At 41.1% G+C, this 72089-nt stretch overlaps 4 protein-coding genes across 5 annotated transcripts; all 4 read left to right on the forward strand.

Moving 5' to 3' along the window:
• Nucleotides 1-27452: 27452 nt before the first annotated feature.
• Nucleotides 27453-28157, forward strand: LOC110904114. Its single transcript, XM_022149939.2, has one exon. The coding sequence runs from the start codon at nt 27552-27554 to the stop codon at nt 28044-28046; it is 495 nt and encodes a 164-aa protein (XP_022005631.1). The 5' UTR covers nt 27453-27551; the 3' UTR covers nt 28047-28157.
• A 4126-nt stretch (nt 28158-32283) lies between these two features.
• Nucleotides 32284-34722, forward strand: LOC110904115 (BAG family molecular chaperone regulator 6-like). Of its 2 annotated transcripts, none has more exons than XM_022149940.2 (2): nt 32284-33233; nt 34538-34722. In XM_022149940.2, exons 1-2 carry the CDS (start codon nt 32493-32495, stop codon nt 34694-34696), a joined length of 900 nt encoding a protein of 299 aa, XP_022005632.1. In that variant the 5' UTR covers nt 32284-32492; the 3' UTR covers nt 34697-34722. The 2 variants fall into 2 exon arrangements, with proteins under 2 accessions (XP_022005632.1, XP_035839235.1); XM_035983342.1 differs by lacking the exon at nt 34538-34722 and adding an exon at nt 34193-34495 and having other exon boundaries at nt 32286-33265.
• Nucleotides 34723-34962: 240 nt separating this feature from the next.
• On the forward strand, nt 34963-35751 carry LOC110906017. The gene has a single exon (XM_022151367.2). The coding sequence runs from the start codon at nt 35109-35111 to the stop codon at nt 35562-35564; it is 456 nt and encodes a 151-aa protein (XP_022007059.1). The 5' UTR covers nt 34963-35108; the 3' UTR covers nt 35565-35751.
• Nucleotides 35752-56773: 21022 nt separating this feature from the next.
• Nucleotides 56774-57760, forward strand: LOC110907519. The gene has a single exon (XM_022152491.1). The coding sequence runs from the start codon at nt 56774-56776 to the stop codon at nt 57758-57760; it is 987 nt and encodes a 328-aa protein (XP_022008183.1).
• The last annotated feature ends 14329 nt before the right edge of the window (nt 57761-72089 follow it).

Below are 72089 nucleotides of genomic sequence, written 5' to 3' on the forward strand. Positions count from 1 at the left end.
TGTTTTGAAGTGTAGTATCTCATGATTCGAGTAGTAATGATTACAATCGAGTGGCGTAGTCGATCGAACAGTACCTCGTCAATACTACACTTTTGTGAGTTGGTGGGTCTAGGTGCTAGTCGATCGGTTAGCCTAACCGATCGGCTGGCTTAGTCGTTCGGTTGGGCTGTTCGATCGAACAGCCTAGCCGTTCGGCCAGCTTCTCGATTCGGTTAACCTATCACTTAACACTTGGTTATTCCCGTTAATTGTTGATGTTTTAGAGATATTTTGACTACGAGTTGAACCACAAAGCTGAAGTCCCTGCTTAGTCTACTGACTCGAGCAGGAATCACCCAAGCTCGGCCAGAGGCGGTTTGGAACTTAAGTTCAACGTTTAACCCGAAATCGGTATATCTCTCGGTAGAACCCGAATCTTGAACCATGTGTTTGTTTAGATTGATTTGTAAATCGGTTCAAGTCTCGTTTTCACCTTTTTGAGTGTAAAAGAGTTGAAAGATAGATGAAAACCCATCTTCCAATCCTTTTCCACCGTGAAATGTTAAGATCTTTGGAAGATTTTAGGTTATTTATGTGGAAATCGGTTAGATCTAAGCTATTCATGGTGGAATGATGTCAAAACTTAGTGTTCTTGAAGAACACCATGATGACATCACCCAAGAACACCTAGATCTTGGTGATTTCATGGATGAAATCCAGATTTTGAAAGATAGAAAGATGGAGAATCGATTAATGAACAAAAACGTACAAGGATTAGAGCAAAATACTTACCGGTTTGAGAGAAATCTGAGATTTAGTGAGAAGAAGAGGCTGGTCGGTCAGAGCTTTTCCAAAAGTGGAAAGTTTGACAAGGACAGCCCTATTTATAGGCTTCCAAAAGAGGAAAGGGTCAGCTGATCGAACAGCATCCCTGATCGAGCAGCTGTCCGATCGAACAGCCTGTTCGATCGGCTAGCCTGTTCGATCAGGTTGCCCTGTTCGATCGGCTTGCCTGGTTTTGAGTGTTTCGCGACGATTTTTGATATTTCGACTTCGATGAACGATGATTTGAGAATGATGGAATTCCTAATCAAATTACTTTTAGTCTCAACTACAATATCTAACATGCAAGCATCCTTACAACCATTTCGGGTTCGATTTCCATTGAGTTTGATTCACCTTTGAGTCTTGATTGATTTGATTGATTCACCACACACTTTAACATAAAAGTAAACATGCACAAGTAACACATAAGGCACACACATACGTATAAAAGTACTAAAATCCCCACACTTGAGTTTGATGATTGATTCGATTAGCTTGATTATTGATTGATTAGCTTTATTGCATTGTTACTTCCTATCATACACAGTCGGTCGTTGATTCACAGTTCGATTATCGGCCGATTAGTTTGATTATACAACACTTACTCCAAATAATATGAAAATCAAAATGAAACTAAAATGAAATTAATCTTTATTGATCTTTAATTCCAATAACAGTCAACTCTTGACTTTGACTTTGACTTTGGAAAAACACGGGGTGTTACAGTCTCCCCTCCTTTAGGGAATTTCGTCCCGAAATTAGGCCGAGGACCGTACATCGCCGTGTGATTTTACCAATTTGATGCTTCAGATCTATCTGAACAACTGCGGGTACTTGGCCTTCATGTCACTTTCGAGTTCCCAAGTGAACTCCGCGCCTCGTTTGCCTTCCCATCGTACTTTTACAATAGGAATGCGAGAGCGTCTGAGTTGCTTGGTCTGTCGGTCCATGATTTCGACAGGCTTTTCCACGAAGTGTAGCGTCTCATTGACCTGAAGATCGTCGAGTGGTATTATTGCGTCATGGTCGGCTACGCATTTTCGAAGGTTTGAAATATGGAAAGTCGGGTGGACATTGCTGAGTTCCTCCGGTAATTCGAGTTTGTAGGCAACTTTACCGATCCTTTCCAGAATCTTAAAAGGTCCAACAAATCGAGGCGCAAGTTTCCCTCTTTTGCCGAATCGGACTACTCCCTTCCAAGGCGATACCTTTAGGAGCACGTAGTCGCCAACTGCAAATTCGCGGGGCCTGCGTCGTTTATCGGCGTACATCTTTTGTCTGTCCCGGGCCTTTACCAAGTTTTCCCTTATCTGGTGGATCTTGTCAGTCGTTTCTTGCAGAATCTCGGGCCCAGTCAATTGTGAATGACCGACCTCGTGCCATACAATAGGCGAGCGACATCTCCTACCATACAAGGCTTCGAAAGGTGCCATTTCGATGCTGGAGTGATAGCTATTATTGTACGAAAATTCGACCAACGGTAGGTGTTTGCTCCAACTACCACCAAAATCGATAACACACGCACGGAGCATGTCTTCAATAGTACGAATCGTTCTTTCAGTCTGCCCGTCGGTTTGCGGGTGGAATGCGGTACTCAAATTCAGTGTCGTACCAAGAGCTGCTTGAAAAGTTTCCCACAATCTCGATGTAAACCGAGCATCGCGATCAGAAATGATGTCTCGAGGCGTACCATGATTCTTAATGATCTCGTCGGTGTAGATTTGGGCTAGCTTGGCCACCTTATAGTCTTCTCGTATTGGCAGAAAGTGGGCTGATTTGGTTAGACGGTCGACTATAACCCAAATACTGTCGTGACCTGATGGCGTGGTCGGAAGCTTAGTTATGAAATCCATAGCTATGCTTTCCCACTTCCATACGGGTATCGGCGGTTGTTCGAGTAAGCCTGAAGGTCTTTGGTGTTCAGCCTTGACTCTTGCACAAGTTAAACAGCTACCAACATATAGAGCAATATCCCTTTTCATCCCAGGCCACCAGTACTTGTAGCGAAGGTCCTGGTACATTTTGTCCGCACCGGGATGAATGGAATATCGGGATTTGTGGGCTTCGTTCATGATGATCTTTCGCAAATCTGTCCTCCTCGGAACCCAGATTCGGTCCAGATAATAGAATATCCCGTTGGCTTTGCTCACGAGCTGAGTTCCGTCGTGATAGATTCGTTCTTTCTTCAACGTACGCTCGTTAAAGCAAGCGTGTTGTGCTTCGCGGATGAGAGCTTCGAGGTTATACTGAGCCTGGATGTTTCGAACACCTATCACGTAATTCTTTCTGCTGAGGGCGTCTGCAACTACATTCGCCTTGCCTGGGTGATAACGGATCTCACAGTCGTAATCGTTGAGAAGTTCTACCCATCGGCGTTGACGCATATTGAGTTCTCTCTGGTTAAAGATATGTTGTAGGCTCTTGTGATCGGTGAAGATCGTACACTTTGTTCCATACATGTAGTGTCGCCAAATCTTTAAGGCAAAGACAACTGCGCCTAGCTCGAGGTCATGGGTTGTATAGTTCTTCTCGTGGATTTTGAGCTGTCGAGATGCGTAAGCTATAACCTTGTCTCGTTGCATGAGAACACAGCCAAGTCCAAGGTTTGAAGCATCACAATAGACAACGAAGTCATCGCTTCCGTCCGGCAGTGTAAGAACTGGTGCATGGCACAGCATGTGTTTGAGGGTTTGGAAAGCAGTCTCCTGCGCGGTTCCCCACACAAAAGGCTTGTCTTTATGAGTAAGGGAGGTAAGTGGTACAGCAATCTTCGAGAATCCTTCGATGAATCGCCGGTAGTAACCGGCTAATCCGAGAAAAGAGCGAACTTCTGACGGATTCTTTGGCGTAACCCATCCCTTGACTGCCTCGATCTTTGCAGGATCAACGTGTATACCCCGACTATTCACAATGTGACCCAGAAATTGAACCTCCTCCAACCAGAACTCACACTTGGAGAACTTGGCGTAGAGTTGGTTTCCCTGAAGCAGCTCGAGAACCAATCGCAAATGCTGCGCATGTTCGGCCCTCGATCTGGAATAGATCAGGACATCGTCGATAAATACAATGACGAAACGGTCTAAGAACGGTTTACACACGCGATTCATCAGATCCATGAAGACCGCGGGTGCGTTGGTCAAACCAAAAGGCATGACAACAAATTCGTAGTGGCCGTACCGGGTTCGAAAAGCGGTTTTGGGTATGTCTTCCTCTTGAATCCGCAACTGATGGTAGCCTGAACGTAGATCAATCTTGGAGAAACACTGAGCACCTTGTAATTGGTCAAACAGATCGTCGATTCTTGGTAAGGGGTATCGGTTCTTGATGGTCAGCTTGTTCAATTCCCGGTAATCGATGCACATTCGGAACGACCCGTCCTTCTTTTTGACGAAAAGGACTGGTGCGCCCCATGGAGAAGTGCTCGGGCGAATGAAGCCTTTTTCAAGTAACTCTTGGAGTTGGTTTGAGAGTTCTCGCATCTCAGATGGAGCGAGTCGATACGGAGCTTTGGCCACTGGGTTGGCTCCTGGAATAAGGTCGATTCGAAAGTCGATATCACGACTTGGGGGTAATCCAGGAAGATCATCAGGGAACACCTGAGGAAATTCTCGGACAACAGGAACATCCTTGACTTCAACTTTCTTTTTCTTGTCCGTCTCTGCTACAACAATGTTGGCCAAGAAGGCTCGATACTCCTTGCGGAGATATTTGCGAGCTTGAAGACATGACATGAGCTTGAGGTCTTTTGCAGTAGTTTCACCATAAACACATAGAATATCACCACTAGCTAGCACAAAACGAATCATCTTATCGGAACACACAACTTCAGCATGGTTTTCACGAAGAAAGTCCATGCCTACTATGACATCGAAACTTCCGAGCTGCATTGGAATGAGATTAATCGGGAATATATGATTGTTGAGCTCGAGAGTACAATCACGGAGCACAGAATTGACAGCAATGGTTCTTCCGGTAGCGATTTCTACTTCGAAGGGTGACGAAAGATAAGAGCGCTTACGTCTAAGAAGCCTCTCAAATTCAAATGACACAAAGCAGTTATCGGCTCCAGTATCAAACAAACATGATGCATATATACCATTCACAAGGAACGTACCATTGACCACGTTGTTATCAGCTTGAGCCTGGCGTGCGTTGATGTTGAAAGTTCTGGCGTGAGCGGCTTGTTGTTGAGGCTGCTGTTGTTGTTGCTGGGGTTGTTGAGCTTCTGGTTTCACCACTCTGTTCGGGCACCGGTTTGCGAAGTGGTTAGGGTCACCACATGCAAAGCAGGTCCGAACATTGTTCGCCGGGGCCTGCGCAGCTTGAGGAGCTTGAGGAGCTTGAGGAGCAGGTAGCAGGGCTTGGTTAACAGCGGCTTGAGCTTGCGTTTGGCGAGGACCATAGCGGCAATTCGCAGTGAAATGCCCGTAAACGTGGCAGTGGGCACAGTAACGGCAGGCCACACCCACCGGGTGATGATAAGAACATGTAGCACAGAGTGGGTGGGGGCCGGTGTACGCACGCTTAGCTGGCGGCGCATTGATCACTGGCGCAGTGCGCTGTGGTTGTTGCTGTTGTGGCGGTACTGACTGAAGAGGAGCAGCATTGGTTGCGGCGGCGCAATTCTTGTTCTTCTTTCTTCTTCTCGAGGACTTGGAGGCTTGAGCAGTAGGGTTGTCGGTTGATGCGGCAGTAACTTGATGCAACGACTTGGATGGCTTATCCCAGACACCAGCCTTAACTCGCTTGTCGTTAATCTCGGCAGCGAGTAGGTAGGTTTCCTCGATTGATGCGGGTTTGGCGGCGAACACATAATCTGCAACACAATCCGGAAGAGCACGGATGTATTTCTTGATGGTCATCTCGGGAGTCTTGACCTGGTCTGGACAGATAATGCTCAGTTGTTTGAAACGGGCGGTGAGACCAGCGTTGTCGCCCTCCTTCTGCTTGATGGTCCAGAACTCATCCTCCAACTTTTGGCGTTCGTGGGGAGGACAGAACTCGTCCAGCATGATAGCCTTCAGTTCCTCCCACGTCAGCTCGTAGGCAGCGTCGTTCCCGCGCTTATTCCTTTCGGCTGTCCACCAGTCCAATGCCCGCGACTGGAAGACACCGGTAGCATTGAGAGTTCGAAGATGATCCGGGCATCCGCTTTGACGAAGGGTAACTTCCACAGAGTCAAACCAGTGAAATAAGCCTGTAGGGCCCTCTTCACCGGTGAACTCCTTCGGTCCACACGCCTTAAATTGCTTGAAACTGAACGGAGCTTTGCTGGGTTCAGTGAGGGTTCGGGATTCTTCCGACGACTTGCTGGTGTTTTCGTACACCTCACTGACAGCTTTCGCTACAGACCTTGAGATGAGCTTGGCGAGACGTCGGTCTCTCTTTTCCTAACGAGAAAGGTTTTGGCGAATTCTTGATGATGACGACATGGTCTGCAATAGACATCGCCATAGGGCTCAACACAACGAATTCGAATCTCGCACGTCTTATCTTACTAAAGCTTAGAATCACGTCGCATCTCACGTCACGTAGCACATATAATCACAGAAGCACATAACCATAGAGGCACATAAGCACAGAAACAATTAGAGCACATAAGCAATTAAGCAAATAGAGCACTTAATTTCCTAACCACGTACGCATTTTTATCACAGAGGCGGTCAGAAAACAGAAACCTATAACCACAAGTCGAGTGCCGTTCGTTTTGCATATCGGATAGCATCACATTGTATCGTCTAACTTAGTCGTATAGCGTAGCATAGCACACTGGTTTTGTTTAGATCATATCAACAGGGGTTTGAATCGAGATAGGATAGCAACAAAAGTCACGCAGATTGATAAGCAATGGAGCAATCAACGAATCTTTAAAACACATAAACAGGTAAATCATATAAAATCAACAAAGCAACACTCAAAATCGGAAAAGGGATTGTCTGCGGCTACTAGACTTTGACTAACCATGGCAATTTAACTATTCACAGTTGACTTGTCGTCACTTTCGACTCTAGGGGACATGTTTCTGCCTCGACTCTTGGGCATTATGCATGCGCATTCTAGGCCATACTCGTGAGTTCAGGTCGTTGGAGTCCGTCAATTGCCTTGGCGAGATAAAAATAAAGTTGGAATAACTGCCAAGGTTAGGGTTTCACCCCTAGCTCAGCAATTTCTTCCTTGTTTTAGGAAAATTTAGAGGAAAGTTTTCATCAAATTACGGGTTTCAGCCCTAATTTGGTATAATTCTCCCCCGTTTGTTAATAGAAAATCGCACAAAATAATTGGCAAAAATTTGTAATTTAGGCAGGAATTCGCGGGTTTCACTCCTAATCCCGTCCAAACTACAAAATTTGGCTCGGAGTTCGGATGTAAATGATAGAATAGAAGGAAACAACATAAAATAAGCACATAAACTTGGTCTCTTGGTTCCTAACTATAGTCTAGGTCTCTAAGACAGCGATCCGGACTAGATCGTGTCTAACCTAATTTCCCTATAGTTATGGCTCTGATACCAATCTGTCACACCCCAACCGATGGCGGAATCATCGGGGCGCGGCACTGAGCGAAACAGATTGTTCAGAAGTCTCCACAACAACTATCATACAATTCAGTTATATAACACGTCCCATACCGTGTCCCAAATAATAACAAGTTATCATAGAAATCAACTAAACAATATGGGAACTGTTCCGACAACTCAAGTTCTTAATTATTACAGACCGAATTTAAATATTGTTTTAAGACTTCTAGACGGCTAACTGTAGATCTTACTGACTACAGGTGCCAGTACAAGATCTACAGATAATTATGACCCTGGAGCAGGTATGTGGACACTGTCCTAAGGTCACAGGCTCCTAGAAGCTTATTATTGCCTCGCTTCCCTAGCACGCTAGTAGCTTAAACACCTGTCACATACGTTAAAATAAAAGTCAATACATATAATGTAAAGGTGAGTACACAAGTTTGATATAGCATATAAAGTTCGAAAAATTTACGCATAACCAAGCACGTACACAAGGGCAAACGATGCATGTAAATTATCAACATGGGACCATCGATACCAACGACTTCAAGTTGACTGTCCGAGACAGTTCGCAATACATGATTACCACCGTAATCCATGCAAGTAATTGTCCTTAGCAACCCCCGTGTGAACGGGTGCTGAGTCCAAACTATAGTACTACGTTGCTAAAGCAGGTAGATAGCACTCCACGTGTAAACATAATAAACAGCAATCATTTAGACAAGTAATACATGCAAGTAGGTTAGCGTTCAAATAGTTTGTGTTATTTGTGAATTTGATAGATTACGTATGTAACACCCAAAAGTGCTGAAAGCAAAAAGGGATCGAGTATACTCACAGTGGTTGGTTGTGGATTGAAAGGAGCACTGAGAATAGGTTAGCCTGAATAGTTCGATAACAATACAATGAGTAATGCGGAAAAAGTGAACAGTGGAAACTGGATCGGATAGACCAATCGATCGGACAGCTGTTCGATCGAGTGGGCTGTTCGATTGGTTTGAAAGTCCGTTCGAACATCCATTCGATCGGCCGGCTGGCTCGATCGGCTGGTTCCTTCAAGTGGATTGTTTCTTCCTTTGATGAGAAGGATGTGTTTGTGTATGATGGTTTGTACTCTTGGAGTTCTTGCAGCATTACCTTTCAAGTTGGCCGATCGAACAGCTGTTCGATCGGTTAGCCCAACCGATCGGTTAGCAGCAAGGACTTGACAAGATGTCACTCGATCGGGTGGCATGCTCGATCGGGTGACATTCCAATGTTTTGAAAAGGTTAAGTGTTTTGAAGTGTAGTATCTCATGATTCGAGTAGTAATGATTACAATCGAGTGGCGTAGTCGATCGAACAGTACCTCGTCAATACTACACTTTTGTGAGTTGGTGGGTCTAGGTGCTAGTCGATCGGTTAGCCTAACCGATCGGCTGGCTTAGTCGTTCGGTTGGGCTGTTCGATCGAACAGCCTAGCCGTTCGGCCAGCTTCTCGATTCGGTTAACCTATCACTTAACACTTGGTTATTCCCGTTAATTGTTGATGTTTTAGAGATATTTTGACTACGAGTTGAACCACAAAGCTGAAGTCCCTGCTTAGTCTACTGACTCGAGCAGGAATCACCCAAGCTCGGCCAGAGGCGGTTTGGAACTTAAGTTCAACGTTTAACCCGAAATCGGTATATCTCTCGGTAGAACCCGAATCTTGAACCATGTGTTTGTTTAGATTGATTTGTAAATCGGTTCAAGTCTCGTTTTCACCTTTTTGAGTGTAAAAGAGTTGAAAGATAGATGAAAACCCATCTTCCAATCCTTTTCCACCGTGAAATGTTAAGATCTTTGGAAGATTTTAGGTTATTTATGTGGAAATCGGTTAGATCTAAGCTATTCATGGTGGAATGATGTCAAAACTTAGTGTTCTTGAAGAACACCATGATGACATCACCCAAGAACACCTAGATCTTGGTGATTTCATGGATGAAATCCAGATTTTGAAAGATAGAAAGATGGAGAATCGATTAATGAACAAAAACGTACAAGGATTAGAGCAAAATACTTACCGGTTTGAGAGAAATCTGAGATTTAGTGAGAAGAAGAGGCTGGTCGGTCAGAGCTTTTCCAAAAGTGGAAAGTTTGACAAGGACAGCCCTATTTATAGGCTTCCAAAAGAGGAAAGGGTCAGCTGATCGAACAGCATCCCTGATCGAGCAGCTGTCCGATCGAACAGCCTGTTCGATCGGCTAGCCTGTTCGATCAGGTTGCCCTGTTTGATCGGCTTGCCTGGTTTTGAGTGTTTCGCGACGATTTTTGATATTTCGACTTCGATGAACGATGATTTGAGAATGATGGAATTCCTAATCAAATTACTTTTAGTCTCAACTACAATATCTAACATGCAAGCATCCTTACAACCATTTCGGGTTCGATTTCCATTGAGTTTGATTCACCTTTGAGTCTTGATTGATTTGATTGATTCACCACACACTTTAACATAAAAGTAAACATGCACAAGTAACACATAAGGCACACACACACGTATAAAAGTACTAAAATCCCCACACTTGAGTTTGATGATTGATTCGATTAGCTTGATTATTGATTGATTAGCTTTATTGCATTGTTACTTCCTATCATACACAGTCGGTCGTTGATTCACAGTTCGATTATCGGCCGATTAGTTTGATTATACAACACTTACTCCAAATAATATGAAAATCAAAATGAAACTAAAATGAAATTAATCTTTATTGATCTTTAATTCCAATAACAGTCAACTCTTGACTTTGACTTTGACTTTGACTTTGGAAAAACACGGGGTGTTACATCTAGTAACCGCACGCCCTTTGCGGTTACCTCGTTGCTTGACATTGTTGGCCACGGTTGTGGGAACATCGTTGAGTACTTGCGTTATTGTTGGCCATGTTTGGTCGAACAATGTGATTCTAGATAATGGTCAAATAAACATGGTCATAGGCATGGTAATACCCACCATTGTTTATTCTATCCATCTTACAAGTAGGGTAACAAAGTCATAAGCAGACTTGTTACTGTTTGTTCGATCGCTTGTTGTTCGACAAGGGCTCGTATGATCATTGGGGATCTCATCCGCATCTCTTCCTTAGGCACCTTCCTTCACGCTCCAAACCGAGGAGTTTTCCTTGAAGTAGTTTCGTTCCTCGATGTGAAGTTAGTTGTGGCTCTTCCGTAGCAACCGTTTGCGGAAGCTATGGTTGTGTCCGCAGTGACTTATGAGTTTCTGCGGTTTTGTCACCCCATATTCGCTTGAAACGGGTGTGTTGCTTGGATGTGGCTCTTGAAGGATCAGGAGTCAGGGTTGCTGATGTGCGTTCACGTATATTCCCTTCCTTCTTCTCGTTGAAGAAGTTGTTTATGCACCCTCTGTGGTTGTGAACCGGATAGGAGGGATTTGAAGCTTGAAGAGAATGAAGGCAATGCGGTTTACCTGTTTCTGAAATGCGGTTCAGTCCAAAGAACAACGCTGGTTCTGAGTATCTGACACACCTGAACGGGCTCGTGTGTGTCATTTCCGCATATTCCACGTGTGCTCGTGGGTAGTGCGGATAGGTATTATACCCCCTTATAGTGTGGAGATATATATTTTTGCCTATTTTTTAGGGGTATGTAAAAAAACGACATGCGGTATGGGTTATGGTGCGGTATACCAGAGAAACCGCATGCCGCTTATAATTGGATAATGTAGTCGCTTTTTGTTGCATACGTGGCTGATCTCACGTGTGAGTTGGTGGAAGTTGGTGAGATCATTCTGGCATGTGCTGAAATGAAAGGACATTTGCACTGCCCAAGGCATTAAATGCACTGTAGCAAGGAGTGTAAAGGTCTCTCATGTCAGGCGCGTGGGCGGCCACGCACGCGTGGTAACCGTCAGCGGAAACGGCGCTTGACACGTGGTGTCGCGTAATTCGCTCTTTTTGAACGTGATGATTCGTTTTCTCCCTCCGCATTAATTGCGATGGGTAGATAAGGGGAAACCGTTCGTGGTTTCCCCTCACTTGTTCGAAATTTCAAAAATTTGCCGGTGAGAGAAACATTCTCTTTGTCTTCTCCGACGATATTTCTTGAACTACCGGTGAGGTTGATTTTAGTTTTTCCACTCACGTTCTTTCCTCCGTCCATATTTCTGATGGCTGAACCATCAAACGTACACAATGTGGAGGGTGAAAACCCTGAACAGCCATTGGCGAGGGCTGAAGAAGACGAAGATGACGACGGTGGTGTTCCTGGTGGTGGTTTACCAGTATTGAAGTGGTTTAAACACCAGTTTGACAACTTGATGATCGGCATTCAAATGCCCCGAGAGTATGGAGCTATTTATCCCCAAGAGGGAGATACCGGTGCCGATGCTCCGGCGAGGTATATTACCCTGTGGGCGGATTTTTTTTACGATGGTAATCTTCGATTGCCATTAACTGTTTTTGTTGTCGATGTCTTGGAATACTACCGGCTTCATATCTCCCAACTGAGTCCGTTTGGGATGTTTCGAATCAGGAACTTTGAGTATACCTTTCGTGCCCATGGCTTGCCTATTACTGTTGAGAATTTCCGGCGGTTTTACCAGCTGACGGTGAACACCGGTTTTTTCTCGTTTAATCAGCGGTACGGAAGTACCAAACTGATGACTCCTCCCATGGGTCTCACAAAGTGGAAGACAAAGTTCTTCTATATTAAGGCTGCTGCGGTATCTGCAAGGATGACCTTGCGGAATGTGAACGCGGACCTTCCTGCGGAGGATATCGCTATTGCCACTGCAAAGAGTGTTGACTGGTTTGCCAGGTTGAAACCTATTGAGCTCAAGAGGTTAACCAATACGCAGCTGTGGGTTTTGCGGATGATTCTGGGCAGGCCTGACAGGAAGGCAAAGCCTGTTTTGCGAGAAAAAAGTGGTGGTAAGTTCTTTACTCTTGTGTTTTCCTTGCTTATTCACATTCTTATCAACTTGCATGCGTTATGATAGAGGATGCGGTCGGCTTGTGAAGGATGTTTGAGCCTGATTTCGAGGGCAAGGTTGAAGTTGTTCCATGTGGGGAGCGGGAAGGTTTTAATTTGGAAATTGTTGGGAACTTCCGCGTTCCAGGTCGCTCAGCGCTAGATGCCCCACTGCCGCAAGGCAAAGGTATGCATGAAAACTTCTCCCTTTTGTAAAGTTTTCCCTTGTAATTTTGCTTACTTTTCCACACGCAGGTGATCTTGGGGGTTTGGGGAAGTTTGAGGTGAAAACTGTCCCCAAGAAACATGTAGAGAAACAGCGGGTGAAGAAAACCACGCGGGGTCGTGGTAAGGGGAGGGCTGAAGGTTCAGTTGTCCCTTCTTCGGTGTCTCCGGCCGCAGGTACCTATCGATCTTGTTATCGCAGATATACCGATTACGTGGTAGTATCTGATACCCTTGAGGGTTTGGGTGTTCTAGGTGATGATGCGGCTGTGGGTGGAACTGCTGCGGGTTCTCAGCCTGCCGGTGGGAAGAGGCAAGTAGAAGAGACGGCCGCTGGTGCCGGTGAACCGAAACGTCGGAGGCTACAGTCTAAAAGGACTGGTCCGACACCAAAGAAACCTGTGGTTACTGTTGGTAAGTGTTTTATAGCTTGTCTCAAGTGTTATGCACAACTTGTTTTTTGATAGCTATTGACTTTGTTTTGCAGAGCTTCAAGATAAAGATTTTTCTATCTTTGATGCTCCTTCGTCTCCCCCGCACACCACGGGTGCGGGTGCGTCTGAGGAACCTTCGGCGCCTTTTGTCAAGGTGGTGCCTGATCCCACCTTGCAAGCGGAGGGTATTGCGGAGAAGGTCGCGACCCAGATTTTCGATACCGTTGATTCCTCTAACAATCTGATCTCTCCCAATGAGGGTGATAATTTGGATCTACGGTTTTCTGATTCTGGGAAACAAAAGTCTGATGCCGAGCCGCAAAAAACTGATGCTGAGCCGCAGAAATCTTCTGCTGGTGAGAAGGTTACCGGTTCGTCTGCCGGTGGTGCGGGTTATGACGGGCCTCCAATTCAGCCTGGGGAGGCTGAATTGGAGTATTATTACCGCACCTATACCCAGGGTCGAAGTACTGTTTATCATCGACCCCCCTGGACTGTTATGCAGGGGGATGATATTTCCAACGACCCCTCTGCGTGCAAGGAGATTCTGGGTGGTCTGGGCACCCCATTTGAAGTTGAACGTGCCCGTGCCACACCCCGTGAGCTGCGCATCAACCAACTTTCTACAATGTTAGTAGGAAGTTCCATTGTGGCGAATGCCATATTGGAATATTATAAGGTGTTAGGCCGCAGGGAAGAAGAAGCTGCTCGTTTGCGGGCCGAAGCGGAAGAGTTGGTAAGGGCTGCTCGTGCGGGTGCGGAGCAGCTTGAAAGAGATAGAGCTGCTTTTGAGAAGCAGAAACAGACCGCAGAGTGGGCTGCTACTGCTGAGCTGAAACAGGTTCGTACTCTTGCCAAATTACTTTCTGATGAACGCAAGAGTTGGAACGAAAAGTTTTCCAATGAGGGCAAGAAGTGGAAAGAATCTTGAGCTAAGCAGAATGACAATCTGTTTCGTGCTCGTCAGGAGTTGACGAATGTCAAGGCAGCGAACGCTGCTTTGGTCAAAGAGAAGGCTGCAGCTAAGGCGGTTGCGGTTAAAGCGCAGCAGGCGGAGGCCCGGGCTGTAAAGGCGCTTGAAGAGGCCAAGGAAGCGGGGGCTCGTGCTGCAAAGGCCCTTGAGGAGGCCAAAGAGAGTGAGAGTCGCTCTTCTAAGGCTCTTCGGGTGGCGAATGCTGAGCGCACCCGTTTGGATCAAGTTGTTGCCAGCCTTCAGGTATGATTCGTTATTTCTGTTTGTATTTTTCTTTCCGCCGTTTGAGGATGTTTACTGATTTTGAGTAAACTGCTTTTTGCTCTTTGAAAGGCTGAAGTTCAGACCCGGGAGGTCGCGGTTACAGACCTCACAGCCCGCGTGACTGTTGCGGAAGAGCGGGCTAATGCTGCCGTTGAAGCCAGAGATGCTCTGACTTCTTCGCTCCAACAACTGGAGGCTGATCGTGAGTGGACGCGGAGTCAAGGCATTGCACATGTAAGTATTTTGTGACTTTGTATCAAAGGTTGACCATATGATGACCTTATTATCCTTTTGTTGCAGATTGTTCAGGCCATCATGGATGCTCCTGAAACCGCAACTGGTTTGGACTTGGTCAAGGAACGTGCCCGCGATGCCGGTTTTAAAGCTGGTTACAGCCGCTGTATCGGTCATATAAACGTCATGTCTGAAGGCGGTTATACTGAAGAGCAATCCGGGTTTCGCGACGTGGATACCGAAGGGCGCCTTAACACGGCTGTGGCCTCCTTTTATGATACGTCCCTCTCTTGTGTGGAGAAGTTGGACGGATGTTTAGAGGCTGCGGATTACGTAGACCGGTTGCGGATGCTGTATGCTGATGCAGAAGAGGAAAATCCCGCTTGTGGCGGCCAAGATGGCGCGGGTACCAGTGGTACAAAATAGGGTTTAGGTTGGCTAGTGTGCCCCCTTTTTTGTTTTCCTTTTGTAAATGTTGGAAACTTTATGTAAATCCATTAAGCACCGCGTGGGTGCTTGAATTTTTTGAATATAAAGTTTGTTGTTCAATGTGTACAAGTTTTTTAATTTCTTGCATGTTTGAACGTGTATATGCGGGACTCTACCCATTGTGAATGGGGTCAAGTATACTCCATACCTTTGTCGTATGAGTACGCGTCAATTCCATTGTTTACTTTTTTAGGGTTTAGGAATTGTGTAAGATTTGTAAAAACTTGTCTATCCGGGACTTTACCCATTTGTGAATGGGGTCAAGTATACTCCATACCTTTGTCGTATGAGTACGCGTCAATTCCATTGTTTACTTTTTTAGGGTTTCGGAATTGTGTAAGATTTGTAAAAACTTATCAATCCGGCCGGATAGATAGTTAAAATTCTGCCTTTTGCTGGCCTATTACAATATTTGTGTGTGGTTGGCACTTTGTGTGGGTATCGCGAATGAAGATTTTGCCAATCTGTTTTTGCGGATACCGCAAAGTGGAACACGCATTTGTAATAGTAGTAACAAACAATATTGCATTGAATTGCTCGTTTATTTAATTGCAAATGGCCTGCGGCCCGATAGGTTACATGAAAATGTAAAAACATGGCTTACATGTAACAGCGTCTAAGCTGTTGTGCATTCCATGTACGTGCGATAGGTTCGCCTTCTAACGTTTGCAATTTGTACGCGCCTTTTCCCAAGACCTCGTTGATGAGGTAGGGTCCTTCCCACTTGGGCAGTTTTCCTGGGCGTTCAGCATTAGATGCTTCATTGTCACGGAGGACGTAGTCTCCCTGGTTGAAAGTACAAACGCGGACACACAAGTTGTAGTACTTTTCCAGTTTGGATTTGTACTTGGCCTCATTGATGGCAGAGTTTTCACGCCTCTCTTACAAGAGGTCTAAGTCAATCCTGCGTTCCATACTGTTGTCTATTTTTTCAATAGCCAACATTCTGGGAGAAGGGATGCCTACTTCCGCGGGGATCACCGCTTCTGAACAATAGACTAGGCTGAAGGGTGTTTCCCCATTGCTCGTTTTTGGGCTCGTACGGTGAGCCCATAGGATACTTGGGAGTTCATCGACCCAGCCACGCCTGGCTGTTCCCAACCTTGCTTTGATGCCTTCGACTAGACTTTTGTTGATACTCTCAACTTGGACGTTTCCTTGCGGATGTGCCACGGATGAGAATATATGTTCAATGTGTAGCTCTTCTAACCATTTTTGAAATTCGTCAGCAGCAAAGTTGGTGCCATTATCAGTAACGATGCACATTGGTAGACCGAAACGGCAGATGATGTGTTCCCATATGAATTTCCGTGTTATCATAGCAGTGGTTGAGGCGAGAGGTTTTGCCTCTACCCATTTTGTGAAGTAATCGACCGCTACTATGATAAATTTGACTGCGCCTGGTGCGTCTGGGAAGGGTCCGACCACGTCGATTGCCCATTTCTGAAAGGGTCAGGCGGTGGTGACCGGGACCAAGTTGTTCTTAGGGCGCAATGTTTTTGGAGCGTGTCGCTGACAGTTAACACATTTGCGCAACTCTTTGACAGCGTCCAGGTGCATGCCAGGCCAGTAATACCTAGCATTCATGATTTTGGCCACTACCATGCGTGGTCCTGCGTGTATGCCGCACATACCCTCGTGTATTTCTCTGATGAGGTATGTGGCATCCTGGGGGTTGACGCATCGTAGGAGGGGCCCTAGGTATGATTTGCGGTATAAGATACCGTCTCCCATTTGATAATGGCATGCTTTGTATTGTAGCTTGCGTGCCTCTGACTTGCTTTCGAGAGTCACACCTGATTGCAAATATGCAATAATTGGTGTCATCCAAGATGTTGTGCCGTATTGGATGACGTTGACCTGGCGCAGGGGTACTGAAGGATTTTGTAGAATTTCGATACGTATCTCCTTTGCCAGGTGTTGGAAGCTGGTGGATGCAAGTTTGGAGAGTGCATCTACGGATTTGTTTTCACTTCTGTTAATATGTCGGATATTAAATGAAGTGAACTTTGATGTTAGTTGCAGGGCTTGCTCGAGGTAGAGGATCATGATATCCCCCTTTGCGGCATAGTCGCCGCGTATCTGTCCTGCAACCAACAAAGAGTCGACGTGTGCTTCCAGATGTTGCACGCCGAGTTTGACTGCTAAACGTAGTCCTGCCAGTAGGGCCTCATATTCTGCCTCGTTATTTGTGCTTTTGAAATCGAGGCGGATTGCATATGTAAGTTCTTGGCCATCAGGGCTGACGAGTCGCAGACCTGCGCCCGCACCTTCTTCGTTGGAGGCACCATCTGTAAATAGTGTCCATGTTTCTGAGGAAGATGGTGTTGGTGTAGGGTTTTGTGCTTCTTCGCATTCTTGGATGCGATTCACCGGTACTTCGGCGGCGAAATCAGCTAAGATTTGGCCTTTAATCGCGGGGCGCGGTTTATAGTTCAGCGCGTGCGCGCCCAGCTCTATTGCCCATTTTGCTAATCTCCCAGAGATGTCGGGTTTGGATAGGATCGGGCCGATCCTGTAATTGGTTAGCACCGTGATGACATGGTTCGCGAAGTAGCGTCGCAACCGTCTTGATGCGTGCACTAGTGCTAATACCAACTTTTCCATTATTGAGTACCTTGTTTCTGGGACTTTGAGCATCTTGCTGATGTAATAGATGGGTGTTTGAACCCCCTCCCACTCCACTATCAATACCGCACCTACCGCGTTGTCCGCAGCAGATAGGTATAATATGAGTGGCTCATCCTTGCGTGGTGCGGTCAGAGTTGGGAGTTGTATCAAACACTCCTTCATTTCCCGGAAAGCATTTTCCGCCTCTGCGGTCCACTGGAATTGTTATTTCTTTAAACAGTTCCGCAGGGTCTTGATGAAGGGATAGGACTTAGCTGTATGGTTGGCTAAGAATCTATTTAGTGCGGCTCGCCTGCCGGCCAGCCGTTGCGATGGCATGCGCTCGATCGCCTGAACTTTCTCCGGTTTACCTTGAATCCATCTTTAGTCACGATGAACCCAAGGAATTTGCCTTCTTCCATTCCAAACGAGCATTTCCCTAGATTGAGCTTTATATTAACGCTTCGCAGAGTCTGGAATGTTCTTTCGATGTCTATGAGCATGGTATCTTCCTCCATGCTCATGACGACTAGGTCATCCATGTAGATTTCGACACTTTTGCTTATTTGCCCGCGGAAAGTGTCGTTCATCAGTTTTTGATAGGTTGCGCCCGCGTTGCGCAACCCAAACGACATTTTTGTATAACAGTAATTCCCGGTAGGAGTGCAGAATGCCGTTTTGTCTTCATCCTCGATTGCCATTTATACCTGATGGTAACCTTTGTAGCAATCGAGGAAACACTTCCATCTGAATGGTGCGAGATTGTCGACCTTTTCGTTGATTTCTGGAAGTGCGTAACAATCCTTGGGACAGGCTTTGTTGAGATCTTTGTAATCGACGCACATGCGCCAGCCCCCGGATGGTTTTTCTACCATGACTGGGTTGGATAACCAGGTCTGGTATTTAACTTCCCGCAGGATGTCTGCGGAGAGCAGTTCTTCCACCTGCTCTTACATCGCCTGGTTTTTAGCGGATCCAAGGTGGCGTTGGCCTTGGATCACCGGTTTGATTTGCGCAATATCACGTGGGACCCCTGTCATGTCTGCGGGTGTCCACGCGAAAATGTCTTGGTTCCTGAAGATAAGTTGCTTCAGGTGCGCTTTGGTGGTCGGGGACAAGGCGTGACCCAATGTAATCTTTTGTTCTGGGTATCTCGCGTTGAGAACCCATTTTTCTGGTTGGTTGTTGGGAGTGGGCCTTGCGACCTTGGTCAGACGTATTTCGTCCGACATCATAACGTCCCTTCGTGCGTAGATTATCGCGACCCCTGATTCGGTTGGGAAACCGACAGCAGAATGGGGGACGGATGTAATCATATTGAAATCGCCTTGGGATTCCCTCCCAAGGAGTACGTCATATCTGGAGGTGTGAGGTAAAACTATAAAGTTTACCTCTTCTGTTCTTGTGTGCCTTCCGCTGGTAAGACGCACAGGAAAAGTAATCTGGCCCAGGGGAAAGACAGTTTCCCCTGCGAACCCGGCCAACGGGTAATCTACTGCTTACAACCGATCTTTGTCCTCCTGGTCGAACTGGTTGAAGCATTGTTCGTAGATTATATCAGAAGTACTGCCCGGGTCGATGAATAGACGCTCGGTGCAGTAATGCGCCAGTTGGCCTGTAATAACGATGGCACGCCTGTCGCGCGGTCCGCCTCGGACTTTTGGAAAGACGACTTGCTCGTCTTTCCAGTCATTGTCCGGCCTTCTCGCCGCTTTGTGCGGCCTACCTTTACCTCCGTTGATCATGTGGGTGCAGGCCACGTACATGGTCTTCTTCCCGGAGGAGGTGCCTTCGCCATGAGGGGTGATGCGCTTGGTGGGTTTCTGCCCACCCGTCAAAAGATGTTGTAGTTTCCCCTCTTTTAAGGCTCGCTCAATCTCCAGCCGGAGACTGATGCAGTTGTTTATGGTGTGGCCCGAGTCCTTATGATACTCACAATAGAGTGTGAGATCCTGATTTTTCTTAGACTTCATCGGTTGGGCCGGTCGCAAGAGCTGTGCGTCCGTAAGAAGGACTTCGCTTGGCGACACCGTGATCTCGGTCCAGTTGCGGTCCCGAGAATCTTTCTTTGGTGCCCGGTTGTCCCGTTGGGGGTTGTAGTTCCTTGGGTCAAACGGGTTGGTCCGTGGGAAGTATGGTTTGGAAATATCGCGATTTCCAATGTCCCGGTTGCGTTTATTGTTACGCTTGGACCCTTGGTGGGAGGTATCGGCTTGGGGCTGTGCCTTTGCCACATGCGGTTCGAGAGACCGCTGCGTCTGTGCGTATGTCTTGACCGCGACCATGACATCTTCCCATTTTTTAGGCAAGCCCTCCTTGCCGGAGATGGTCATGACCATCTGACTGTCCTTACGGCCTTGATGAAATGGTTCCGTGCCATTTGGTCTTGCACGTCACCTATCTCTAGGCACTCTTTATTGTACCGAACGACGAATGCTTCTAGAGATTCGTCGTCCCTTCGCCAGATATTCATGACGTCCAATGAGTCACGTACGTGACGTCGTCGCTGGCTGAAATGAGCGAGGAGCTTTGCATGCAAATCCTCGAATGAGGCCAGTGATCCTACTGGCAAAGAATCGAACCATGCCCTGGCCAGGCCCGTGAGGGTCTGGGGGAAAAATTGCACCAGGTGGGTTCGTCCCACAGGCCGTTGCACCCTGCGCCCATGAAAACGTTCATGTGGTCGTCCGGGTCGGACGAACCGTTGTATTTCCCGATGTTGAAAGGGAATTTTGTTGTGGTAACATGGGCATGGGCAATTCGCGGGGCGAATTTGGAGTTTTCGTCCGCAGCCTTCCGCCTGTATGGCTGGTTCTCAGGGCGTTTTGAGGCCCTGAGGTATGTGTAGCGGGGATGAGTGGGAGGGACATAGTTGCGTCCTCCCGGTCTGCTGTTGGTGTCATGCGAATCCCCTATATATGTATAGTCGTCCGGGTCGGTACGACCATACCCTTCGGTATACGGTTGCGGGCCCAACCGGCTCTGAATTTCAGAGCCATGTCGGGATGCGGACCGTCGCCTGTCCTCAACGTAAGGACCTAGGAGGGTATGCATTGGTCCCCTGGTGTGGGACCCATACGAGGAATCGTCCTCGTTGATTGTGTGGATCGAACAGTAAGATGATCCGCGGTCTTCACGTCTGCTTCTTGAAGCTGGACGTGAATGTACCCTACCTTCGTATTGTAAAATACGATCGGCAGGGGTGTGCGGTGCTGGGGTAGGCCCAGCTTGTATTTGCGCTTCCGCACAAGCGCGGTTGTATGTTGCAGTCAGGAGGGCTGCCTGCTGGTCATACCAGGTATGAAGGTCCGTGCCTGGTGGGATCACAGCTGCGTACTGTGATAAGTCATGTCCGAACGTAAGGGATGGGCCCCTTTGTGTCGACGTGCCGATGTGTCCGGGTTGCGAGGTTGACGGATTGACCCCTATCGGACCTAGGTTTGTGGGATTTTGGTTATCCTCAGTGTTGTTTTGGTGATCGGTCATGATCTTGAGAGAGGGAAAAGGATGGTTGAAAAAGTGCTAAGAGTAGCGGTGGGCGCCAATGATGAAACAATGGTTAACCGGGCAGGGTTAACTCACTGAACTCGTCAAGAAGGGTTAATCCCTTCCTCCCGAGGATCGTTGACTGGATCACCGGTGGGTTGATCTCCTGCACAAGGAAACAAACCGTGACTCGTAACAAGGAGGATGGGGTGGGGGGTGCTCCTTGTTACCACTCTCCGGCGTAAGAATCAGTAATCTGCTTGGGAAGCAAAGTATGATAGTAGTAGTAGTCAGAGAGTTGTGAAGAGATACCTCAAACCTGGTTTGGGGTTGGTATTTATAGCCGAGGAGTGAAGGAGGAGGATGAGGGACAGACTAACGACGTGCTGCACCTTTGCAGGTGTGTCAGGCTTGTCAGGTGTGGAGGTTACGCCACGTCAGTCTGTTACTTACGTAGCCCTGACAGATGACTGTCATTGGCGCTACTTGCACTGGTGTGTCAGTCCCACTTGTTGGACGTATAGGATGTGGTGCGAGCCGCATCGCTGCCTGCGGTAACATCTGATGTTATCGCGTCTCTTGTTTGTGATCAAGAAATACGCGAGACGCGGTGCCAGCCGCATCGTCGCCTGTGGTGACTGTCGCAGCTTCCTTGTATTGATAGAAGTGTTCACTGGACGCGGTGCCAGGCCGCATCGCTGTGAATACTTCCGTTTTCATACACCAGATGTGATGTTATGCCGCATCACCCTACCGTTCTCATATTCCAGGTAAGTCCTCCTCCATCACTGGACAGATTGGATTCAACCACTGTGTCGATGCGTTCCTGTGACATTCGTCAAAAACGAATATCCAAAATCCGACCCGTTTTGAAAACCCGAACCCTAATTTTTGGGACCTCGGAAATTTTCGCGAGTTAATTAGTCTTTTGCAATTCATTTATATAATAATTAATCTTTTGCAAATTAAAAATTCTAAAAAATTAATCTAGTTAGTCCCGTTAGGTTCTAGAATGAATTTTAAAGTTATAAAACATAACCAAGTTGACTAAATATTCAAGTTGAGGGACCTTATTGGAAAGTACGAAACTTCTTTTAATTAATAGCAATACAAAAAAAAAGTGTATAATAATAAGAAGAAGACATATCGATTGTTTTGATTCGACACTAAAACCTCAGGGACTTGAATGCAATTTTTCCAAACCCTTAAAAGAACGATATCAAACTATCTCTTTTTTTTTTTTTTAAACCTTCACAGTTTGCCGCCCAAGAAAACGTATAGCAACCGTTGTCTTATTTCCATCTTTCACTTCGTGATTGTCGGGATTGAAGGAATGATTCGCGTATCCATTTACCCGATCAATCAAGAACATGGACATAAAACCTTACCATGTTTCGATTTCGGAAACTTCAATCATACTAAAATCACACTCCAAATCATGCTATATATACGACATGTTGATCCGAGAAGCTCACACAACTCTATCACCCCACAAACCTGTCTCGACATCGCACACATCTTAATTACAACCCGCTTTTCGCATATCTCGCACACCAGCGCAAACCACCACGGCAACCGCTACCACTCGCAAAGTTGTTTCGCGCATCCCTCACACTTCACCACCCTTTGTAAACCTTCGCAACCTTGCTGGAAAGACTGACACGTTGTCGGAAGGAACCTTCAGTCGCCGGAAAACTGCAAGTGGCCAGACTCGAAGACATTCGAACACCCGTCTTTTATTTCGCTCGGTAAACTTAGTCGATCTCTTATTCCGTTCTGATTATATACCACGTTTTCATCATAATAACTAGTTTATATAAACACTAACAGTGAGTGTTCGAAGATCGGAGCTCACCGGAGACTGAAGTACAGGACGGGAACCAATACTGTTCGTTTGGTACATTTTTTTTACTGATCTTTTAATCCTTGTCATTTTTCATTCGTTTATACACAAGATGTCACACAAACATAAGTAATGAATGAAACCAAATAACAAGGTTTACGTATATGATTAGATAATGAAGAAGATGAATGTTTCTGTTTGTTTGAATAAAATACAAACTCAAATGACATTTGCTCTTTGAAGCCCATGATCTTTTTCTTTTTATGATTCAGCCACCCTTTGTTTTTTTTTTCTGTTCTTTTACAAACAAACAAAATCACAATGAATACTAGTAGTTGATATTATTTATTATTATATGTTATTTATTTTGAAACCTTGATGTTATTATTATATATATTAGAATAGGATATTTTCATGGTGGCTTCAAAAATCTAAAAGTTTATGTTTTTTTTATACGTTTTCTTTACTTAAAATACATACTTGTTTTGGAAACACTAACATGTAAATAATAGTTCATTTAAACTCTTTTATATCATAAGTTACTAATAAAATAAATTATACATTCTAGATAACTAAAGTGTTGAAGCAATAAATATTAGGATTACTTATTCAATTCATAAATAATAACGCATTCATTATGTGATATTCTAAATATTTAGGATAATCGTTTGCGTTCGAACTCTTGGAATTCTTCATCTTTACTCGTGCGATATTTCAACAAATCTCCTTACGCAACTAATGTGAGTATACTCGATCCCATTTTTATTTTTAAACACTTTTGGGTGCAACATGTGTTCTATACAAAAACACGCAACGCTTGAAACTTGTTATATGCACACTCTATCCATTTTAAACATGACACAATTTGATACTTGTTAATCTCGTATGCTAGGTAAACTTTTCGTGTCTATATGCTCATTAACCTTGTTAAACTTATTAAACTTGTTAGACTTGTTAAACTTGTTAAACTTGTGAGACTTGTTAGACTTCTTATACTTATTTACGCACCGCCCTTGAGTGAGTCTTGGGGTGGTTGCGTTGGAAACTTGTGAGACTTGTTAAACTTCTTATACTTATTTACGCACCGCCCTTGAGTGAGTCTTGGGGTGTTTGCGTTGGAAACTTGTGAGACTTGTTAAACTTCTTATACTTATTTACGCACTGCCATTGAGTGAGTCTTGGGGTGTTTGCGTTGGAAACTTGGGTTGACATATAGTGACACTGTTTCTGCATATTAGTAACTTGTATTATGTTGTTCATGTTGGATACGAGTACTTAAACTATTTTATTCTACTATGCTACGTATCAAACTTGTATACTCGCCAACATTTTTTTTGTTGATTTTATTTTAATCCATGTTGCAGGTTGATATCAAGATTCAAGAAAACAAGCTAGGATGGCATTAGAAACCCATTTTAGCAACTAATTAATGTTTGGATTTATGTTTGAATATTCGAAACTTTGTATTACTTTTCTAGTTTTAATAAAATGATTTAATTCATATTGTCACAATTAGTGTTATGTTGTTTTGAGCAATTTGTTCGTCTCATCCCGATGTTTCCGCCATCCGTTGGGGTGTGACAGTTCCCGCACGGACATAAGTAGGTTGTTAGCTAGTGGGGGTTTTGATAAGGGTAATGGTCACTCGCGGTCGAAGCTGACGCGTTTGACTTTATATAATTTACATACCTGCATGTTTAGTCTTAGGCCAAATTTTATCTAACAAGGTTTTGTTTTGGGTAGAAATAAATTTTTGTTGGTTTTTAACTGTGAGTGAGTTTATTCTGTGTTTTACTTCTTGGCTCACTATCAAGTTGTGTATAACCTTATCCTTGTTTTTTTACTAGGTAAGAAAAGACATAAAACAGAAGGCTTTTATTTATATTTTTTAGAGTGAATTTCAAGTTTTGTCCTTTATCTTTAGGTCAGTTTGCAAGTTTTGTTCTTTATGTTTAATTTTTTTTCATAAAGGACAAAACGTGCTTGATTTTTAAACATAAAGGACAAAACTCGTCAAATTTAAACATAAAGGACAAAACTTGCAAAGTGGCCTAAAGATAAAGGACAAAACTTGAAATTCACTCTATTTTTTATTTGTTATTGTTTTTTTTATTTTTATTTTTTTTAATCTATTCAAAATTTTAACTTTTTTATTTTTCTAAACTTTTTTTTATTCTTCCATTTTTTATGATACATATATTTTTTTAATTTTTATCTCATCCTAACTCGAACTCGTTCTAACCCAAACCCATCCTGACCTCTTTTTTAAAATATCCATCCTGACCCAAACCCATTACCCAAACCTATCCTAACTCACATCCATCTTGACCCATTATCTAAACCCACCCAACCTGCCCACTTTGCCAGACCTAATTAAAGCACATATTGGAAGTTCAATGATTTTTTTCTATGAAGTATTCAGATAACTTTATGAGTAAAATGCTCGGAAAGTCCCTGTGGTTTTGTAAAATAAAATCAATAGTCCTCAACTTTTGGAAATTACACCGGTGCTCCCTGTGGTTTGACAGTTTGTTACTCGGATAGTCTCTGTAGTGGATGTCCGTTAGTTTTCTCGTTAAGTCCATCTGAAATTACTTATTTACCCCTTACTTAAAAAAACAAATATGGATTATTAAAAGTGTGGGACCCACCTTATTACCCCTCCCTTATAAACAATGAGCCACCATCACCATAACCGCCCACCTCCACCGCCACCCACCCTCACTATCACCATAGCCACCAATAACAACCTCCTGTCACCACCTCCGACCGTCCACCACTTCATGCTTCAAATACCATCCCAACCTACCAACCCCTACCTATAAACAATTAAACACCATAAAAATCAGCATCATCAATAGAAAAGAAAAACAAAGTCAACTTTTACCTTTTACCATTCTTAGTTCGCGGTTAAACCGACACCGATCACATTCTTTCTTCTCGGAACCGAATATTCCGACACTCCGTTAACTTCCGTTACTTATCTCTTACTTTTTCTAAAAATCAGATTGGAATAACGACCAAGTCACATCCCCTAATCTGAATAGGATCGAAATTGAGAGGCGAGAGAGATATTGGGGTGCCTCTGGCTGGATTTCAGTGCTGATTCATTATCATCAAATAGCTACAAAGAAACCCCATCTTTAATTATCTTTAATTGATCAATCTTTTCAAACTCATAAGCACCTTGAAGAACCCGCTCATAAACAAGAAAGTTGGCTCATCGTAGCATAAACAGGTCAGATTTCACTATCTACGCTAACTTCGTAGTATAAACCGGCTGACGGAGGCAGCTGGTCTCTCTCTCTCACCTCTCAATCTCTCTCTATCGTCGGCACCCTTATCTCTCTCTCTCTCTCTCTCTCTCTCATCTCTCACTTTCTCTCTCTTTCTCTATCGCCGACACCCTGATCTCTCTCATCTCTCACTTTCTCTCTCTATCTCCGGTGGTGGCGTTTGAGACCAGATAAATAAAGAAGGGAGGAAGGGGTTGGTTGGGTTGTATTTAATAATAAAAGAAAGGCGTAATTTTGTCATTTTACATAGATTTAATGGAGAAAACTAACGGACATCTACTCCAGGGACTATACGAGTAACAAATTGTCAAACCACAGGGAGCACTAGTGTAACTTTCAAAAATTGGAGACTATAGGTGTTATTTTACAAAATCACGGGTACTATCCGAACATTTTACTCAAACTTTATTAAAGCAAAGTTCAATGATTTTTTTTCTATAACGTATTCAGATAACTTTATTAAAGCACTAAAACACTTGGTTAATTTATCTGGCTTTTGATAAACTAACTAATTCCTAGTAGACAAACTAGTAACTACGTTATTTTTTATTTTTTTATCTTTAATTTTTGAAAGGAACTATGTTATTTTAAAAACAAAAATTATTCTTTAACAGAAATACGTTTTTTCAAAAACAAAAATTATTTTCTTTAACAGAAATTATATATAATCTTTAAGATATTATTGTAGAACCCAAAAACTAACACATGAGATACATGACGAAAAGGTTTCGCTTGGTTGAATTGTCTCCAAGTATCAAACTATTGATATTTTAAAGTATGTGTGTTTTATTTGCATTAATTTTAGGGCTAAAAGAACACCTTAAAAATAGATCTAACACATATGGAAAACGGTTCATTAAATATTGCAAAGGTGTGAAATGAATTGAAAACAATAAGGCAAGAGGATATGGTTAGGGGTTTCATTGTGTCACGTCAACCAAAGGACTCTATTGTTTTTTCTCAATAGCTAGCATGACATGGAATTGAGCTCCTTATTCCTCCTATTCTCCATCAATTGCGCCCACTTTATGAAATGCTTCACACACACACACAAAAAACTCACGAATGCTCGTTATTGCAATGGTTGGCGTTCAATAATACCCCCCCCCCCCACACACACACTCAATAACGCTCATGGTATGTTATGGTGGGCGCTATTGATAGAAATTTGCTAAGGTGAAGGACAGTTACGCCCTTAGTCTTAATATATATATATTTTTATTTGAAAAAGGAATGTACATCTTTTGTAGCACAAATCACAAGTTAAGGACTTGTCGAACACGCACAGTTGACCAACCAAGCCATCTTTTTCCCCAAGTAAACCAAACCACCTTCTTCAACAATCCAAGCTCTTTAATTCTTCTATAAAATCACGAACACAATTCTGCATCTAAAACCATCAGCTCTCACTATCATCGTACCAATGAAGCGAGAGGGTCGTCAACACGGTGTAGTTCGAAGCTACCCAATCCTCCCCACTCCCTTGTCTCGTCAACGCCGATACATTAAAACGGTGGATTCAGCCTCAGTCGCCGGTTTATTCACCAAAGTTTCAAGCAAGCCCACAAATCAGTCCAAATTCACCGGAAAATGCGGTACAGCCAGATGCCTAGGTTGTCATGTCCATCCTGTGTGTAAGTCCAAAGACAAGGCCAAAGGAACCATGAAGCTGAGATCAATTGGATCCGATCATCGTAAACTGATCGGTTGTCCTGCCGGTACTTCGGCCATCGATGCTTTAGCTTACTTAGCCAGGCATGAAAGTTATGATGATCATGATTACAATGATGATGATGATAGTTATAAGGAATTGATTGGGGTTGAAGATGAAGATGAGTGGGTGAGTTATTTTGAGTGTTGGGGGGATGGAGAAGGCTATGCAGATGAGCATGGAGTTAGAGATATTATGATCGATTAAATTCATAATAACCGTTCAAAACTAATTGTTCGCTTACTAATGTATTTGTATTTTATGCAATAATCGTGATCTGATTAGGTTACGTTTAATTCAGTTTATGCCCCAAATCAACTGCAAATATCGACAAACGAAGATGTTACTAAATCATGTGTTATTGGCTAACATCTCATGACACATGGGATGTTTTTATTCGCCCAAAAAATAATTCCACACATACGCACCCCATATCTTTGGCTACGCTCACGCCTGAGCCCTTCTCGTCCCACTCACGCCTATTTTGGGTGAGTTAGCATTGGGCGTTAAATGATAACATATGTCATATAGTCTTATTAGAAACAACAATATTCACCAACAAATAATGAGCTCGGGGAGGGAGCCATGGATGATTTTTCTTAAACATATCATTTTTGAAGTCTGTGACAACTTGGGGTATTTTTCTGAACGTATTTGACCAAAGCGTATTTCGTAACTAGACCTTGTGACATCTCCATCTTAGAAGTTGTGCCATGTAAAGACTTAGGTCGTCGTCGTCTTCTTTTTTTCATCTTCTAAAGATGGGATTATTGGAGCTTGCGCCATCTACTTTTTTGAAGAATTTTAGATTTAAAGTATCAGATGTCACTACTTTCAGTGGCGGCGAAGCTTGAAATTTTTTACGGGGGGGTCGAAAACGTATATACCAAAAAATTTCTATAGAACCGGGGGGTCGGAAACATATATACCCAAAAATTTCTATACGAAAACTAAATATATAACACCACTGGCCGAAAAGTTCGGGGGGTCGGACGCCCCTCCCGGCCCCTTCAAAGCATCGCCCTGACTACTTTGGCTTGTGACATCTATATCTTAGAGAATTTCAGTCATAGTCTCTGATGTCGCTATTTTGCCTTGCGCGCACAACTACTTAAAGAATTTAAGTCATAAAGTCTCAAACGTTACTACTTTGCCTTTTGGCATCTTTAAATTTCAGTTATTGTCACATAAAGTCTCATATGAACACGATTAATTATGATGTTAGTTATATCCTATTTATTGTAGCATATGGTTTGACAATTCAATAGAGTGAAGAATAAGTAGGGGCCAAACAAGAAATCGGGCCAATCTCTTAAATTCAACAAGAACTCAAATCACAAACCACTTTTTTAAATAATTCATATAGGTTGGACCTGGTTTCAAGCAAAACCGACTAGTACTTGTAATGCAATTTAGTCGAATAATTATAACCGATTACCTTGTCGGTTTCTGGTTAAACTGGCTTAACTAATCTCCTGGTCGTGAAAGTAGTACAATTAAAGAGTGGATATCACCCTCATTCTTGTGTCCAAAACTTGGGATGAGATACCAACACACAGGGGGTCTTTGTTTTTTTGTGAAAATCTCTTCTTGACCTCTTATTTATGTCTCCTCCACGCAAACCACGTGCAGACGTTTGAGTCTGCAGTGTGTTTGTTTTCTCGAAGTGATTTCATTAGAAAATGTACGCCCGTCCTCTTTTTCATGCAGACATGGGATAGCCACTTCTTACCCTTTCTCTAATCTCAAAACACACGAGACCTCTCAAAATGACAAAACCCCAAAACCACCTTCTCCTCAAACCCAATCCTCCTCCCAGCCGCCACCTACAGCTCCGGCCACCCCTTCCCCGCAGTGGATCTTCCTCAGCCGTCGACTACCTCAGCCGCCTCTCCCCAGCCGACGTCATTTTCCTCAGCCGCTTTCCCCGTCGTCGATGCCCAATCGGGACGTAGGTATATTTGTTTTACGAGAAGGTTATTTGGTGGCGGCGGCGACAATAGGATTTCAGTGGGGTGAGTGTTTACCGGACTCACGACGGTGGCGATGGTGAGAGACAGTAAATGGTTGATTTTCATCCATGTCTTAACCGCAATCAAGTCTCAGCAACAATTAAAGTCATAAGTTGTTTTTTATTTCGACATCCTCTTCAAATTCATCTATAGAATGAAGTCTTATCCTTAGTTTTGGTAAATGAATATTCTTTTCATTTTCATAATTGATTTCAAATTTTATCATTCATTTTTTAGTGAGATTTCAAATTTAATCATTCATTTATTGGCGAGGTTTTTTTTTGGTGGGTTCTGAAAAACGTTATCAGCAAACATTTGCTAAAGCTTTGGCTCATTATTTTAAAGCCAAAATGCTATTACTGAATGTTATAGATTTTTCACTTAAGATGATTTCTAATGAAAAGTTTATCCAATTAGGGTTAAGACCCGTCCGCGTTGCGGCGCGGGTTCATCGTAAACATTGAATGGATAAGTCCAAACGTTATATGATTCATTAACCATATGAAAACACACATTTCGACGTATCCAGTTGAACTCAGTGTAACCTCTACAAGCATGTGATTGGATCAAACGTAAAGTAAATGGAATTCATATCGAACAATCATAACGTATTATATGTGATCCAACTTATACAAAGAAAACGTAACGGGTATGAAAGAAAATATGCACATGTAATCGAAAGGGATTAATTAGAGCTTTCGAAAAAAGGGGAGAAAAAGAAACCATAATTTGACTCCAGTCGGTTTGAAACAGATTTTATGAAATTTTGTACATAAAATAAACACGAAAACATATTATATTTGACCTGAATCATTTTCTAAAAAAGTTTACATCGAAATGTAGAACAACTTGAATTTATACGAAAATGTACATAGAAATATGCACGTAAAAATGGTTTCTTGAAACGAAAACATATTATATTTGACCTGACTCGTCTATAAAAAAAGTTTACATCGGAATGTAGAAGAAATCATATTTACACATGCCCGTACATAAAATATACACGTAAAAAATAGTTTTTAAGTAAAGGAAGTATAGGGGTAAACCGAAACAAAAAATTAGTAAAAAATTTAATAGGTTAAAAACGTTCGTAAAACCGTGCCAAATAGCACCAATGCCACAACCACATCGACTCTCAACATCGTAAAAATAAAATAGATAAAATGGTAAAAATTACACTGAACGAAAAGCAGTCTAAAATCGTTGAACCACACACACCTGTTACAGTGTCTTAATACGAAGAAATTAACCAGAAACGTAAAACGTAGAAAATAATAACTTAGTCGATCTACCACCCGCCCGTTGCGGCAAACTTTTCAAAGGGGAAAAATGGACGCATTGCAATGGGTCTGTCAAATATGAAAAAATAGAGCAAAAACGTTGAACTTCACATGCACGCTACGACATGTTAACTCGCAAAATTTAGAACGAACCGTAAAACGAAAAAGTTGCGAAAGATAAAAAGTATGGGGTACGAAAGTTGTAAATAATAAAGTGTTGTGTTAAATTGTAGAAGATGGAAAACTTTGGGTTAAAAGTAAAAAAAAATGAAAAGGGGTTAAAATGTAAAAAGTCACATGTTTGGGTTAAAAGTGAAAAACCAAGTTTTTTTTTTTTTTTGAAACATCCCCTAAGCAAAAGGTACAAGTCAAAAATGCACATATGAGTTGCTTATTAATATATGGAATATGTACTTCAACTCGATCAAATGTTGTTTTTAAATTGTTGAATTAAGGTGTTCATTGTTCTTAAATGATTATGATTATTGCTTGATGTTCATTACAAGATTATAACAAGATCATAACAAGATCTCAACCGCTTCACCTTCAAATCGAACAGATTTGGTTAATCCCATTCTAATCCAAAAGCCCAATTAAACATATATTTTCGCCATTATTTGAATGTTCAAGACTTCAAGCTCCGCCATTACTTACATCCCTAGTTCATAACTAAAAGAAAATTACTGTGTTCAGAGACTCACATCCTTGAAATGCTTAAAATGTTATCTTCAATTAAATCCCAACTTTTAAGCACTATACGATCAGAATAATAATTACACACAGTATACGATCAAAATAATAACAAAAACAATAATAAAGTGTTAAATTATTCTACAAGGCTCCTAAAAATAAAAAGTGTACAAAAACATAACGGATCACATAAGATGACACAACGTCGAGCCAAATATAACATAATGCCGAAAAATATAACACAAAGTCGAGGAAAAAGCCACAATGAGTTGCAAAAAAGACACAATGACACAAATATAGAAAATACACAATGATAAATAAAACACACAATGATAATAAACAAAATTTCTAAAATCTATAACATGTAAATCTAAAACTAAAAACCTAAATTCTCACATTTAGATAATTTTTTTTTATTTTTTTAAGAGCATTTGTATTTCATCCTAAACCCAATAAGATAAGATAAGATGGTGTTCGTTTCTAGAAGGCAAATGGTTTACAGAAGATTCTACATCCGTCTAGACGAAGGGCCCTGCAAAAATATGAAACCGCATCCAGAATGTTGTAGAACATGCTCTTCCTTCCAATAAATAAACATCAAAAACCTCCCAAAATTCATTCAAACATCAAAAATTTACAAACCAAATTCTCATAAGGCTTAAACATTATCCATGATGAACGGTCCATTTTTCAGAAACTACTCCAAACAACAACCATCGCGATCCATTCCGGTTCAACAAAGATCATCTCCAAAAGTCATTTCTGTGCCGGTCCACTTCGTCTCATCCGATCAACCACCAACCACAATATCGATGTTAAAGGATTCAGCAGCACTTAAAATCCAAAAAGTATTCAGAGGCTTTGTGATCAGGAAGACTGTGAAGAAGATCGCTTCTATCAGAAATGAGGTTTACGATATTGAACGAAGAATTGACGATACGGAAGTTGTTAGTTTAATTCGTAGGGATGCGAAGGAGAGGCTGAGGGTGAATGAAACCCTAATGTCTTTGCTTTTCAAATTGGATTCCATTCGCGGTGTTGATTGCGGGATTAGGGATTTGAGGAAAGCTGTAACGAAGAAAGCAATTGCATTACAGGAGAAGGTGGATTCCATTGGCCATCAAACCCTAGATTCACATTCACCTGATGAAATTGTTACTCCTCCTGACAATGTTGGTACAAGTACAAGTACATTAGATCAAGTCACAGAAGCTTCTAATTCTGTTGATGAGATAGTTGATAATAATGTCAATTCGGAAGACGATGAAGATGGCAGTGTGGTTAAGAATTTCAGTTCTGTAGAGGCTGCAGATGTAATTCGTGAGGAAAAAGATAATTGCGTAAATGATGACAAGGGAAACAGAGAAATTCTAGAGAATCTGATGGATGATAACGAGAATATAAAGAGACTGATGGCTTGAAGAAGTTAATCTTGAATTAGGAGATAAAGATAAAGACGGGCTATAGATAATTATACTGAATTGTTTATTGAGTCTTTATATGGATAATTGTTAGGTTTATTAGATAGGTTTATCTAGTTTGTAGGCTTTGAATTATGGTAGGTTTAGGATGTCATGCAAGTAAATTAATTCTAGTATGGGTAGGATAGGATGTTTTGTTTATTTTATTAATAGAGTTTGAGTCGGGTTAGGACTAGAATAAGTTTAGTATAAATAGATGGTTAGGGTCATTGTAATTAGTGTGCTTTCATTGATAAATTAATAAAAGAGTCGAACAAGTTTGTTCATATTGCGTGTTTGTTTATTCGATCAAGGGCCTGATTTCCAACAATTGGTATCAGAGTAAGTTAGTTCCTAAAGCAAGTAGCAAAGTTATTTTTTCGCAAGTGATAGCAAGCAAGGTTGAGAAAAAAAAGTTTCAAAACGTTTGCAAGTTTGAACCTTTATGGTTTATGTAGAAAGGAAATCCAATTTGGATTAAGCACGCAAGAAAGATAGAAGAGGCGCCACAAGAAAGTGAAAAAAGAGGCAGGCGTCGCTTCGGGAGAAAGTAAGATGGCCTCATAAGAAAGAAGAAAGAAAGAAAGATGGTGTTGCAAGAAAGTAAGAAAGTAGCAAGCCACAAGAAAGAAAGAACGGAAGTCGATCAGAAAGAAGAAAGATAATCGATAACCGAAAGAAAGAAAGAAGCGAACTTGTGTGGTTCGTAAAGAAGAACGAGAAAGACCGAACCGCATGGTTCGAATAGCAAGTTAGAAAGAAAGTTGATTCGAAGCAAGCAAGCAAGAACGAATTAGCAAGTAGCAAGAAGCGAGGTCAAGGGATTGGAGTAGTCGATAACGATGCGGATATGAAGTGAGTCCAATTCAAGATTAAGGGGGAGAATGAAGAAGTTAATCTTGAATTAGGAGATAAAGATAAAGACGGGCTATAGATAATTATACTGAATTGTTTATTGAGTCTTTATATGGATAATTGTTAGGTTTATTAGATAGGTTTATCTAGTTTGTAGGCTTTGAATTATGGTAGGTTTAGGATGTCATGCAAGTAAATTAATTCTAGTATGGGTAGGATAGGATGTTTTGTTTATTTTATTAATAGAGTTTGAGTCGGGTTAGGACTAGAATAAGTTTAGTATAAATAGATGGTTAGGGTCATTGTAATTAGTGTGCTTTCATTGATAAATTAATAAAAGAGTCGAACAAGTTTGTTCATATTGCGTGTTTGTTTATTCGATCAAGGGCCTGATTTCCAACATGGCTCAGATATCTGAGAGGAATGAGATGCAGACGCGGATGATTAACGCGTTAAGTCGAAGAGTGGAACAGCTGGAGAAGGCTGAGAAACAAAGAAAGAAGAAGAAAACACATGCTTCTCTAAGGAGAAAGAGAGATATAGATAGTTTGTGTATTTGAGTTGTATGTTAGTTGAGAAGAGTGTTTTTGAACAATATTTTGATTCGGATATCTGATCTTGTTTGTATATGAATTTAATTTAATTGGTTTCTTGTCTGATTCCACATTTGTTTGTGAAAATTGGATTAAGTTTTGTTCAAGCGGGTTGAAAGCAATAACTACAAAGTAAGTTTGTGACGAGAAACTAAATTATTTTATAATATATGAATTATTGAAAAACGAATGTATTTGAAGCACAACAAATTACAAGCTAAGCCTTGTGGAACACGCACAGTTGACCAACCAAACCATCTTCTTCCCCAAGTAAACCACCTTCAACAATCCTACATCTTCATCCTTGTCTATAGTTCTTCTATAAATCACGAACAAAATTCTGCAAGTAAAAGCATCAGCTCTCACGACCATCGTAGCAATGAAGAGAGAGGGTCGTCAACACGGTGTTGTTCGGAGCTACCCAATCCTGCCTACTCCCTTTTCTCGTCAAAGGCGATATGTAAAAACGGTGGATTCAACCTCCGTCGCAGGTGTATTCACCAAAGTTTCAAGGAAGCCTACAAATCAGTCTAAATTCACCGGAAAATGTGGTAATGCCCGATGCCTTGGTTGTCATATCCATCCGGTTTGTAAGTCCAGAGACAAGGCCAAAGGAACCATGAAGCTGAGATCAATTGGATCTGATCATCGTGAACTAATCGGTTGTACTGCTGGTACTTTGGCCATCGATGCCACAACTTACTTGGCCAGCCATGAAAACTATGATGACGGTACAATCGAATATTATGATTGCAGTGATGATGATACTAAGGAACAGATTGGGGTTGAAGATAATGCAGATGATGGGTGGTTTTTGGTTGGTCATTTCCAGTGATTTCATCAAATTGGATAATAATAATAATATTATGTTCTTCCTTGGGTAAAGGTTTTGCTTGTTTCTAACTTGTACAGTAAAGGAGTCATAAAGTGTTCAAAAATAACCCTTTGCTTTCTAATTCTAATGTATGTGTATTTGATGCAATAATGGTTGTCTATCTAGTTTAGTTGACTTTAGTTTTGTATATGTCAGTTATATATTGGTTTTATTTAGTGCTAATCGAATTAACCAATTAGCTTAACACAATCAGGAAGAAAAAAAAAAAACCCACAGAAGATATTATTGAAAGAAAAAACCAATGAGCTTTGAGAGGGATATTAAGGAAAATATTATTGTAAATAACAGTAACGTAAATTAGTTGTTACCATTTTAAATTCTTGTATATTTGGATAGGATTTAGGTAACTGTTGACCACCGAAACATAAGCCATGATAGTCTCTGCACATTGATCTAGGTTGATTGTAATTGGCTTATATAAGCCTTTGTATTGTTATTTGTTTTTTTTGAACGGCCAACGAATCCTCCAAATGGGTTACTGGCGAAATTCACCACATCGGGATACACTCGCCTTCCGAACCGGGGAAAACCCTCATCTAGGGCCGAAGCCCGTGAACACTCGCCCGAAGGCACGACAGTGCGGTGAGGTAAAACCCGCTCAGTTCAAGGATCGAACTAGCGATCGCCGCCTACTCGCCTAGTCTCCCATCATCACCAGGTGCCGCAGAAACTAAATGCTAGGGGCAGGAATTGAACTTGGGTCACTTGGAACACAAGGTCTCTCCCTTACCACTCCACCACTAGCTCATTGGCCTTTGTATTGTTATTTGTGAATCAAGCTTTTTCATCCAGTAATCAATCTATTATATGGTATCGAGCTTCCATCTCAAACGAGAATTGATCCTACTGTAATTTTTTTTCTAATCAAACACCCTCTACAGTCACCTGCTATGGCACCAATCACAATTGTTCAACTCACGGCTTCTACCCACTTTAACATCACTCTTACTTCTGATAATTTTCCGGTGTGGCGCAAGCACGTTTACTCGACTTTGATTGGTCTAGATCTGCTACACTTCATCACCGGAACCAAGCCAACTCCGTCAGAATTCCTAGACACCGAAGCCACCAAACCAAACCCGGACCACTACCCATGGTTCAGACAAGATCAAATCATCCTGGCGGCGCTTCTAGGCAGTTGTTCATCCACCATTCAACCGATGATTGCGTCGGCCGACACCGCCCGAGAAGCGTGGGAACGATTGGTTACTAGTTATGCCAACCCATCTCGGTCTCGCGTCATATCGCTAAAATCCAAACTCGCATCGAATCCTAAAGGCACTCGCACCGTCACGGAATACTTACGTGACATGAAGGCAATCGCTGATGAACTTGCACTCGTTCAAAACCCGGTGAAAGACGAGGACCTCATGGTTCATATCCTCTGCCAACTGGGTGATGACTTCAAAAATGTGGCACAATCACTTAGACTCCTTGATACAAAACTCACTTTTCCTGCACTCTTTGAGAAACTGGTGGATTTTGAACGTGAACTTCAACAGAACACGATTTCACCACCCCTCATGGCTACAGCTAACTTTACACAAAAACACTCAAGGTCTAATTCAAGACCCACAAACGACCGGCGCACCATGCAAAGCAACATCAACAGACCATCCCGCAATCAATGGTCTAATGGCTCCAACTTCAATAACGGTAACCGTGATTCTCGTACCAATATCTACTGTCAATACTGTAATTTTGCAGGGCATGAAGCAAAAGAGTGTCGAAAACTTGCCCGATTTCTCCGTGAAAATCATGTTACCACAGGCCCTTCTATGACCCAAAGTAAGGCGTCACCAATTGCTAATGCCACAACATCCTCCTATATGTTTGATACGGGAGCCTCCAATCATGTTGATCCAGATCGTGCATCCTTTCATTCCGTATCCGAGTATGGCGGACCGGATGAAATTGTTCTTGGCAATGGTAATACTCTTTCTATAACTCATATTGGTCAAACACATCTTCATACGTCCAATGGCTCTCTTGCCTTAAAAGATGTTTTATGTGTTCCTCAATTCAAAAATAAACTCATTTCCGTTGCAAAATTATGTAAGACTAACCAAGTTTCTGTGGAATTTTTTCCCACTCATTTCTTTGTCAAGGATCTTCGAACGGGGGCACGACTCATGCGGGGCGAGAATTTCCTTGATGTTTACTATGCCAACCTTCCATCTCAACCTCAAATAAATGCGGTATCCACCACATCGCCTCTTGATTGGCATCACAAACTCGGGCATCCTTCCATTCGGATTCTCAAGAAAATAGCCAAGTGTTTAGGCTTACATTTTAATCTACTCAATTTTCACTGTAATTCGTGTTCCATCAATAAAAGTCACAAAGATTCTTTTGGCACGAACTCATTTACTACTACAAAACCCTTACAATTGATATATTCAGATGTTTGGGGACCAGTACAAAAATCGATTGATGGCTTCACTTATTATGTGATTTTTATAGATTTTCACACAAAATATATTTGGTTATATCCAATGAAAAACAAATCTGATGTCTCCACTTTATTTCCACAATTCAAATTGCTAGTCGAAAAATTTTTTCAAACACCTTTAATTTCTCTCTTCACCGACAATGGTGGAGAGTATATTGGACTTACCGCATATCTTCAAGCTCACGGTATTTCTCATTTCACCACCCCACCGCACACCCCGGAACAAAATGGGGTCGCCGAAAGGCGTCATCGGCACATTGTGGAAACCGGTTTATCACTCCTTCACTATGCTCACCTTCCTCTCTCCTTTTGGACACATGCTTTTCAAACTGCCGTTTATCTCATAAATCGTCTGCCCACTCCAATCCTTAATCTTAAATGTCCATATTCCGTTCTCTACAAGCAAGAACTTACCTACACCAAACTCAAAACCTTTGGATGCCTATGTTATCCGTGGCTTCGCCCGTATGCAAAATTCAAACTTCACCCTCGCTCTGAAAAATGCGTGTTTTTAGGCTACTCTTCATCCAAATCGGCCTACAAATGCTATGACTACATAAACCGGCGACTATACTACTCTCGACACGTGGAATTCATTGAGACTACATTTCCATTTAAATCTCAACAACATTCCTCAACCATTCCTACTGTTGACCAGTTTTTTGGTAACCCACTAACCCAACTTGCTCCCAAGGCACAACAACCCACTTGCTCTCCTTCCCCTCCTTCTACTCACCCGACCGAGTCCATCCAAAACCCACCAAGCCCACTTGACCAGCCCATACCAACTCAACCTTCTTCTCCGGTTTCCCCGTACACTCTACCACATCCTCCCCTGACAACATCTCTGATACCCGCACTTCAACTCCAAACAATACTGAATCCCACACTTCCGCTCACTCTTCAAACGACACTAACCCTCACACAACTTCCTTCACCACCGCACCTTCATCGCCATCCCTCCCTACACCTTCGACCGCCTCTTCTCCTCCGCCACCTCCACCTCCACGCACACGTAAACCAAATTCAAAGTATTACAACTCTAAATTTATTAATCACACTACCCTCCATCCAATCTCTTCAACGCTTGAACCAACCACTCACAACCAAGCCTTAAAAGATCCCGAGTGGCGCAAGGCGATGGATAATGAGTTTAATGCTCTTCTAAAAAACGCCACATGGGAACTTGTCCCTCCTTCGCAACACAAACCTATCGGTTGTAAGTGGGTATTTCGTATTAAACGGCGCCCTGACGGGTCTATTGAGAAATACAAGGCACGTCTAGTTGCTAAGGGTTTCCTTCAAGAATATGGGAAGGATTACTTTGAAACGTTTAGTCCAGTCACTAAACCCGTCACTATCCGTACAGTTCTTTCCATTGCCTTATCTCAAAACTGGCCCATACGACAACTAGATGTCAACAATGCCTTCTTGCATGGCACTTTGCATGAGGATGTTTACATGTCTCAACCACCGGGTTATGTCAATCCGGACCTTCCCAATCACCTTTGTCATCTTCGAAAATCTCTCTACGGACTCAAGCAAGCACCACGTGCTTGGTACATGGAGCTTGCCACATTTCTTCTTGAGCTCGGTTTTCGCAAATCCTTGGCCGACCCGTCTTTGTTCATCTATAACCGCGAAGGCGTTATCTCATATTTCTTGGTATATGTTGATGATATTGTCTTGACCGGAAACAACAATTTATTTATTCAACATATTATTCGTGCGTTATCCGAAAAATTTTCCATTAAAGACCTTGGCATGCTACACCACTTTCTTGGTATAGAAGTTATCAACACACCCACTGGTTTATTCCTATCTCAACATGCTCATGTGCAAAATTTACTGTCCAAATTTAAAATGGATGGAGCTAAACCCGTTGCCACACCACTTAGCTCCACTGAGTCACTCTCTCTTGTTGATGGTTCGCCTACCATTGACCCCACTCCGTATCGTCAACTGGTGGGCTCCCTCCAATATCTTGCCTTTACTCGACCCGATGTTTCTTACGCGGTCAACAAGCTCTCTCAATATATGCATGCACCTACTCAACTTCATTGGCAAGCCTTAAAGCGGGTTCTTCGATACTTGAAAGGCACCATTCATCACGGTTTATTTCTTAACCGCGGCTCTCCCATCGACCTTACCGCATTTACTGATTCTGATTGGGGTGGAATTGCCGACGGGGGGCGTTCTACCACAGCATATATCATCTACCTCGGTTCCAACATCATCTCGTGGCGCTCGTCACGTCAAAAATCAGTCTCCCGTTCCTCAACTGAGGCGGAGTACAAGGCATTAGCAAACGGTGCAGCTGAACTTTCTTGGGTCCAAAACCTACTATTCGAGCTAGGTCTGTCGGCAACTAAACCTCCTACATTATTTTGTGACAATGCTGGTGCTACTTATCTGTGTGCCAACCCGGTCTATCACTCGCGTATGAAACACGTGGCACTCGATTATCACTTTGTTCGGGAAAAGGTAACTAATGGTTCATTACGGGTTCTGCACATTCATTCTGCTGATCAGCTCGCCGATGTCCTTACAAAACCTCTAGGCCGCGGACCGTTTCACCGTCTAAGATCCAAGATTGGAGTATCCGATGGATCCTCCATCTTGCGGGGGCATATTAAGGAAAATATTATTGTAAATAACAGTAACGTAAATTAGTTGTTACCATTTTAAATTCTTGTATATTTGGATAGGATTTAGGTAACTGTTGACCACCGAAACATAAGCCATGATAGTCTCTGCACATTGATCTAGGTTGATTGTAATTGGCTTATATAAGCCTTTGTATTGTTATTTGTGAATCAAGCTTTTTCATCCAGTAATCAATCTATTATAAGGGAGCCATGGATAGATACGATAAAAGTCCAGGGGCGGACCCATGTTGATGGGTGGGTGGGCGGACGCACCCTTTGAAAAAAGAAATTAGTGTGTTTTTTAGGCAAAAAAAACCCGATCGCATCCCTTGAAAATATGGTTGAACCCCTCATCCGCACCCCCAGAAAATAATTCTTGCGTCCGCCATAAAACATGTGCTGTTGGATCTGTCTCCTCATCAACACTCATTATTGGGTCCGGGATGCGTGTTCTGGATCATGAGTATTAGCGGCGACCGGTGGGATGTCGCCGCTAATGAGGAAATTTCCTGCAGTGTCCAATAATCAAACACCACTTTTAAGTGCGGATGTGAGATTCAAAGAGGAGAGCTGTGCTCAAGTTTGAGAGTTCAAGATCACTTTGAATCACTCACAAAGAAAATATGACTTTTATTAAAAAAAATTTCAAAAGAAAAAAAAAACGAATTTCATTCAAATTCTCAAAAAAAAATAAATGTCTATGGCTTATAAGAGTTTACAACTTTTTAAAAAGTTTAACATAACAAGATTTAAGAAAAGTGAAAAAGAAAAAAAAACAAAGATAAAAATTGAAAGGAAACACTACCATGTGTCTCACAAACTACTACGAGTGTAAATTGTGTAATCAACTAGGAGTCTCCCTTTTACCCATCCGATTAAAAAAAGTTCTTTTTATTTGGAGTTTACTATGTTGTGACTTTAAACTTGTAAAACTTAATAACAATTCAAAGCAACTAGTTTAATACCCGTCCGGTGGACGGGTACTTTAATGTTATAATGACCCAAGTATTTTTTTGCATTCTAAAAACGCCAACTTTAAACTGTTAACTAAAAATGATAAGTTGACTCATTTACCTAAAATGATAACCTTCACCCTCTTACTAAAAATGGTAACATCGACTCTTGGCTTGTTTTCAAAGTAATGGACAAAGACAAGTTTTTTTACAAAAAAAAAAATCTAAAAAAAAAAACGCTCCTCTCAAGAGATGTATAGAGGTGTATAGTGGCTACATGGTATGATCAGTGACCCTTTCGTGATGGTCAACTCATCATCTTCACTCCTCTGAACATGATTACCACGTTAAACCCTATAACTTTGAGCTGGAGCTTGCTACATTTATCATTCTTTTCATCATCAAACAATCAACCACAAAGTTCCTTTTTAATTTAGAAGAGTCCTTTTATATGATATTGGCAAACAATTCATTAGTGAAGCTTCAAACAAAACTAATAATTAAAAAAAACCTTGTTGTAGTAAAGGGCGTACCCGGTGCTCGACAAAACGAATAATTAGAAAAACCTTGTTGTAGTAAAGGGCGTACCCGGTGCTAGACTTAACTTCCGCAATTGCATAGGGTCCAGGGAGTGTGGCCGGATCGCTTCACGATATGATGTGTGCAACCTTACCCTATACTTTGTGCAGGAGGTTGTTTCCCACGGCTTGAACCCATGACCTCGAGATCACAAAGCTTAAAATTATATAAGTAAGCTCAAGATATAGATGTTGGCATTAAACTAAACATACCTTTGGAGCTAAAGTAGTTGTCGTAGCCGAACCATAGAATAAATAGTTGTCGTACATGGCTGTTGCACCCTACCTATACAACCTTTTGGAGAATCTTATGAAATTGCTATTCTCAAAAACATCATAACAGTAGCTAATAGATCCTCATAGAAGACATTGACTCATCAACTTATACATTTTTCTTGTTTTGAATTTAGTCATTGGTCTTTCTTTAGCCATAGACTATGTATTCTTGTCCAGTCAGCAAGATCATAATGGCTAAATAGAAGATTGCCGTCCATGATCCATTACCATTCACTGGCAGCTTAAAAGGATGTTTTAATGTGCCATCCCCTTGCCTAACCATCCTCCATATACGGTTCAAGAAATCCAGTAAACTCTAAAATATATCATATAGTATATAATATAAAAATTTAGACTAGGAAATGGAAAGGATTCAGGAATACTGTTCGGCAAATAGCTGGCATGCTTTTAGAGTTTGTCATGTTTGCAATAGAGGTGCACAAATGGGCTAAAGCTCAAAAAAAAAACCCTGGACCCAAGCCAGGTCTAGTATGGAAGTCCTAAACATGTCGAATGTTAGACCATGGGGTGTGGGGGTCGCCCCTTCCCCGTCTTTGCTCGTCCCCCACGTCTCACACCGTCCCCTTGGGGCTCGTCACGTCGCCAACGGTGGAAGGAAGACGGAGGCGACGATGCTTTCTGATTGGCTGATGGCTGATGGTGGGGACCACATAGAGAGAGATAGTGAGAGCTTTTTTTTGTTTTAATTATTTATTATATATTAGTTTTTTATTAACTTTGGGTAGTCCCCACACCCTTGGATAGTCCCCTTTGGATGGTCCTTTATTGAACGTGACATGGCGCCTACGTGGCGGATAGTCTCCAAAGGGACTACCCAAACCACACCCAATGGTCTTAGCAAATTTGAGTCCGATCCCACCAGAGACAGGACAATCCCTGAAAGAGCTTATAACCCAAAAGCATGAATATGTACTATTCAGGTAATTACTAAATCCGTTCTCTGGCTTGAAGGTACCTAGTTCATATTTGTTGTCACAAAAGAAAAATACCAAAAGTCATAATAGTAGTGTGTGCCATGATGCTGATGCGTGTCGGTGTGTATATATTTTTAGATATATTTTTAAGCCCTTTTTACACTTTTAGCCAAGTTTTAAATTTATAAAACACGATATTTACTAACACTAAACACACATATGGGCAAGTGCACCCATCGTGGACGTAGTACAGTGTTGGTAAGATACCGAGGTCGTCCAAGGATACAAGAGCTTTTAATACCGGTTTATCCTCAACGTCTAATCAAATCAAAAAGTTAGAAAAATGTTTTAAACTAAGAAAAATAAAAACTAACTAAATGCTGAAAAATAAAATAAAAACAGATAGACAAGATGAATCACTTGGATCCGACACGTGTATTAGTATAACCTTTGATTATTTTCGCACTTTTGCACTTGTTTAAGAGATTATCTTAGTTATTGTAGTAGGCCCCTTTTTCGGAGGTGACGTTACCCTCAACCCAGTAGTTTGAGTCAGCAAGGATACAATCCTAAAGGGTTGGATTATTGAAAGATAATGAATTAAGTTATTAATGCAAATTATGGTAGGCCCCGCTTTTGGCGGTGACGTTACCCTCGGCTAAGTAGTCTGAGTCAGCAGGGATACAGTCCTAAATAGCCGGGTTATAGTATTAATAGTAGTTAGCTTATGAGGGGGTCAAAGAGTTTGGATCCCCGCCATCCAATACCTATGGGTATTGAAGGAGATCCTACTAAATTTGACCCAGGTCCCAAGCAGGACCTCTAAACGCTGAACAAGGGCAAGACCTTTACCAAACCGTTCCCTTAACCCCCGACCAGGTAGCCAACATACCTCCATATAGACCGTGGAGATATGAATGGTGAAAATCTTTTATTTTATATAGACAGTAAAATAATGCCAAGACACCACGGACAAACGATAAGGAAAGATCACCTTCAACATAAGTAACTAGTTATTAACGTCATTAATACAAAACCAAATAAAAAGTGCAAAAGATTAAAAATAAAAAGTATTATACTAAACACTTGTCTTCACCAAGTGATGTAAGAGACTTAGGCAAACATGGCCTTGATTGTCAAGAACTCTTACGATCAATCTTGGATCCCGAGACGACTCACACACTCTATGATGGACAATGGATGATGGTGGTGGATGATGGTGTTATGGTGGTGGTGGGTGGTGGATGAAGTGTGAGAGAGGTGGTGTGCCAAGGGATGAGAGAGAATGAAGCCAAGCTCCTCTATTTATAGGCTGAACAGAACGCTGGACACGGCCCCGTGTTCGCTGAACACGGCCCCGTGCCCGTCTGACATTCTCTCTCTTCATTAATTGTAATTGCGAATTACAATTAATGCGCCTGCTGTACTTTCAACACGCCCCCGTGTCCGCTGGGCACGGCCCCGTGGTGAGCAATGGAAGCTTCTACTGGTTTGTCTTTTCTGCTGCTTCCTGGGCACGCCCCCGTGTTCACTGGACACGGGGCGTGTTCAGGCTCTGTTTCTCTTCTCTTTGTCTTGGGAGGTGCCGTTGAGGGTCCGGGCAATTCACTTTTGTTCCTTTTCTTGTATTTATGGTAGATTTAGTAGTCTTTTTGCTTCTTTTGTGATTTTGAGCTCATTTCATCCTGAAAATACAAAAGGAAGACAAAAACACTCTTTTTCCAACATTAGTACTTAAAAAGGGTTAGTTTTATGCCTTAATTGATGTGTTTTATATGTTGCATTTTACACACATCAAATACCCCCACACTTGAACTTTTGCTTGTCCTCAAGCAAAACTCTTTTAATGTGGCTTACACTCCCAAATGGAATAGATAGAAGAGAAGTTTTTTAACTTGTCCTAGAGTGTCGGGAATCCAAGGTTTGTATAGGTTCTATTTTTATTTTATTTACAATCTTATTCGTCATGGTTTATTTTGAACTTTTCATAAGATAAATTACTAAATTTTGCATAGCATGCCTTATTAAAATTCCATTTATATACAAGTCCACATACCTCACGGGAGATCACTCAATCACTCGGCCGAAGGTGTATATTTAAGTGAATCGCTCGAGAGCTGCACGGATTTACATTTTCCATATGCTTGCCAAGCGATCAATCCTCCTCCTTTTTAACTTTTTACCTTTGTAAATATCAAGAGGTCTTTTGGGGTGAAGGCTTGGGTTTAAAGGTGGGTGGTTGGTTAGTGGTTAGTAAAAAGGGCGAAAATCGTAACAAGTGTCGGTTTTCGTAAAATACCTTATTTTTGGTGACATTTATTTTTGAAGTATTTCTCCAAACAAGCTTTTTGTAGCTTATGTTTGTTTTTGACTTCATCATATTTTTTTTTTTTTTTTTCGTCACGTAAAGGGTATGTTTATGAAAAACCGAGTATGTTACTAAAATAAAGGTGAAAAAATGAAAAAGGTTTTTTGGTGGGTAGAAAATTGTTTTGGGGGTAATGAAATGAAAGGTTTAGGCTCAAAGGGGTTTTCTAGGGGGATTTTGGGTAGGTAAAAAAAATTGAAAAATAATGGTTTTGAAAGAAAAATAGTTAGTCCTAATGCCTCCATCATTTACTTACTTGGGTTTAAGTTGGTAAGGACCGGGAATGTATCGTCGTGGCAAGTTCTAGATTTGTAAAGACCGAGCGGCTATTCACACAAGAAACGAAAAATGAGCATTTAATCTAAATATGTGTATTTTTATGCTCAATAAAGGCTCAAAACTCACTTTTTGTGGGAATGGGTTTCTAATGTGACCAAGCATATATAATCGAATTTTAGCTAGACTTGTTATACCGTTTCATAATTTTCTTATGTTAGTTCTTTTTATCACAACGCTATCGGTTGTAAGTTTGTAAAAATATAACCCTTTTATAACTTGTTATTCCCAACTTAAACTAAGACAAGTAAATAAATAAAAAAAAAATGAAAAAGTTTTTGAAAAAATTTGGGGTGTTTAGCGGTTCCAATAGAGTTTTGTGTAAGGCTTGTTTTAGGATTTTGCAAAATTCCAAGGTTTTAGCATCCCCCCACACTTAAATTACACATTGTCCTCAATGTGTCCAAAAATAGAGTTTTTGGTTGATTAGAATATGTAAAAGTGTGTTTAAAAACAAAGATTTGTGTTACTGGCACTCTGGACACGGCCCCGTGTTGACCGGGCACGGCCCCGTGGTCAAGTGCCAGTAACAAAAATTATAGAATTGAAACAGAAGCTTGGACACGGGGGCGTGTTCGCTGAACACGGCCCGTGTCCAGTTACCTGAACTGGGTGATTTCCTGCAGGGGGCTCAGCACGGGGCCGTGTTGGTTGGGCACGGCCCGTGTGGAGCCTTCTGTTATGGAGATTTTTGTCGGTTTGTTCTGTTCTTCTGCATGGTTTCATTTTTTCTCGTTCCCTTTTTCATCCATTACCACCATGAGTGTGTTTTATTCTGCAAAAAAGTAAAAGATTAAATTTAAACTAAGGATAGATCCGCGGAATGCCTCCGTGGTGCGCCACGTTTATAAGGGTCCTTGGCTAGACCCAATTCCCGGTCACACGTCATTTGATTGGGGTGCCTTGCCTCCCAAGTTACACCGTCGGAGAGCGGCATCCAAGCTTGAGTCGATAACCTTCATGTAGTGGACCGGGTCGTCATCCTCTATTCTTTTCCCAACTCCGAATTTTACCTCATCGTCCCCATACCTCAACGTTAGTGTCCCTTCATTCATGTCCACTACTGCTTGTGCGGTGGCAAGGAAAGGCCTCCCTAGAATAAGGGGGACCTCGTTGTCTTCCTCCATGTCGAGTATGACAAAGTCAACAGGATAAACAAACCTGCTTACCCTTACCAAGACATTCTCGATGACACCTTGCGGGAACTTGACCGATCGATCCGCGAGTTGTATGCTTATTTTTGTGGGGCTTGTGGTTCCCAAGCCAAGCCTTTTAAACATTGAAGAGGGCATGAGGTTAATGCTTGCCCCTAAGTCGGCCAAGGCATTGCGAACGGGAGATTCCCCTATTGAGCACGGAATCGTGAAGCTTCCGGGATCGATCTTCTTTTGGGGTAGTTTATTGAGTACGAGGGCAGAGCATTCTTCGCCTAAATTAACTAATTGCAAATTCTCAATTTTCTTTTTATGTGTAAGGAAGTCCCTCATAAATTTAGAGTATTTAGGCATTTGGGTTAGGACTTCGATAAAAGGAATATTGACATGCAATTGTTTTAGCAAACTTTCGAACTTTGCGAATTGCTCGTTGGTTTTTTGACGAATTAACCTACCGGGGTACGGAACTCGAGGAGCCTTGGTAGGCTCTGTTGATGGGGGAGGGTCCTTCTCCTGCAGATGTGTTGGCGTTGATTCTTCCGCGGTTGGAGGTACTTCTGCAGGCCCTACGGTCCGGTTTCGTAGCGTGATGAGGTGAACTTGCGCCTTCGGGTTGGTTTCGGTATTGCTGGGTAATGCGCCTTGTGGTCTTTCGGAAAAATTTTGAGCTAGTTGATTTATTTGTTTTTCTATGTTTTGAATGCTAGCCTGTTGATTCCTAAAGTTAGATTCTAATTGTAGGAATCTTTCCGAATTTTTCTTGTCAGTGTCAGAGACGAGGCGAGATATAGTATCTTCGAGCCTTTCTCTTCCACTTTGTTGTTGAGTGAAATTTTGTGACTCATTTCTTGATTGCTGAAAGTTTGTTCGTTGTGGTTGTTGGTTACTACTATTGCCGGGCTCCCTCCAACCAAGGTTTGGGTGGTTTCGCCATCCTTGGTTGAAGGTCCCCGTTGGAGGACCCGACGGCCTAGGTCTATTGTCAATGTAGTTTACCATTTCTTGTTGATCGTCCGTTTCTTTCATGCAACTCCAATTTTCATGTGACCCACCACACCCCTCACAAGCCATAACCGAGACTGTTTTTGTCATTTCTAGTTTTTTTATTTTTGAAGAAAGGGCCTCGATTTGGGCTTGTAGAGAGGTGCTTTCATCCACCTTATGGGCGCCCGGGGCGATAGTTTTATTTCCCCGGGGAGTGTGCCATTGAAAATTGGTTTGAGCAATTTCCTCAATTTGATTATATATTTCGTGTGGGCGTCGATTACCTAAAAGTCCCCCGGAGCTAGAATCAAGTGTCTGCCTAGTATGTGGCAACAACCCATTGTAGAAAGTGGATACTTGTTGCCATATTGCGAGGCCGTGATGGGGACACTTGCGTAATAGCTCCTTGAACCTTTCCCAAGTTTCATATAAGGATTCCCCGTCCTCTTGTGAGTATGTGTTAATTTCAGCCATTAATTTAGCAGTTTTAGAAGGAGGGAAATACTTATATAGAAATTTTTGGGCTAGTTCATCCCAGGTGTTTACCGATCCAGCTGGGAGGGTGTTGAGCCAAGCTTTCGCTCGGTCTTTTAGTGAGAATGGAAACATACGAAGGCGGATGGCGTCGTTTGATGCTCCATTGATCCGAAATGTATCACATATTTCTAAGAAATTAGTTATATGTAGATGGGGATCCTCGTCCGCGAGCCCGTGAAAGGTTGCGGAGTTTTGGAGCATTTGTATCAAGTGCGGTCGAAGTTCGAAGTTATTGGCTTCGACATTCGGGGCATTGATAGCGGCGCCGAGATTACCTACGGTGGGTCGTAAGTAATCCATGAGGGTGCGTTGGTCCGCCATTGGGGTTGGGTCACCCGAAACTTTCTCTTGGTTTTTGGCTTTTAACTTTTTTCTGAGATAGCGTTCGGGTTCTTCTAATGGTTCCTTTATGTCTTTATTGGAACTGGAGCTCATACACTATGCGAGGTTGGCGTCGGGTTCCAAGTCCTGCAATAAAAACAGAAAAGAATGTTGGTCAGAAGGTTCACCACGGCCCCGTGTCGAGCGAACACGGCCCCGTGGTCGGAGATACAGTGGTTGTTTTTCAGATCCCAGTTACTGGAAGTTGGACACGACCCCGTGTTGCACCGACACGGCCCCGTGGTCAGCCTCCTGTTAACTTGAAAAACAAAAACTGCCAGTGACGTTGCTGAGCACGGCCCGTGTCCGACCAGGCACGGCCCCGTGCTGAGCTCTGCAGAAGCTGAAAAATCTAAAAAAAAATCCTAAAAAATTAAAGAAAAATAAAAAGATGATTAGGCCGTTGATTCCTAACTTTCTTAAAATCCTTGTGTCCCCGGCAACGGCGCCAAAAACTTGATGCGTGTCGGTGTGTATATATTTTTAGATATATTTTTAAGCCCTTTTTACACTTTTAGCCAAGTTTTAAATTTATAAAACACGATATTTACTAACACTAAACACACATATGGGCAAGTGCACCCATCGTGGACGTAGTACAGTGTTGGTAAGATACCGAGGTCGTCCAAGGACACAAGAGCTTTTAATACCGGTTTATCCTCAACGTCTAATCAAATCAAAAAGTTAGAAAAATGTTTTAAACTAAGAAAAATAAAAACTAACTAAATGCTGAAAAATAAAATAAAATAAAAACAGATAGACAAGATGAATCACTTGGATCCGACACGTGTATTAGTATAACCTTTGATTATTTTCGCACTTTTGCACTTGTTTAAGAGATTATCTTAGTTATTGTAGTAGGCCCCTTTTTCGGAGGTGACGTTACCCTCAACCCAGTAGTTTGAGTCAGCAAGGATACAATCCTAAAGGGTTGGATTATTGAAAGATAATGAATTAAGTTATTAATGCAAATTATGGTAGGCCCCGCTTTTGGCGGTGACGTTACCCTCGGCTAAGTAGTCTGAGTCAGCAGGGATACAGTCCTAAATAGCCGGGTTATAGTATTAATAGTAGTTAGCTTATGAGGGGGTCAAAGAGTTTGGATCCCCGCCATCCAATACCTATGGGTATTGAAGGAGATCCTACTAAATTTGACCCAGGTCCCAAGCAGGACCTCTAAACGCTGAACAAGGGCAAGACCTTTACCAAACCGTTCCCTTAACCCCCGACCAGGTAGCCAACATACCTCCATATAGACCGTGGAGATATGAATGGTGAAAATCTTTTATTTTATATAGACAGTAAAATAATGCCAAGACACCACGGACAAACGATAAGGAAAGATCACCTTCAACATAAGTAACTAGTTATTAACGTCATTAATACAAAACCAAATAAAAAGTGCAAAAGATTAAAAATAAAAAGTATTATACTAAACACTTGTCTTCACCAAGTGATGTAAGAGACTTAGGCAAACATGGCCTTGATTGTCAAGAACTCTTACGATCAATCTTGGATCCCGAGACGACTCACACACTCTATGATGGACAATGGATGATGGTGGTGGATGATGGTGTTATGGTGGTGGTGGGTGGTGGATGAAGTGTGAGAGAGGTGGTGTGCCAAGGGATGAGAGAGAATGAAGCCAAGCTCCTCTATTTATAGGCTGAACAGAACGCTGGACACGGCCCCGTGTTCGCTGAACACGGCCCCGTGCCCGTCTGACATTCTCTCTCTTCATTAATTGTAATTGCGAATTACAATTAATGCGCCTGCTGTACTTTCAACACGCCCCCGTGTCCGCTGGGCACGGCCCCGTGGTGAGCAATGGAAGCTTCTACTGGTTTGTCTTTTCTGCTGCTTCCTGGGCACGCCCCCGTGTTCACTGGACACGGGGCGTGTTCAGGCTCTGTTTCTCTTCTCTTTGTCTTGGGAGGTGCCGTTGAGGGTCCGGGCAATTCACTTTTGTTCCTTTTCTTGTATTTATGGTAGATTTAGTAGTCTTTTTGCTTCTTTTGTGATTTTGAGCTCATTTCATCCTGAAAATACAAAAGGAAGACAAAAACACTCTTTTTCCAACATTAGTACTTAAAAAGGGTTAGTTTTATGCCTTAATTGATGTGTTTTATATGTTGCATTTTACACACATCAATGCATACCTTGGTTGACTTTTAGGACCATTTTGAACCCGGATCTAAAAAACAGACCCATGTGGTGGAATAATATGCACATTTAGCCAGCAACAATGGGATATCAAGTGATTGATAACCTTAAGGCGAACACATTCTTATAAGCCTCTGGGCAACATTAGAATGTAAACAATAGCATTGATCAATAATATATTCTAAAAAACCAAATGAACTAATGTAGATGTGATAATTTCGACCGACTTATATAGGTTGATTTGGGGGGCATTTTATCTCAAAATGTCAAATAAAAAACTTTAGCTATAACATGAAATGAGCCAGACAAGTTGAAAATCATTTGTATATTTCTAATGCATACAACCAGTTTGATTCAAAACTTTGGTTTACTATACTAATACTGCTACTGCATACACAAATTTACACATTACCTAAACTTTTTCTATATATAAAAGAGTACACACAATGTATCCAACTCCACCCAACCCACTTCAACCTGACTCTGTTTTGAACCATTACCCAACCATCTTCCCATCTCTAGCCAAATAGTATCAGTGGAACTTCACAACCCTTAGGTTGTGAGCTAAGTTTCTTTAAAAAGCATAGCAAAACAATTAGTTGACCCTTTATAAAAGAACTATTTCTAAGAAATACATCTGAATAAATGCAAAGGGAAATACATGCAAGAAAGACAAAAAATTGATTACTAACCATTTCCAGAGAAGGAGCCCCAAAATTTTTTCCTTTGCTTCTGTTGACATGCTTAGCCAAAGCCCGAGCTCCATTGTTGTTATGACTTCGCATTGAATAGTTCCACACTACTCCATACGGGACCTGCCATTTTACTTTTTCCATTCAAGTTGGTTTTGTCAATTCCTACATTAGAGGCTAAACGAAGGCGCTCTAATATGCACTTCATAAAGACCCACCCCACCTGGAACATACAACATGAAATCACCCACATGAGAAAGTAACTGACAGTAAAAGGTCAGAAAAAATATATTGATTTTTTAACTGTTATTTGTAAGACAAAAGTCACATGACTTTTAGAAGATTTATAAGACAAAAGTCACTCGACTTTTAAAAGATTGATAAACAAAAGGCACACATCCTTGTTTAGCTTCAGAACTATGGCCAAAAGAATTCATACCAAAACTACAATGGCCGAAAGAATCCATATCACAACTTGTAAAGAACTTAAAGACTCATTTGATTTGATAAAAAAAAAACTTTTTATAACTGTACTCGATATGAACCACAAAGAAATGAATCACAAGATACAAAAAAATTATAATAATAAGAAAAAAACTCGACTAAAGTGAGAATCACACGACTGTTCATCAGCCAAAAATAATTCTAGTTGGAAAAAAAAAAACAATTCTTGCAGCACATACGAACAACGGAACAAATGTAAAATCGGAAAGAGTTACACGATGCAAAATCAACAATATAAAATAAAACCTAAAATCAACAACCGCAACAGCAAACACGTAAACCTAAAATCAACAACCGCAACAGCAAACACGTAACAAAAATTGATCTAAAAGAAAACACAATTTTCTCAGTAAATGATTACCATTAGAGCTGACCTCAACAACATCCCCAAAAGGTTCACAAACTTCACGATTTTTCATCATCATCATCATCATCATCATCATCAACTTTTTCCTATTTACTACCCTTCGACATCATCATCCTCCTAGTTGCCAACCTCTGAATCCATCTGGTCATCAATGTCATTGCAATCTGCCATTGTGTTTGCTCTGTTCTACAAGCAATTTTTTTTTAACACAAAACTGAATTTTTAGCTTGCGAAATAACCAATTACATATCACGGACAATTACATGATCAGGAACCAAACAGGGTAGATTGGAAGAAGAAATTTTTGCAAGTTAGAAAGGTGAAATTGGGGGAAATTATGTTTATATAGAGTGTTTGTGAGATAGACAGACATTAAGTTACCTTGGCTTAATCGGTGCAGGAAATTGCAAATTGATACAAAACTGAACACTATAAAGGCTTAACCCTAAAGAGTACACAAAAATTGAACTTCAAAAGGTAAGAAAGAGTGAACCTGCTTGGCTAAATTGATACAAAACTGATGCATTTGTAGAAACTCTCATGTGGAGGAGCCAACGACGATCAAGTTCCATTGATCTTCCTTCTGTACCTGTACCTAGAGTGCAACCGAAAGTAGAGAAGGAAGTGGGATATTGTCCAATTTCACAATTTGTGTGTTTATATAAGGGTTCACTGGAGGTGGTTGTGGATTGCATACGTGGGAACGGTGGTTTTGATAATGCAAAAACTGTCCAAAATAAAAGGTAACCGTAGGATTCTATGAGATAGTGCATAACCTCTGACTGAAACCGCCATGAACATGGGCATGAAGAGGTAGAGGTAACCACCAGTTGATAAAACCACCACAAGAAGAAACTGCTCTAAACTGCCACCAAAGTAGTTATTTTTGAGAGTTTATGTGGCTGAGATTTAATCTCAGCCAAATCCAATGGTCATTATTGATTTCAAAGTTGGTTACACTTAATGGGAACCATAGATATATATAATATTATATATTATTCAACAAATACAAAGACCATGGCATGGAATAGTGTTTCCCTGTCATTGGTCGAAATGAGCGGCCGCCTCTCCTCTATTGGACCAATCTTTATTATTTTATATCCACTTTAAAATTACGGTTTCAGCAGTTTCGTTCGCAACGCGCTCGTAGTAATTTCAAAACACATGTAAACATAGACTAAATAACAAAAGAAATTCGCCGCATCGCGGCGAACTTCTTTAAACCTAAGTCGATTTAGGACCCATGCATTGGAAACGAACTTGTCAAACGGTGACGGGCCTGTCAAACGTAAAAAAACAAAAAAAAAACATTGAACCACATACACACGTTGCGACGTGTTGACTCGTAAAATTTTGAACGAACGTAAAACGAACAACTTACGAAAGATGAAAATTATAAGGGACCAAAGTTGAAAATAAAAAAGTATTGAGGTTAAATTGCAAAACATGAAAATTTTTGTGTTAAAAGTTAAAAAGCCAAAGAGATTAAAATGAAAAGATAAAAACCTTTGGATGAAAAATGAAAAATCAAAATATTTTTGAAAGACTTCATATGCATGTAGCACAAGAACATTAAGCAACAAAATGTTGCTTATTTATAACTAGTGTTTAACCCCTGCGTTGCGGGTGCGGATCGTAAAACCATGCTTAGTAAAGTAAGCAAACGACGACTAAAACCGAGAAAAATCATAAAACAAAAACACGAATTCTACCTCCACGTAACGTAAAATTTAAACAACGATAAATGTACTTACATTGTGAACTCACATAAAATATATATACAAACTCGAATTTATAAAGAAAACTTTAACTTAAATACCGAAACAAAACTTTCAGGTACAAAAATGAAGTTTACAAACCCGAATGACTAAAATTATAAACCACACTTAAAAGACACGAAAAGAAAACCATCCAATCCAACCTCTTTCTTTGTTGTTGTGTGGTAAAAATATAAAATTGGAAATTAAAAAAATAGTACTATTGTAAATATCTCTAAGGCAAAAGAGCATACTCAAATCTTTCAATACTAATAAATGAAAATCTTTTTTGAACATGTGTCACTTTCTAGTGTTTTCTCAACTTATTTTATTATTTATCTTTCATATTAAATAATAATAATAATAATAATTTTAAACAAAATATTAGATAAGAATAAATATTTGTTTTTCTATAAATAATTTTAAACAAAAATTAAGATAAGGATAAACATTTGTTTTTATTATGATCATATTAAATGATAAAAATAATAATAATAATTTTAAACAAAAAATTAGATAAAATAATAAGAGTTAATTACATAATTAGTCCATGTGGTTTGCACAAACTAACATACTTAGGTACTAATAATTTAAAATCACATTCTAGGGTATTAACTTTTTATTTTGTAACGTTTGGAGGTATTAACGTTATTTGTAGGTTTAAAATCACATTCTATTAGTATCTAAGTATGTAATTTTATGCAAACAAAAGGACTAACTATGTTCATACCATAGTAGTTAATACCTCCAAACGTTACAAAATAAAAAGTTAATATCCTAGAAGGTGATTTTAAACTATTAGTACCCTTAAGTATCTTATTTTGTGCAAACCACAGAGACTAACTATGTAATAAACTCAAATAATAATAATAATTTTAAACAAAAAATAAGATAAGAATAAATATTTTTTTTCTCTAAATAATTTAAACAAAAATTTAAATATTATGAGTAGATATATATACGTTGGAGTTCTATGATTGAAATTATAGTAAATTAGGAATCAAAGGTTACCATTTAATATATACTTGATAATTGTATTATTATCTTTTTTTTACTAAAATTATATAATTATTTTAGGCCGGGCATATGCTTCTATCAAATTGTAAGTGCATTTAGACGCATCGCTATAATGGTTTGGAATGTTCATTTTTAAAAGATAAATCTTGACGACCGTTTGTGTTATCATATGACATTATATTTTATTCAACACGTGTAATATATGAGTTTTTTTAATATATATTTTATTATTATTTATTATATAAAATTAATTTATACAACCCGTGTAATACACGAGATTCTAACCTAGTTGTTATTATATAGTAACTAGTAATAAGACCCGCGCGCGTTGCAGTGCGGGTACGTCGCAAATATCGAACAGATTACCCCAATCGTTATGTGATGTGTTAACCATATGAAAACGTACGTTTTGACGTATCCGATTGAACTCAATGTATCCTATGGTTGCATTGTGATTGGATCAAAACGTAACGTAAATCGAATTTATATCGTATAATTATAACGTATTATACGCGACCCGACTAACTCGAATTTATATCATCAAGCCAAAAACTCTCGAGGGGGTTAAAGTGGCATTTACAAACCCGAAAGCTTCGCAGGGACTACTTTACGACGACGGACGACCGCATTTACAAAGTTCATAAAAAGTTAAGTGGTTAAAAATTGTATTTTCTAAACTTAAGAGCTAGAAAAGGGTAAAGATAAAATTTGATAAAGTTTTGGGTAAGAAGGAAACTATAACAAAGTTGGGGTTGAAAAGGAAACTAACATAAACTTAGAGTGTCAAAAGCAAACTATGTGTAATATGGAATATTGGTTTAGAGACTAAATTTATCAATATGAAAATATCGTGTTGGTGTGATGTTCAGGAGATTCCACATCCATCTAGATGAATGACATCTGCGAAAATATCAATATGCATCCAGAATATTGTAGAACACTCCTTTCTACCATGACAAACTTCTCGTATAAATATGCATCATCAGATTGTCCCCAAATTCATTCAAAACATAAAACTTTTACAGATCAATTTCCCAAAACACTAAAATGAACGTTCCATTTTTCAGAAACTACTCCAAGCAACAACCATGGAGCTCTTCCCGGTCCATTCCGGTTCGACAAACACAACAAAGATCATCCCCAAAAGTCATATCTGTGCCGGTCCACTTCGTCTCATCCGATCAACCACCAACCACAATATCGATGTTAAAGGATTCAGCAGCACTTCAAATCCAAAAAGTGTTCAGAGGCTTTGTGATCAGGAAGACCGTGAAGAAGATCGCTTCTATCAGAAATGAGGTTTACGAAATTGAACGAAGAATTGACGATACGGAAGTTGTTAATTTGATTCGTAGGGATGCGAAGGAGAGGCTGAGGGTGAATGAAACCCTAATGTCTTTGCTTTTCAAATTGGATTCTATTCGCGGTGTTGATTGCGGGATTAGGGATTTGAGGAAAGCGGTAACTAAGAAAGTAATTGCATTGCAGGAGAAGGTGGATTCAATTGCTCAGCCTGATCACCAAACCCTAGATTCACATTCACCTGATGAAATCGTTACTCCTGACAATGTTGGTACGAGTACATCAGAGCAAGTCACAGAAGCCTCTAATTCTGTTAACGAGAGAGTTGAAAATCATGTCGTTTCGGAAGCAATTGACGACGATAAAGATGGCAGTGCTGTTAGGAATTGCAATTCTGTGGAGGCTGCAGATGTAATCGGTGAGGTGGACGCCATGGAAACAAGTCCTGTAAAATTTGGGGAAAAAGATGATGGGCCGAGAGATGTGCAGAAACGCAATTGCGTGAATGAAGACAAGGGAAACAGAGAAATTCTAGAGAATCTGATGGATGATAACGAGGATATAAAGAGACTGATGGCTCAGATATCTGAGAGGAACGAGTTGCAGACGCGGATGATTAACGCGTTAAGTCGAAGAGTGGAGCAGCTGGAGAAGGCTGAGAAACAAAGAAAGAAGAAGAAAACACATGCTTCTCTAAGGAGGAAGAGAGATATAGATAGTTTGTGTATTTGAGAATTGAGTTGTATATGTGTTGAGAAAGTTTCTGAATAATATGATTATTTTGTTGCAGATGTGTTTGGTTTGTTGTTTGTTGTTTGATTCCATTTGTTTTGTGGAAATTGGATTAGGGGACTAGGGGTGGAATCACTAGTGATGGATTCCATCACTCCCATTATCCAATCAACTAATGCCATATCATCAATCCAATTTCCATCACTAGTGATAGAAATGGACTAGGGGTGGAATCACTAGTGATGGAATTCCATCACTCCCTCCCAATTTTTTTAATTTTCATTTTAAAATTAGAAAATAAAAATAAAACACTAAATTAAACATTTCATTAATTTTAAAACATACTAGTTCAATTTAACATACTATGAACATACAATTTAACATACTATGACAATTAGTTGATTGGATAGTGGAAGTGATGGAATCCATCCCTCGCTTGCCTCGATGTCTCCAACAATCTTTAAAAATAATTCTTTGGGTAAACGAAAACGATCTCTAAACGTTTCGGAATTGTATAGCGGGTTTTCCACAAAATAATCGTTCATCAAAACTTCGTTGGCACGTATACGATCACGGCCGACCATCTTCTTCTTTGGGCGGGACGACTCGGCATCAAGCTCGTTATACACCGACACAAAAAAGTTAAGCGTGTCGTTGTCGGAAGACGACTCGGTATCGGTATCGCTAGACATCGGAAACGTCAAATCGGTAGGGAATTCCATTTGAGAAAGATATAAAAAATTGGGTGAAATGGGTTTAAAATGGTTTAAAAGATATAATTTGGTGTATGAAAAAATGGTTAAAATGTGGATATATATATAGATAAAATGGATTAATTTTTTTTTTTTTTTTAAAGTAACCGTTGAAACCAACGGTCATATCCAAACGTTCGATTTTTTCATTCTTCAACGCGTTATACACAGAACGCGTTAACAATATAACGCGTTATATTGTTGGTGGCGGCGGTGTAGCAAAAGCCCATCACTCGTGATGGGGGGCCGAACACGGACCACCCCGGGATATAAGAATTCATTTTTGTTCTCTTGATGAACAATCTTATTAGTAGATGTTTGAATACCTTTTGTATCAACAAGGGTGAATCTTAACTGGATGATTATGTGAAACAATATAACAACAAAAAACAAAAAATAAATTATGGTAACAATGTGTCTTGATGAGAAGCAGCCTCCAATTAATGAATCATGACAATGATAGTGCCTGATAGTTGGTTCAAATGGTCGCACTGGTTTAGTTAAAGATTCACAATTCACAATGTTCTTACACCATCCGTCCGTAGCGGTTAAGAAAAATAATGCCCCCACCATGGGGCATTATTCAACACGTGTCATCCCAGTCAGCATGGGGCGTTATTGCAAAAGTGGCGTAGTGGGAATAATGCCTAATAATGCCCCTTCCAATCATTAAAAAAAAAAAAAAAAGCAAACAGTTGGTGATTGGATAGTCAAACCTTGGACACATGCAAAAGAAAAAGCAAACACTCCCATTGGCCACTTGCTTTGCATATTAGCGTTATTATTAAAATGCCAAAGTTCAATTTTTGATTTTTTTTAAATAACACCTACCGTAATGGGGGTGGGGGCGTTTCTGGGCGTTTTATTTTTCAATTTAAAAAAAAAACGCCCAACAACGGGTGGTCTTAGGGCAATAATATGTCATAGATAGTTTTGTATGCACATGATCAGCATTTCAAGTGATTGCTAATTATGTCACGATTGTATGATAAACAAGAACTCAGAATTTGTTTTGTGCTTGATTGGTATATGGTGTCACTAGCAACTGATTTGGTCCACGACCCTTTTTTATCTTGCATATCCAAGTCATTCGTAGTCATAAGGCCCTTTTGGGGGCGTTATGCGACATGTGGCATGCCACGTCAGCAAGGGGCTTTATGGGGCGTTATGCAACTTGAGGCCGTAGTCATAAAGCCCCTTTGTCATCATTACTCAATTAATTTAATTTTCATTTTTTTAATTAATTTCTAAGTTTTATAAAATTAAAAATCATTCCATTAAATAAAAAAACAATACATTAAAATAAAAAAAAAGTTAAAGAAAAAAATATTACACCTAAAAAATATATTTGTTCTTCGGTTTCATTTTCGTTCTCTCCTTCTTCCTCTTCGTTTTCTCCAGCATCCAAACCTACGTCTTCAAAGTTCCCGTCTTCGAATTCCTCAACCTCTTCTTCCTCGGAATCTTCTTCGTAGTCACTGTTGTATCGAATTGGGCGAATCGCCCAAGCATGCTCAACCAAATCCGCCTTCAACGTGTTATGTATTTCTCTAGATCGCAATAGCTGAGCATTTGCGAGTCTCTCTTCCATTGTTGCTTGGGTTCCTTCGACTAAATCTTCCGGAATATAGTTTTGGCATATCGCGCTTCCGTCATTCTCAATGATCATATTATGCAAAATGATGCAAGCATACATGGTCATTCGTATTCTATCCTTATGCCACATGCGACAAGGATTTCTGAGAAAATGCCATCGTTGCTGTAGAACCCCAAAACACCTCTCGATATCCTTTCTCGAAGACTCTTGTAATTTTTTAAAATACTTTCTTTTTTCATCGAACGTTTCAGAAAACGTTTTAACAATAATCGAATACTCCGGGTAGATACCATTGCCCAAGTAGTAGCCATGCTCGTAGTCGTTCCCGTTTGCATGAAAACCGGCCTTTGGTATAGTTCCAGAAATGTAGCCCTCTATTAATGGTGAAGCCTCTAACGTATTAATATCGTTAAAACACCCGGCTAAACCAAAGAAGGCCGACCAAACCCAAAGGTCGTATGACGCAACAGCTTGTAATACCAAAGTTGGCCCTTTTTGATCACCCCGTGTGTAACAACCCGCACTTTCGTGCGTTGTTACTACTCGCTATACTCGTTACGCCTAACACCAGAGATTCGGATCATAATGTAACAATATCAGGTACATCGCTATATCGAAGTATAATCGAATAATTACGCATATTTTATCACTATTACAAAGCTATTTTCGCAAATAATAACGCTCACGATGACGTTGAGTGAGGACCTATTCTACCCTCCTCGATAGTCGTGAGGTGTCAAAATGTAAACAACCAACGCTAACAAGGACTATCGGGTGAGTACCATGCCTCCAGCCGTCATGACGATGATGGCAATGCGAGCAAGTAGTACCCCGATAATCACTGTGGCACATCACATCGAAGAACGCACTCGAAGGCACGCGTAACTCGACCATCGCACTGAATATTGAATATATAGATACGTATATACGACCTTCTTTTGTGATTAATTATAATAAATAAATAAATAAATAATATAAATATATGGAAATATGGCCCAAACTATCGCAACGCACCAAAAACGAGGATCGAAAGGCCTCCGAACGGCTGGGCCAGCCGATCGGACGGGCCAGCCGAACGGCTGGGCCAACCGATCGGACGGGCCAGCCGATCGGCTGGGCCAACCGATCGGACGGGACAGCCGAACGGCTGGGCCAACCGATCGGACGGGCCAGCCGAACGGCTGGGCCAACCGATCGGACGGGACAGCCGAACGGCTGGGCTAACCGATCGGACAGACCAGCCGAACGACAGGACAGGCCAGCCTATCAGACAGGACAGGCTAGCCTATCGAACAGGACAGGCCAGCCTATCGGACAGGACAGGCCAGCCTATCGAACAGGCCAGCCTATCGGACAAGACAGGCTAGCCTATCGAACAGGACAGGCCAGCCTATCGGACAGGACAGGCCAGCCTATCGAACAGGCCAGCCTATCGGACAGGACAGGCTAGCCTATCGAACAGGCCAGCCTATCGAACAGGCCAGCCTATCGAACAGGCCAGCCTATCGGACAGGACAGGCCAGCCTACCCTCCTTTCCTTCCTCCTTGCCTATAAATACCCTTCATTCACCTCCAACACACTTGTTGTCACTTTTGCTGCTCGACCAGAAGTTCCAACCCCTTTATCTCTCGATTTCTCGCGATTCTTGTAAGTTTTCAACTCAAATCTTGTACTTCCTTGATCTTTATGCATTCCTCCACCTTTCTATCTTTCAAATTCCAACTTTTAACCGTGAAATCAATGGATTTGAGGTGTTCTAGGGTGATGTCATCATGGAGTTCTTATGAACTTCAAGTGTTGGTCTCATTCCACCAAGAACAACTCAGATCTAAAGGATTTCCACAAGAATAAACAAGATTTTCACATCAGATCTACACCTAAACGCGAATAAAAGGATTGAAGGATGGTTTTCCAACTTCCTTTCAACTCTTTTACTCTCAAAGTATTCAAAAACGGTGGAATTGGAGCTTAAACCGACCTTCTACTCATTCTTAGTGTCGTGTTGGTCAAAGATCCGATCCCTAGCGATGAAACAACCAATTTCGGGTTAAACAAGGGAAAACCGCCAAGAACGGCGAGTTCTGATGGAACGGGGTGATTCCCGGCTGATAGAACAAGACGGTTTTGGTGGAATTTCAGTTGTTTAACGCATCCCAGCAAACGTCTCGACCAAAACCACCGAAAAACTTGCAAAATTGTCGAATACAGCAGGACAGGCTAGCCTATCGGACAGGCCAGCCTATCGACCAGGCCAGCCTATCGAACAGGCCAGCCATCGGATAGGACAGGCCAGCCTATCGAACAGGCCAGCCTATCGGACAGGACAGGCCAGCCTATCGAACAGGCCAGCCTATCGGACAGGACAGGCCAGCCTATCGAACAGGCCAGCCTATCGGACAGGACAGGCCAACCTATCGGACAGGCTAGCCGATCGGACAGGACAGGCCAACCTATCGGACAGGCTAGCCGATCGGACAGTCTCTTCGAACGGGCCAGCCTTGATCTAATTACCATCTGTTTTCGTGTATTCCGTTATCATTTGACGCGTTATCCAATACTCATGAAATTAGTCTGAAATCAGGGCATTCTCAGGCATTATCCCGTCAATCCAACCAAATACGCACTGTGAGTATACTTGACCCCTTTTTATCGAATTTTGGGTGTAACATACGTTCCTTATAAACCGAACTCATCAAACGAATAATTCAATCAGTCAATTTATCACTTGCGAATAACTGTTTGCATAGATAAACGTAAATGCTAGTTACATATGTGCTAGGACTTATACTCGTGACGTCCCACCACGACTAGTATAGTACTATTGCGCCCGACAGGGTCTAGTTATGCCATCGAAGAATCGAGCATCGAGGACTTAGCTGGTAGTATCAGTTTTGTGAGTATACATGTCGTGTATTACGCTTATGCATGTGGAAATTCGCAGCACTTTTAATCTACTATACTATTACATATCAAACCTGTATACTCGCCAATACTTTCGTATTGACAATATTTTAACGTATGTTGCAGGTTTAGTTGAAGTCTTCATCAAACCAAGCTAGGAAGTCTAGAAACTCACCTAAAATCTAGGTTGTCGGATTTGAATTGTTCGAGAGGACAAGAAATCTGTGATGACTTATGTGATTGTATTATTTGTTAGTATGGGATAACGAATGTAATAAATATTATCGCAATATAGTTGTTATGGATTCTCTTGAGCAATCTGATTCGCCTAGTGCCGCGCCCCGATGATTCCGCCATCGGTTGGGGTGTGACAGATTGGTATCAGAGCCATAACTATAGGGAATTAGGCAAGACTCGACCTAGTCCGGGTCGACGTCTTAGAGAATGACCTAGTCTATAGTCTAAGCACCCACAGGCTGCCTCGTACGAACCCAGTAGGGTTTGTATTGCGCCTACCTGATGCTTTCGATCGAAATAGCAAAAACTACGACTTTGTTTGAACCCCGCATACTACGACATTCACACAAAGAAGCTTTTCCTAAGGCTGAAATACTACTTAGCCTTTCCTAAGGCTGACACAATACACATGTTTTCGAAAATACTCGTGATGTGTGTGAGGTGTTATATAATTTAGATGTATATTTAAGCCCTTTTTACACTTTTAGCCAAGTTTTAAATTTATAAAACACGATATTCACTAACACTAAACACACATATGGGCAAGTGCACCCATCGTGGATGTAGTATAGTGTTGGTAAGATACCGAGGTCGTCCAAGGACACAAGAGCTTTTAATACTGGTTTATCCTCAACGTCTAATCAAATCAAAAAGTTAGAAAAGATTTTTAAACTAAGAAAATAAAAACTAACTAAATGTTGAAAAATAAAAATAAAATAAAAACAGATAGACAAGATGAATCACTTGGATCCGACTCGTGTATTAGTATAACCTTTGATTATTTTCGCACTTTTGCACTTATTTAAGAGATTATCTTAGTTATTGTAGTAGGCCCCTCTTTTGAAGGCGACGTTACCCTCAACCCAGTAGTTTGAGTCAGCAAGGATACAATCCTAAAGGGTTGGATTATTGGAAGATAATGAATTAAGTTATTAATACAAATTATGGTAGGCCCCGCTTTTGGCGGTGACGTTACCCTCGGCTAAGTAGTCTGAGTCAGCAGGGATACAGTCCTAAATAGTCGGGTTATAATATTAATAGTAGTTAACTTATGAGGGGGTCAAAGAGTTTGGATCCCCGCCATCCAATACCTATGGGTATTGAAGGAGATCCTACTAAAATTGACCCAGGTCCCTTGCAGGACCTTTAAACGCTGAACAAGGGCAAGACCCTTACCAAACCATTCCCTTAACCCCCGACCAGGTAGCCAACATACCTCCATATAGACCGTGGAGATATGAATGGTGAAAATCTTTTATTTTATATAGACAGTAAAATAATGCCAAGACACCACGGACAAACGATAAGGAAAGATCACCTTCAACATAAGCAACTAGTTATTAAAGTCATTAATACGAAACCAAATAAAAAGTGCAAAAGATTAAAAATAAAAAGTATTATACTAAACACTTGTCTTCACCAAGTGATGTAAGAGACTTAGGCAAACATGGCCTTGATTGTCAAGAACCCTTACGATCAATCTTGGATCCCGAGACGACTCACACACTCTACGATGGACAATGGATGATGGTGGTGGATGATGGTGTTATGGTGGTGGTGGGTGGTGGATGAAGTGTGAGAGAGGTGGTGTGCCAAGGGATGAGTTGAAATGAAACCAAGCACTCCTATTTATAGGCTGAATAAAAGGCTGGGCATGGCCCCGTGTCCGCTGGACACGCCCCTGTGCCCGTCTGACACTCTCTCTCTTCATTAGTTGTAATTCGCAATTACAATTAATGCGCCTGCTGTACTTTCGCCACGCCCCCGTGCTCACTGGACACGGCCCCGTGGTGGGCAATAGAAGCTTCTATAGGTTTGTCTTTTCTCCTGCTTCTTGGGCACGGCCCCGTGCTGGCTGAGCACGGGGCGTGTTCAGTCTTCTGTCTTCTCTTCTCTGCTTGGGAGGATGCCGTTGAGGGTTCGGGCAATCCACTTTTGTTCCTTTTCTTGTATTTATGTTAGAATTAGCTGTCTTTTTGCTTCTTTTGTGAATTTGAGCTCATTTCATCCTGAAAATACAAAAGGAAGACAAAAACACTCTTTTTCCAACATTAGTACTCAAAAAGGGTTAGTTTTATGCCTTATTTGATGTAATTTATATGTTGCATTTTACACACATCAAATACCCCCACACTTGAACTTTTGCTTGTCCTCAAGCAAAACTCTTTAAATATGAGGCTTACACTCCCAAATGGAATGGGTAGAAGAGAAGGTTTTTGGCTTGTCATAGAGTGTCGGGAATCCAAGATCTTTTTGGGTTTTATTTTTATTTATTTACAATCCTATTCGTTATGATTTATTTAGAACGTTTCATAAGAGAAATTACTTATTTAGGCTTAGCATGCCTTTTTTAAAATTTCATTTATATACAAGTTCACATACCTCACGGGAGAAATCACTCAACACTCGGCCGAATGTGTACTTTTTTTAGTGAATCACTCGAGAGCGGCATGGAACTTATTTCTACCATAAGCTTGCCAAGCAATCAATCTTCCTCCTTTTTAATTATATACCTTTGTAAATATCAAGAGGACTTTTTTTTTGGGTGAAGGGTTAGGCTTGGGCTAAAGGTGGGTGGTTGGGTTAGTGGTTAGAAAAAAAGGGCGAAAAGCGTAAAAAGCGTCGGTTTTCGTAAAACACTTTGTTTTTTTTAGTGACTTTTTATTTTGAAGTATTTCTCCAAACAAGCTTTTGTTTTCATAGCTTTGTTTGTTTTTAACTTAATCATTCAATTTTTTTTATTTTTTTTTATCACAAAAAAATGAGCTTACGAAAAACCGAGCTTGTTACTAAAATAAAGGGTGAAAATAAAAAGGGTTTTTGGTGGGTAAAAAGGGTTTTAGGGTAAAGAAATGAAAGGTTTAGGCTCAAAGGGGTTAACTAGGGGGATTTTGGGTAGGTGGTAAAAAAAATCAAAAATAATGGTGTAGAAAGAAAAATGGTTAGTCCTAATGCCTCCATCATTTACTTACTTGGGTTTAAGTTGGTAAGGACCGGGAATGAATCGTCGTGGCAAGTTCTAGAGTTGTAAGAACCAAGCGGCTATTTCACACAAGAAATGAAAAATGAGCATTTAGTCTAAAGATGTGAATTTGTATGCTCAATAAAGGCTCAAAACTCACTTTTGTGGGAATGGGTTTTTATGTGATCGAGCATATATAATCAAATTTTAACTAAGCTTGTTATGTCGTTTCATAATTTTCTTATGTTGGTTCTTGTTATCACGACGCTCTCGGTTGTAAAATTTGTAAAAATATAACCTTATTAATCTTAGGATTCCTAACTTAAACTTTAGACAAGTAAAAAAATGAAAATTTTTGAAAAAATTTGGGGTGTTTAGCGGTTCCAATAGAGTTTTGTGTAAGGCTTGTTGTTAGGACTTGCAAAATTTCGAGGTGTTAGCTTCCCCCCCTCCCCCACACTTAAATTACACATTGTCCTCAATGTGTCCCAAAAATAAATTTTTAGGTTGATTGGATGTGTAATGTGGTGTTAAAAAAAAGATTTATGTTACTGGTAGTCTGGACACGGCCCCGTGGGGACCGGACACGGCCCCGTGTTCAGGTGCCAGTAACAAAAATTAAAGAAATGAGACAGAAGCCTGGACACGGGGGCGTGTCTAGTGAACACGGCCCGTGTCCAGTTACCTGAACTGGGCATTTTTCTGCACGGGGTTCAGCACGGGGCCGTGTTGGTTGGACACGGCCCGTGTTGAGCCTTCTGTAATGGAGAATTTTGTGTCGGGTTGCCTTGTTCTTGCACATGGGGCCATTTTTCTCGTTCCCTTTGTCATCCTTTACCACCATGAGTGTGTTTTATTTATTATGATCCATCAAACTTTAAAAACCATCATTTCATTGCAACCATAGAGAGACATTACATAAAACGAAATATGAAAACAAGGAAATATTAAACCATGGAGTTCTAGCCCATACTTTATTTTAGATAGCAAAATTTCCAAGAAGCTACTAATCTTGGTTTAGACAAGGCTTTTAAAACTCCTTCTTCCCGGTGTGGCTTTCCTCACATGTCGGCGAGCCACTCCTCCACCTCCCTTGGAAGGAGAAAAGAAGGCTCATTGGCATTAGTTTGAGGAGTTTCGATTTCCACCGGGATCTCTTGTTGGTGCTCCATGGGAGGTTCCGCTGGAAAGTCTTCCCACCCGGTAGGGTTGTTAATTCCGAGTGCCAAGTTCCAATCCTGTTTGTGGAAGGACTGGTTCCATCGGGGGTGCTACAAGAATATTTAACCTCTGGTGCAAGAGGTTAATTTCTTGGAAGCTGCTTTCGAGTCCCACCGTAAGATCGTTAATACGGTCGATTAGGACCTCCTCTACTGACGTCATTTCGTCAAGAGCCTCCCTTAATGCTATCACATAGTGCACAAGCGTAGCTTCAACGGAGGGCCTCCTTCCTTTTCGGCTGTTTAATTAATGCACGGATGATGTTTCGCTGTTTTCGCTCGACATTCTACGAAAAATAAACTAAAAATAGTTTATTTGGTGAAACAGTATCTGGACACGGCCCCGTGCTCATTGAGCACGGCCCCGTGTTCATCTTTCTGCAGAATTTTGAAGCAAGGAAACTTGAGATTTTAAGTTATTTTCTGAACTTGTGGGGTCTTTTTAAACATTAATAACTTAAAACAATGTTACATAACATATTTTTACCAAGATTCCTTGAACAAAACTCATTAAGTCCTACCACAAAGTTTGAAGAATTCAAACTTTTTTAATGGTAGTTCTTGGAGAAAGATGGAGAAGAAGGAAATGGCTAGAAGAGGAAAGGACAAGATGGGTTGTTGGAACCTTCTTTTAGACTTACCTAGGATAGTTTGAGAGAAGATTCCTTCAAATCTCTGTCCCAAGTTGGTCCAAATGTGCAGAATTCTTGGCTGCATTTATAGAAAACGACAGCATCCTGGACACGGCCCCGTGTTCGTTGGACACGGCCCCGTGTGCAGGTGGAGTTCTGACACAGTTTGTCCGTATTCTTGCGTACTGATCAGAAGGGAATCTTTTGGTGAACACGGGGGCGTGTTGGCTGGACACGACCCCGTGTCGAGGGACTATTTTATGAAGTTGTCTAGTTTTTTAAGGAACTTACCTGTATCGGGCGGCTCTTGATTGGTTGGAACAACCCCAAAGTGCCTAAGATACCTTAATTGTCCTAGACTAAGGCGAGAACGCAAGAGGTTGTCGGTGAGGGTAATTCCTATTTTCATTCTAGGTGGACAAGTCCAACCCTTTTCCGGGCTCTCGTTAAAGAAGGTGTATGTCGAATCGCTCAGGTCTATGTATTGTAACACCTCGAATTTTTGTGTCCAATAATGTGTTAACACGTGTCATTGGTTTACACGTGGCATTGATATTAAATAAAGGACTAATATTGACAAACCTTGAAAGTATATAAATTCGAGGGTTATAAATGTCAAACAAGGGTAAATATACTGTATAGTAACCCTAAATAATGCTTGAACCTTCAAACGAATAAATCATGGATTGTACGGAAGCGAAACGCGGAAGAAAGTGAGAGATTACAAGCTACAGGGGTTAACCGTGTCAACATGTTTAATTATACCTCTGAGTGACCCTTTAACGTTCCCAAGGCTTTGTAACAGTATTATACGCTCACTAGAACATATTGTATAAATTCCGCGAAGTTCCGTTTTAAAGCGAGAAAGTTATAATCGAATTCGTATGAGAAGGGTTAAAAGCGTCAACAATGAAAGTTAAGACTTTCTGAATAATTAATAAACTAACCGGGGACTTAACAACGCGGGTAAATAACACGAGGTCCTTAGTTGTAATTAACCGAGGGCCAAACCGCAAAGTTACCCCTTCAAACCCGAAAGGTCAGGTAAATCATTTCGAAAGATTTCGTTATTAATTACCAGATTCTGATAATCATTACAAAAGATTTAAAAATCCTGAAATTTTAACCCCTCGCGACCCGCGTGAAAGATTGGGTTAAGTTGAGGCGGGCCGCGAGCCACCTAAGATACGCGCCTGATATTTGAATCTCAGGCGACCCGCATTAAACATGCATGGAACTCCCATGCGAGCCGCGTGGGACGCCCAGATGCAGAAACTTTGTGTTTTCTTGCCTTTTGAGCATTTTGAACGATCAAACCTCAATAAATGAGGCATGGGCACCCTACACTTGACCCATAGCTTCAGGGGACACATGCCCATCATCCATGATCAGCTGTAGGCTGTTGTGTGTTGATCTTGAGCTCATTTGAACACTATAAATAAGCACATTTGGTTCATAACTTTCACCACAACACAAACTCACTCATCTGATCATTCCAAGAGCTCTCTAGCATTCTCTTCTGCTCTCTAAGCAAGATACAACTTCTGTAAGTCGTTCATACCCATTTTGGTCATATATTTCCATAGTTTTAGCTTATAAACTCAACCGTCGTAACTAACGGTTGTCATAGCGATAATTCACAAATGGTCCAGTGAATTGCCGGATCAAAAGTAGTTTTGAGTTGGTATTTATGTGGGTAATAAACCCCTAAAAGGGTTCCCTCTGATCACCACTCTAACTATGTCAAATATCGAGTCAAACGCGCACTTAAAAAGTCAACAGAAAGTCGTTTTGCCATTTTGCACATAATCTGTAATGTACATGTTATGGAACCTGTTTTGATAATCATAAAACATGATAATAAGTATATAAACTTGTTTGCGCTCGTTTGAATCGACCGTTTGCTATATTGAACCGGTTCGGAGCCGAATGTCGCAAAAGTTTGACTTTTGCTTTGACTTCAGTTCTGACCCATTTTAGTGAGGTATAGATATGCCTTAGGACTCTCTTAGGACCAGGTCACATGTTGGTATAAACCTCTGTGATCGGTTCATGAGTTATCCGAGTCTTTTACGTGTTTCCGTTAATCGCCTAAAAGTTGACCGTAACGCCATTTTGAAAATAAAACGAGTATTTCGGACACGTGAACGGACCAGAACCTTGCTTATTAAATTATAAGCATGTCCTTAAAGTTTCACGTCAATCCGAGGTCTAGAATGAGAGTTATGCTAAATAGCGCAATTAAAGTAAAGTTTTGTAATAAACGGCGCAATTAGCATAACACCTATCTAAACCAAGATTTCGTCACCAAAACTTTTACCCACCGTATTAAAATAATATTTTGGGAATTTTAAAGATTTTTAATAATTTTTACCTTGCTCATAACCTGCGGTTATGGCTACGGTTCGGTAAATACCGAATATGCCCTTTTCGGCCAAAACTTGAGTTCTACAAGGTCTTTTGACCCGATTCCAGTTGCTACTGATTTTAAATAATAAATAAAGTATTTTAGACTTTATAAACTGTTCGGGAAACTCAGATTTCCTGTAGAACTCGAAAATCCCTTTTAAAGCCTTTAAAATGACCGAAAAGCCCCTACGGGGCGTAATATTAACTTAAACTCGTTACGGGCGTCACGGAAGGTATCCTGCTGATACCACAACCTATTTAAGGCATATTGACCTAGGAAATAAGCGTAGGACTCTCATGGATAACCGTTTCGCCTATTGCGCGCACGGTTCGGCTTATGAAACTAGTTTTCATAATTTAGCCGATACGGGTCAAATTATATTATTTGAACCCCAAAATCCAGAGTGTGAACCATAAACCCATATAAAACAAGTCTCTGAACTTGTTGGGTCAGAATCACACTCCATTCTCGGTTTTCGCCTTTTCGCGCGATTAAACCATATTTATATTCCGGAACCAACCGGTCTAGGCTACGGCCAATATAAAGACTCGTTAGGATTCTAAGAGGTTAATTAAAACCTTCGTTCCAGATTAGGAGCCCAGTAAAAGCTATCGGCGATTTAATCAAATTAAGGAATAATACTTGCAAAGGTAAATACTTTAACTTATTTCCCCTATACGGGCTTGGGTTACGGTATATTAATACCGCTTGATTGAGCATTATATTCTTCCATCGCTTAGGTGGTTAATTAAATAATATGATCGGCTCATTTAAACAGTTTTGTTTCTTAAAAGCCTTTGGGGGGTTTAATGACCGTTGTCCCGGATATCCTTGGCATCATTTTACGAAATGGCCACGACCATCGACATCCCGGTGTAGGCGTACACCCGATATATATTGTCGACATTAAAATTAAAAGACGTAGCCGTTGGTTTTTATACTACGGTTTTACGCAATGTGGTGTGTCTATAAATCTTTAATCCGGCACGACCCGGACTACTGAACGCATAAAAGAACATGTAAAACGTTCACAAGATTATTATAATTTTCCCAAGTTATAAAAGAGTTTGTGCCTTGTGCATTCAAATCAATTTTAGATTAACATTTTAAAATGTGTCAGTTGAACGTATTTACCAGTGTAAACTGACGTATTTTTCCCAAAAGATTAGTGCAGGTACTATACGAAATTGGCTGGTAGTAGCTTCCTAAGCATCACGAATAGTCTCGCAAACTCGATGCCGAATCTGAATGAACAATATTTTATTATTTTGATCCGCTGTGGATACATTCGACTTCTGTAATACATTTGATATTACAACCAGAGGTTGAAGTATATATTTATCTTTAAAGCTTCCGCTGTGCATTTATATAATTGTGTGGTTTGACTATATTGTTGCCAACATCGTCACGGTAATCCCCCACCGGGCCCACCGGTGATACACGTGGAAATCGGGGTGTGACACGTTGGTATCAGAGCCAACATTGAGTGAATTAAACACTATCCTATTGTGTTTAATCTCAATGACACAATTGCACATACTTGAGTCTAGACAAGAACTTAGGACAAATTCGAATTGTTATTCCAATTTTGTCTTTTTCTTTTATTATTGGAATTTA

Source organism: Helianthus annuus, chromosome 14 (genome assembly GCF_002127325.2).
Source record: "Helianthus annuus cultivar XRQ/B chromosome 14, HanXRQr2.0-SUNRISE, whole genome shotgun sequence".
Lineage (NCBI taxonomy): Eukaryota > Viridiplantae > Streptophyta > Magnoliopsida > Asterales > Asteraceae > Helianthus > Helianthus annuus.

Coding starts and splice junctions, on each gene's coding strand:
- LOC110904115 (XM_022149940.2), top strand. CDS start 32,493: ATGATGAACGGTCCATTTTTCAGAAACTACTCCAAACAACAACCATCG. Junction 33,234..34,537: donor ACGAGAATATAAAGAGACTG/ATGGCTTGAAGA, acceptor CTGATTTCCAAC/ATGGCTCAGATATCTGAGAG.
- LOC110907519 (XM_022152491.1), top strand. CDS start 56,774: ATGAACGTTCCATTTTTCAGAAACTACTCCAAGCAACAACCATGGAGC.
- LOC110904114 (XM_022149939.2), top strand. CDS start 27,552: ATGAAGCGAGAGGGTCGTCAACACGGTGTAGTTCGAAGCTACCCAATC.
- LOC110906017 (XM_022151367.2), top strand. CDS start 35,109: ATGAAGAGAGAGGGTCGTCAACACGGTGTTGTTCGGAGCTACCCAATC.